Genomic DNA, 72089 nt, shown 5'->3' with positions numbered 1-72089 from the left:
TGGTTGACCATACCATTGATAGCTCGCCCAATGTGATTCTCCATTCCATTGCACAATAGATTTCAGTGTTTGATCCAAATGGAGAACAATGATTGACAAAAAAATCTAGCGGGGGTATCCCCCAGAGACGAGTTAGGGCGGATGGTAACGCAGACTACCTAGAAGGGGCAGTGAAACAAGCAACACCCAATCCCTATACACAGACTCCAATATGGTGTGTAAGAGTATTGAAAATAGTGAGACTGGCAACCTAACCATCATAAAATCTACTGAGTTTTTAGTGAATGTGGATGTGCCCATAAACTCAATTGATATCCAAGGATTAGAAACTGCAACACAGGAAGGGTATACACTTACAACTTGGAATATTGCAGGTCTTGGTAAAAAAATTAGATATGCCCTTTTGGCAGGATTTTATCACTTATGGTAGTGACATCTGTATACAAGAAACCTGGAGTATAGACCATGTTGTAGCGGAAGGTTACACATCCCATTGTTTAAATTCCATACCCTCCCCCATAGGAAGAGCCAAGGGAGGATTATTGTTGCTTATATCCAATAAACTGATTGGGTGTAAAATTATTAGTTATTCATCTATTGGCAATCATAGCCAAGTGCTGAGACTAGCATTCCCAAAAGGTAAGGCGGGAAGCTCCATTAGACCCATTAGAAAAGGAGATAGACAGCGTATTGAAATTTTTTAGCAAACTTGCAGTCATTTTGTGGGCTGGTGATTTTAATATTCGAGTTTGCCCAGCAACACATACCAACTCATGTGGATTTATGAAGGCCCATATTACTGTAACTGGGACTGAAGATGATTTGTTACATTTTCCACATTGTGGATATGGCATGACCCTAAATACACTAATGGCAAAGTTTAAACTCGAGTTGTTACACTGTTCCATGAAAAAGGGTCATTTTAAATGCCCGACTTTTACTGGGAGAAACGGGAACAGTAACATAGACCATATTCTAATCTCGAAGAATAGTTTCTATACTGACCTTTGGATATCAGAACAGGTGGTCAGCGACCACAATAGCATCTCTATTGTATTACTAGAATGGGGCAACAGATTATCTAATACCGCTGACCGAATCTCAGATATCCTCCCTGTTAGGCCTAACGGGATGAGAATTAAGTGGGACGGTGTAGACCCACCAAAGATTCAAATAGAAGTGGTCAGTAAATGTAGAAAAGGTATTGACTATTGCCTTAGTGAAGAGGTCATCCCTGATATCTTATTAACTACATTTTCTGATATAAACAATGTAATCAAGAGTGTATTAACTAGAAACACTAAAGGGCAGAAACAGGCTGGAACGAGGTGATTTGATTCCAAATGTACCCTGGCATTACATAAATTGAAATTGGCACTGGGGACTAAGCCCCGTAACCAACTGCTTGTCCACGAGCTGCGAATTGAATATAAGCAAGCTGTGTTGGCACACAAAAAAGAGTTGCGATCAGACACCTGGGATAAATTAAGCATGGCAGCCAACACCAATAACAGTAAACTCTTTTGGGGAACTGTAAATAGTCCTTTTCTAAAAGATAATTGTATTTCTGAACTGACGTCCTATGTTAATTGTACTGAATGGATTGAACACTTTAACATTTTTAATCCGGATAGGGTGCTTTTAACTTCTCTTTTAAATGATGATTTTACGTGGCCTACACTACCACTGTTAATTGGTGTCGAAGAGGTGCAGGAAGGGCTGGTAAATAGCAAGAGGGGCAAGGCACCGGGACCGTACGGTGTCCCAATTGATTTATATAAGGATGTAATCTATTTATGGGCTCCGATTCTCACAAGGATTTTTAATACTGCTGCCTTGGGGAATTTTCCAACATCATGGGCCCAATCATTAATTGTTCCATTACATTAAAAAGGGTTTGCGCTCCGAAGCATGCAATTATCGCCCAATATCGCTGCTGGACTCCTCTATAAAGGTGATGAGTAGGGTGCTTTTAAAAAGATTGGAAACATGGGCCTCAGATCTCAATGTACTAACCACAGTCCAGTATGGTTTTAGGAAGGGCTTAGGGACCATTGAACAATGTGTTAATTTGGACCTACTCATTAATAAATATACAGTAGTGAAAGAGGAAAATTTGTTTTTATGCTTCGCCGATTTGAGCCCTGCGTTTGATTTAGTGGACCACTCCCTTCTTTGGACAGTACTGCTCGAATCTGGGGCCCCAAAAGAGATTGTGTTTATTTTAGCAAGGGTATACGAGAAACTATCCTGCAGTGTACAATATGGGCCAACTGGCGAGCGAACCCCGTTTTTTGCTGTGCGGAGAGGCATTAGGCAAGGGTGCGCATTGGCCCCTCTTTTATTCTCCCTTTTTTATCAATCAAATCGCTACGGTATTAAATAATATTCCGGCAGATGCACCAAAAATAGATGACACGGTCGTGCCGGTATTGTTATGTGTCGATGACGCAGTTTTAATTTCCCGTACCTCTTTAGGCCTTCAACGGCTCATTGATGAATTTACTGATTTTATCAAAGGTAGGAAACTTTTAATTAACAAATCGAAGACCTATACCATGATATGCGGAAAGAAGAAGAAGTCACCGAGGTCTTTCTTTTTGGATGGCTCCAAAATACAAGCTGTTAAAACCTTCTGTTATTTAGGTATCACCTTTGAAGGAAATGGCAAATGGACTGGTGAGCAAGAACATATTAGATATAAGATGATCAGGAACACTAATGGCATTTTTCGTTTTGCTACCAAACTAGGGGATCGTAGAATAAAGGATATGGTGCAAGATGTGTTTCTTCAGCTCTGTATGGAGCTGGATTATGGGGTCACTCCTCTACAGTCCAACTTCAAAAAGATGAAAACAGTTTCCTCAAACGGTTGCTGTGTGCCCCGGCCTCAGCACCCACTGATTTAATTCATCAAGAAACTGGTCTTAATTATATATCAGATTTGGCTGCTTTACGTCCCTTACTTTTATTTAATTTAAAAAGAACTTATAGAGCGCACGTACACTGAGACAGTTTCATGGCGCTGGTGAGGTCCCTAAAAGAATGAAATAGGAGAGCTAGTAGTGATAGGATAGCTAAGTGCCAAAAGCCTGCTGGAATAAGAATGTTTTTAGTGACCTCCGAAACTCCATGTAGGAGGAAGAGAGTCTTAAAGATAGGGGGAGGTCGTTCCAGAAGGTAGGAGCAAGTACGGCAAACTTCTGCCCTCCTACCCGCTTCTTTTTGAACCGGGGCGTAGTTAGTAAGGCTAAGCTAGAGGAGCGGAGGTCTCTAGAAGGAACATAGGGAGAAATAGCCGAATTAATGAAGGCCGGGGCTGTACCTGCTCTTGCTTGAAAAGTCAAGCACCCTAGCTTAAACCTGGCTCGTTCTTTTATCGGGAGCCAATGTAAGCTCCTGAGTAGGGGAGTCGAGTGATGGGACTTAGACCAAAAACCAGGCGGGCAGCCTGGTTTTGTATTAACTGTAGGCGCTGCAAGGCATACGCAGGGGCTCCATTGTAAATGATGTTTCCATAGTCAATCTTTGACAGGACCATGGCCATCAGGATAAGCTTTAGAGCAGAAGTGGAAAAGAATCTGGCAATTTTCCGGATAAGTCGAAGTGTAAAGAAGCAGGAAGAAACCACCGAATTGATGTGTGAGTGAAGGGTTAATTGGTGGTTAAGCATGATCCCAAGGGTTTTAACTGAACAAGAAGGGGAAGGAGGGGGTCCAAGTGAGGAGGGCCAAAAAGAAGAGGACCAGGGATTGGCAGCGCCGCCCGTCGCCACAAGTTCCGTTTTATCCGGATTGAGTTTTAACTGGTTGGTGTTCATCCAGTGTCGGATAAATAGCATGACGGACTGGAAACTGCCAACCCCTGAAGGGGAGGAAAGATCAAAAATGAGTTGAAGATCATCTGCATAGTTATATACAGTGACCTCCATGTTCTGTAAAGCAAAAACCAGGGGGAAGATGTAAAGATTAAAAAGTAAAGGGGAAAGAGCAGAACCTTGAGGGACACCACAGTTGACAGTACGTGGGGAGGCCGAGAAGGTGCCGAGATGGACTGTCTGATTACGATCCTTCAGGAAAGACTCGACCCAGGCAAATGCAAGCCCCCCGATCCCCGCCGCCCTGACCCGTGACAACAAGATGTTATGGTCCACGGTATCAAAGGCGGCGGAGAGGTCCAAAAGGACCAGAATCTTGGGGGCATTGGCGTCGAGTCCTTCCCTAAGTTGCTTTTTTCAAACCAATTTCGAAAAGCACCACCCCAATAGAGATAAAATGCCACTAGGCTTGATTAGTAAAGTTCATGGACAAACAGTCGTTCCAAATGGACAACGCTGAATCCGTGGTTGCAAGAGAATTTCTTTAATGTGCCAAAAGAAACCAGCCAACGCGTTTCGTCCCGTCAAGCGGAACTTCTTCAGGGCGCAATTATGTATTCGAGGGTAGAGATATATTCCCATTCACAAAGTGAGTATTGAAGCGGGAGCCGAGTCCTTCTATTTGGGCATCAAGTAACTGTAATCTTCATCTAAAAATGTGTGCAAAAGATGCCTGCCTTTTGTGTTCATGGAGTATCGTTATCAAAGGGCGCTCGTTTATCCTTAAATCCAATGTTTTAATGTATTGTGTGTTCCACTGGGCCCAAGTCTTGGCCTTCAGTTGTTCTGACGTGCACTCTGTTGGCACCGTCGTTTTCTTACTTTCAATGAATTATAATCGGCTCCAAATGTGTAGTCGCATTGAGGTAGTAACCTCTTGGGGTCGTATCTCTCTCCCCAGTTGGCGCGTTCGCAATCCACGCGCCAAACAGTTCCCTAAGTTGGTCCATGACCGAAATCACCACCTTCTCGGTAGAATATCGAGGTCGGAAACCAGCTTGAGATGGGGCCAGATAATTGCTGTCCTCAACAAAGGTGCTCAAAATTTGAGACACGTGCGTCTCCGCCGCCTTGCCCAAGTAGGGAAGCAGGGATATAGGGCGGTAGTTGGCTAAGGAGGCAGGGTCAGCCCCAGGCTTCTTTAAAATGGGGATGATGGTGGCCGATTTAAAAGCAGTAGGAACTAGACCTAAGGTGAAGGTGTTGTTTAGGACAGTAAGAGCGGGGGCGGGACAGGCCAAGAACACCTGGGCCAGAATGCGGGCCGGGCACGTGTCAGAAGGAGACCCAGATTTTACACGCTTAAGTAGCGGAGAGAGGGACTCGCTGGTTAGCATCGGAATAGAAGTCAGGCACTGGGTGTTCTGTGGCGGGGAGCAATCCGATGAAGAGTTAGATGGAGGAGGAATGCAAGCTTTTATTTGCGCAACTTTCTCAATAAAAAACTCGTTCAGTGAATTGCACAGTGACTGGGAAGGTATAATCGTAGGTGAAGGCCTATCTGATAGGGCTAACTCGTGGACTGTAGAAAAGATTTCACGTGGCTGGCATTCTGCTTTCAGAATGCGTTGGGAGAAGTAGTCTTTCTTGGCCGCTAGGATGGCTTTTTTGTATTCTGCTAGCAGGGTGATGTAGTGATTTTTGCTAGTAGGGCAGTATTTCAGCCTCCAAGCCCGTTCAGCTTGACGAACAGTTAACTTAAGTGCTTTAAGGGCAGAGGTGAACCACTTGTTAGCATGATGGTGGTGATTTATAGTAACCTTCTTTAACATGGCCTTTTTATCCCGAAGGTGGATTATCCAGCTGTCTAAGGTGGCCAGCTGTTGTTGAGGGGGAATGTCAGTAAGATCAGGGCAGGCGACAGTTAGGGCCTCACAGAAAGCAGGGGTATCCACACGATTCCAGCTTCGAACTCACAGGGTTTTAGAGCCACGGGCGACATTTTGCGCGCGGAGGTCCAAAGAAAAGGACAGTAGGTGATGATCTGACCACACGCAAGGAGCGATGGACAAGTCAGTAGTGGGTATGTTGAGAGTCCATATTTGGTCTAAGGTATGGCCCCGGGCATGCGTTGGGGCGCGGACCTGCTGGACAAAATTCAAGCTTAGTAATAAAGAGGTGAAGTCCTTAGATATGGGGTCTTCTGAGGGGTCGTTGGGCCAGAAATTAAAATCACCGAGTACAAGAACAGAAGCATTATTAACTACAAGAGGGGCTAGTAACTCTTGAAAAGCAGGAATGAACTGGGAGAGGGTATGAGGGGGTCGATATACCAGTACGCAGGTCACAGGGGACTTAGGTACCGTAGAGCGTGCGATCAGGCAGTCCGTTGTAGGTAAGGAGGGGGATGCTAGTGTTTGAAACCGGAGGTTGTCGCGGAAAATTAGAGCAACCCCACCACCGGTTTTGCCATCCGGTCGGTCAGCTCGTAAGATGGAATAAGAGTGAGGAAGTGCCGCCAGAACACTAGGTTGGGAGTCAGGACGGTACCATGTCTCAGTCAAACATAGTATGTCGGGGCTGTCGCTATCGAGGAGATTAAAAATCTCCTGCTGATGCGCGACTGCCGACCTAGTGTTTAGTAGGGTGACGGAGATGCCTGGGTGCGTGGGACTGCTGGGGAGTGGGGATAGGGGGTTGGGTATCTCTGGTGTAGGGGAGGGACGGGCAATACCTAGGGCCAAGATGTGAGAGGCGGTAGTAGTGTCTATGGGGTAGGTTTTACACAGAGATGATAGATACCTGGATGAATAGCCAATGGAGGATCGGGCATGGTGGCAGGCCCCGGGTCCCGTGCGGTCACGGACGGGCACAGAGGGGCTTTCCTTTGGCGCGCCCGCTGCGCCCGTCCGCTGCGCTCCCGGAAGCACATTGCCTTATGTGCCCTGTTCTACCCAAGCACTGGACCGCTAACTCCGGCCAGGCTCGTGGAACTCCCCCTCCCAAGATGGCGGCCGCCCTCTACTCTCTCGGCACCGAGGCCGGTGAGTGTTAGCAAGGGGAAGACCGTGAGGAGTATGGAAGCGCCGGGGCCCTGGACAACAAAAAAAAGGGTTAGTGCATCAAACAAGCAGCAATGCGAAATTAAAAGATTATAAAATTTGTTGGTTTTAAAAATTGTCGCCAAGCGGCGCAATTAGCATCAGTGTTATCAAACAGCTCTCAGGGAAGTATCTCTCCCTGCAGGGTACTTCAAGCGCGCCTCAGGCTCTGCCACCGCCTGAAGAACGCAGCGACCCCCTGTCTGGCTGGCCCTTATGTGCCCTGTCCCACCCGAGCACTGGACCGCTAACTCCGGCCAGACTCGTGGAACTCCCCCTCCCAAGATGGCGGCCGCCCTCTACTCTCTCGGCACCGAGGCCGGTGAGTGTTAGCAAGGGGAAGACCGTGAGGAGTATGGAAGCGCCGGGGCCCTGGACAACAAAAAAAAGGGTTAGTGCATCAAACAAGCAGCAATGCGAAATTAAAAGATTATAAAATTTGTTGGTTTTAAAAATTGTCGCCAAGCGGCGCAATTAGCATCAGTGTTATCAAACAGCTCTCAGGGAAGTATCTCTCCCTGCAGGGTACTTCAAGCGCGCCTCAGGCTCTGCCACCGCCTGAAGAACGCAGCGACCCCCTGTCTGGCTGGCCCTTATGTGCCCTGTCCCACCCGAGCACTGGACCGCTAACTCCGGCCAGGCTCGTGGAACTCCCCCTCCCAAGATGGCGGCCGCCCTGTACTCTCTCGGCACCGAGGCCGGTGAGTGTTAGCAAGGGGAAGACCGTGAGGAGTATGGAAGCGCCGGGGCCCTGGACAACAAAAAAAGGGTTAGTGCATCAAACAAGCCGCAATGCGGAATTAAAAGATTATAAAATTTGTTGGTTTTAAAAATTATCGCCATTATGGCGTTCCATTTGGCACAAGAGCGGAACTAAGTTCACTCAGTCCATAATTAGAGATTGCTTTAAGCCAGAGTATTGTTCCCGCATCACATGGTTAAGTTATATTATCCGTTGGTATAGTATTTTATTTGATTTTAATATCTCCAAGGTGTCCGATTATGGAATACCTTTTTCTAAGAAAGAAATAAAAGACTTGTTCCTGTTTTACAAGAGGGAGGAGCAAATTAAATTACTTAGGACCCAAAAGACTTCTGTCTTCTATAGGCAACTCGAACTTAAAAGTGGGCTTCAAGCATACTTGGTAGACGTGTCCAGACCTTCACATCGATTTGTATTACTACGTTTAAGGTTGGGCATTGTCCACCATCTTATATCCTTCCCCGCAATGGGGGAAGACTCCACTGTAAAATGCCCTTGCGATTAGATTTCAAAACAGAGTTGTTGCCACTTTTTAGTATTTTGTAAATGTTATGCATTTTTAAGAAAATGTTTTCTGAAGCCTATCCTTTTAAAATATAAAATTAGTTTAACAGTAGATGCTGTGAAATTACTATGTTCTCTTGAGCGCCCAGATATTTGTTTTCATGTCGCACACTTTATATTGAAATGTAGAGCTGCTAGTAAATCCATTTTGTGAAATCCTGTTTTTGTATGGCCAAATTTGCACTTATGCATATGTCACTTTATACCAGAACGGGAATACTCCTATGTATTGAAAGTTACCGTTCACTGTGTTGTAAATAACATAATGAAATGCGACAGAGTTGCTAAGAAGTACATATTACTGTGAATATTCTGTTTTTTATGGCTAAATATGCACAGGTCACTTTATTTTAGAACGGGAATATCCTTATGTACTGTAAACCTATCGTTCATCATGCTGTAAAACCGTAATGTAATGCAGAGTTGTTGGATAAACAGATATTACCTTGATTTCCCTAAAAAAAAAATTTTACTTCCTATTTTAAATTGCAATTTTGAACTTATGCATACATCACTTTAAGGAGAACTAGTTCAGTTCCCCAATTACTGGAAAAGGGAACTATATAACGATAGCGATTTTGCACATCTGGACTCTTGCACATGATACTCTTTAGCACCATGCACTTTAACGTGAAGTATTGGTATATGTTGTATTTAGATTATAATTGACTGCTGTAATAATTGTTTATTTTCTTGAAGTATTTATATATAATAGTGTACCTCCACTCTAGCACTAAGTTACTATGAAGGTCGGTTCGTGAAATAATTTCTTATAAATTGTTTAGAAATTGGAGCTTAATACATTTTGTGCTTATGATGTATACCTAGAAAATGAGTAATAATATTTTATTTCTGTATTTTTATTGTTTAGCTTATATGGTCGTGTAATACAAACCGAATAAAGCTTTTTGAACTGAACTGAAATTGCCTTTAGAATTATGAAATTGGTCTTTTCCAAAAATACTAAAAGTCTGGTAGGGCCTTGCTTAAGTCCCATTAGAATTTTGAAAAATAAAAGTCACTATAAGCTAGGGTAGAGGGTTAGAACTGTCAGGTTAGAATGTCTCAAAAGAACCCAGCTGTTAGTGAAGATAATGTGAACCTGGCGGAGGAACTCAAACTCACACCTTATTTTCACTTGGACTTCAAAGAATTGAGGGCCCTGTGCAAAGTAAAAAAAAAAAAGTGTTGTAGGTCTGCATCCAACCAAACAAGGGCTCCAGGAGCTCCGGGCTGAGCATGCAAAGGACCGCCCTCTGAGCAGGGTGACACCCAGCCAGAGGAAGAAAGGGTGGAAGAGGAGGAGGATAATGCCCCCCCCCCCACCCCCCACCCCTAGGGAGGAAAGGGTCTCTGTACCCTTAACTCCAAGAGTTAACCTCTGGGAGCCTGAGAACCACACAGGTGGACTGGGCCCCAGAGGACACATTGGGGAGAGCCCCAATGAAGAGAACAACTTCTTAGCAAAGTTGGCCAAGAGATTACACCTAAAGACCAGACTCCTGGCTCTAGGAAAAGAAAGGAAAGCGATGGGCTTAGCCCCCATCTCTGGTGGCAGCAGTACCAATAATAAGGATAAAGAGCAATCTTATGATCCTAAAATCCCAAAAGGGATTGTCCCTAAATTTGAGGAAGGTGATGACATCACCAAGTGGTTCACAGCCTTTGAGAGGGCTTGTGATATCAGACGATTAAAGAAACCTCTCTGGGGGGCACTCCTGTGGGAATTGTTCACTGGTAACTGCAGAGACAGGCTTCTGACCCTCTCTGGGCCAGATGCAGGGTCTTATGACCTAATAAAGAAAACTCAGATTGAGGGATTTGGACTCACTACCGAGGAGTACAGAATTAGGTTCAGGGGGCTCACAAAACTCAGACCCAATCCTGGATAGATTTTGTAGACTACTCTCAAAGACTGTGACTCCCACCAGCAGAGGCTCTGCTGAACAACCCACCTGGTGCCATCCAGGAAGCTCCGGACCAGCCCACTCTGCACCCGGCGAGCCCGGGCCCAACCAAACCAAGACCACGAGGACGTCCCCCCGGTGATTGGGACCCGAAGTCCAGTGCCCAAAGACCCTTCTCGACGAACCAGCCGACGCCTACAGACTCAGAACAAGGGGCCACCCCAACCGCGACCAGCCGAGGGTAAGCTTTTCCGACACCCCTGCACCCAGCGCCCTACAGCCCCCTGTGCCTCCATTTGGGGGTACCTATCTGTGCTCCAAGATCCCAACTTACCTCTCGAAGTGCTGGTCACCCCTGGAGAGTCTCTGTCCTTGAGACCGCAGCCTTTGTTCCTTTTTGACCTTTCCCATTGGATAACATTGAGCGCTCGACGGCTCAAGAGCACCCTGCACCCAGCCGTCCGAGGGCCGCTGGCTGGGCCACCTTGGTCCTATCCTACGTCCCCCCCTTGCCCTGAGCAAGTAACCAGGAGTCCAGATCCCACAGCCGCGTGGCCTGCTAGCCAGCAGCCACCAACGAAAGGCCACCTTTCCCTCATGGGGCCTACCTACCTCTGCACCCGGCCGGCCCTGCGCAGCTGGGGCAGAACCGACTGTACTTACCTGACCCTGGGGGACCCCCGAGTCTATACCCAGAACCTTAACTTCACCAACCAAGTGCTCACCTGGAAACCGGTAATTCACTTACCTGCCATTGGATAACATTGACTCATTTTGACTCGAAAATTTTTTACGTCTAAAGTTTGGAAAACTGCAAATCTATATATATAAAAACTAATTTATGTCTGTCTGTTTGTCCTTGATGCATTACTACACCATTCATCCGATTGCCATGAAACTTTGGGAAGTTGTTGAGTACACTCCCCCGAAGGTTTCTGGAATATTTTTTTATTTAAAGATCGGCCCCCCATAATCTTTCGAATACTCAATTTGCAACCACGACTTTGCAACGGTACCAGACTTTCGGTGAAAAAGATGAACATTGTCATCGAAGCTACAATTGTAAATGGGAAATTCAAGGGGAAGATGTACTGTTGCCACGTATTCCAAAGATCCCAACAGATATGCCATTTGAATTCAAAGTTTCCGGTGCAACTCGCTTTTGCAATGACCATCAACAAAGCACAAGGACAATCGCTGCAAGTGTGTGCACTAGATTTGGAGAATCCGTGCTCACATGGACAACTGTATGTGGCCAGCTCACGTGTCGGAAAACCTAATTTATTAGTGTACGCACCAGACGGAAAAACAAAATATTGTGTATCCACAAGCACTCAAATACATAAATAGAATTAAAACGACATTTTGAAATATTTATGTGGGAGGGCAGGTTTAATAAACAGGCGTGGAGGCTGCAGTAGAGGTTTAGAAAGAGGTTTATTAATAATAGAAGAAGTTGGGATAGGGCGTAAGGAGTGTTCTTGCAGTCCTTTGTCTTTGTCAGAGGTTTCCGGTGAGCTGGAAGGGTCGGAAAAAGGTGTTGTCTTCTTTCCTGGTTCCTCTGGACCGGGGTGATTACCCCGGAGGCTCATAGGAGTGAAAAGAACAAAAGGGAACCGTAAGAATGAATTCTTTTACTAAAGCGGTTGGTTTTTTCCCTTCACCACACCTCGGTGCTCTAGGATTCTCTAGTGCCCACCAAGAATGGATGTCAGCCAAGGATATAGTCCAACACAGATTCGAAGTTAAGAAATAAGATGGGGGTAAAGAATATGGCTTTCAGGCTATGGCTAAGGATAGGTTCAACAACGTGCAAGAATGCTATGGCCAAGGATAGGTTCAACAATGTGCACAAGAAACTAAAGGAAACATGCCCGTGCCTATTCCACCCTCCTCCCCGTTTCTCGTCCCTCCCTTCCTTTAATTTATACCCTCGAGCCATTTGTACTCACCGGCTCCCGCCGTAACTCTCCTGAGTCACGGCCGCTCCCCAGCCACCTCCGGACACCACCAGTCCTCGAACCAGCTCTCGTCTTCAGTATTCGGTTCGGACGTCCGATAAGGGTTTACTGCTGCACTCGGGTCCCGCGTCTTCTCCACTCGGCTCGGGTCCCGCGTCTTCTCCTCTTGGGTCGGGTCCCGCGTCTTCTCCTCTTGGCTCGGGTCCCGCGTCTTCTCCTCTTGGCTCGGGTCCCGCGTCTTCTCCTCTTGGCTCGGGTCCCGCGTCTTCTCCTCTCTCTCCGTAACCTGCAACTGACGCGCTTCTCATTGGTTCCGGAGTTCTCCTTCCTGTGTATAGAGGCGGTACTTCCGGGTCACGGCTGTCTGCGTGATCCTGTATGAAAACAGCAGAGGGACATGGACGTGCGCTGACAACCGCAACGGGAGGCTCGTCTTTGGGGTATGTCCCTGTACCCTCTCACAATTTACATATTAAAATGAATACGTTTAAAAAAAATTACAATGTAAAGAAAATGTTATCATAACCAGTTTCCTTGAATTTCCTTTCTTCAGAGATCGCAGCAACGCGCGACGGGTAAGCTAGTATTCATATAAAATCAGCCGAAGTCCATATTCCGAAGTACTCTCCTGCAAGCAGACGAGAAGCCAGTAGTGTACCTTGCAGCCCAGTACTGAACCGCTAAAGTAATCCTTACCGGGTTTACTAGTAATCTGTATTTTCTCCATAGGAACCCATTGTTTGCTTTTCTATGAAATTTCTTCTGTCTACTTTTGAAAACTTTAAATATTCTTTAAAAATCATACGAAATACTGAAACGCAATTACCTACCTGTTTTAAGTTCAGACCCCAGTGCTTGCCCTAGAAGCCCAGTACTGGATTACAAAAGTAACGCGATCATACTTTACCTGCAACCTGAATTTTCTCCCTTTAAATAACATTACCAGATTGTCATTGATAAGTTTCTAAGTGTGAACTTTAAAAAAGCTTTATATTAGCCTGGTCAAGGTACTGGCTTTGCTACAGGTCGCGCTGCTGCTGCGCTGCTTATTTTAAAACTGCCCGTTTTGTATTTGTGTAATTTTAATTTCGTTTTTCCCCTGTTTTTAGGCGCTTTGCCTGGGAACATCTTCCTGCCCTCTTACCTGCATTTAAATGAGTTAACGCACCGCCGTTTGGCGGGTCCGGGTCCCGGGGTTGTTTTCGGTGGGCGCCATCTTGCCTTGGGCTATTTAGATCTTTCACGAGCGCCATCTTAGAGCGTCTTTACGCTCGGTGTGCTGATCGCCTCGCCTACTTAAAGTCGTCCTCTCCCGCGCAGTGGGACGCCGTCGCTTAGCCGGAGTCGTGCCTAAGTCCTGCCCGTCTGCGCCTAGGACACGCCGGGCGTGGCGGATTTCTGGTATTTTAATTCTCAGGTTCAGCTGCACGGGATTGCGCTACGATTGTATATTCTGCCACCACACTGCGGCTCTTAGGACGTTCTGTCCCAAGATGTATACATGCACCTTTACACCCGCTCTGTGGCCCTTATCAGTGCGCCTGTGGCCAGTGGGCAGTGGACTCTCCGGTTAAGATATGCCAGGAGGCTCTGCCGGTCGCTTCGCGTAGCAACCGTCAGGCTCATGCTCTGCGTATCCGGAGCTTTAATGCGAGGTCCCTAGTTCAACACCACCAAGCCGTAAGGGACTTGATGCGAGATGAGGCCCCGGACATCGTGGCTATCACTGAAACGTGGCTGAAGGACGATGATACGGCCATTATTAATCTGGCATTTCCCTTTGATTTCTCGGTCTTTACCCTGAATCGATCGACTAGGGGAGGGGGCATCGCTCTCGCAGTGAGATCTACTCTCTCTTGTTGTTGGTCTGCCTTTAACATCGCAGGCTGCGAGAGTGCTGTCTTTAAAATTTCGGTTAACCCTCAGTTTTCCCTTTCAGGGATGGTAGTTTATCGCCCTCCGGGAAGCGAGGTGGCATTTAGGGCTGCCTTCCCTGATGCTGTCAGTTCGCTGGCGGTGGGGTGCGCCAATTTTTCTATCTTGGGGGACCTTAATTTGCATTTCGAGAATCAGAATATCCCCACGGTGTGCTGTATTTTAGCCGAACTGGAGGCTCTTCAACTCCATCAAATAGTGCGGCATCCCACACATGTAGGCGGCCATACGTTAGATCCGTTCTTTACGAACTTGACAGAGGCCACAGTTACGGCCGTAACTCCGCTCGGCTGGGCGGACCACTCTTTAGTGGCCATTGATGTCCCCGTGCCTGGATTGTCTCCTTCTGCTCCCGCAAGGTTGGTCTCCACACGGCATTGGAGTAAATTGAGACTTGAGGACCTACATAGAGCCCTCGCAGCGGCGCCGTTGGGACCTCTGGAGGATGTAGATGCAGGCTACGATCGGTTCTGCTCTTGGATCACTAAGGCACTTGACTCCCTGATTCCCATCTCGACCAGGAAAATTAGGTCCCGGGAGTCAAGCCCTTGGTATGATAGTGCATTACGTGCACTCAAGAGCAGTTGTAGGCGAGTAGAGAGGGAATTGCGGAAGGTGTACGACAGCAGGAAGAAGGTCATCTACCTCGCTGCCGTTAAAACTTACCATCGTGCTATCTGCCGGGCCCGGGCAGCTTTCTATGCTGCGGAGTTCGGCAATAGCCCTAATCCATCAAAAACCATCTTCAAAGTGGTCAAGGACCTTGTGGCAAAGCGGGCCTCGGCAACAACAACGAGCTCCACGGCGCATTGTGAGGCCCTTGCCCTGTTCTTTTTAGAAAAAGTTTAGAACATCTACTTAACATTCCCTGATACTAGGCCACCGGCAGGTACTCTATGTAACATCTCTGGAGATTCTCTGCTGCATGTGTTGCCCCCGTTGACATCTGAGGGATTTGACATCTTGGCTCAGCAGGTGAAATCCGGGTCGCCCGCCGATCCGCTCAAGCCAGCCCTTTTTAGAGACCAGCTGTTTGTGGGTCGTACTTCAGTACTTTCCCCGATTAACATCTCGCTGGCCTCGGGTACGGTTCCAGCAAGCTGGAAGCGGGCTGTGGTTTCTCCTATTTTAAAGAAACCCTCCTTGGACCCGGAAAAGCAGGAAAGCTATCCGCCTATTTCCCTGCTCCCCTGGCCGACCAAAGTCGTGGAGGCCCATGTGAACAAGGTTCTTTCCGACCACCTTACTCGAGCTAACATCCTTGACCCCACCCAGAACGGGTTCCGTGCTGGACACAGCACGGAGACCACCCTTCTCACCATGGCTGAACAACTTCGTACAGTGATGGATGCAGGACAGGCGGCGGCGCTTGTTTTATTAGATCTAAGCGCCGCCTTTGATACTGTCTCTCATCCTATCCTGTTGCATCGCCTGGAGGAGATAGGAGTGGGGGATCCGCCCTCCAGTGGTTCCGGTCCTTCCTTGATGGTCGCTTCTTCAGCGTTTCGGTGCCACCGTTCCAGTCCAAGTTCCACCCTCTGAATGTCTGAGTGCCGCAGGGATCCTCGCTGAGCCCCAAGTTGTTTAATCTATACGTGACACCGCTGGCTGAGGTTGTCAGGCAGTGGGGTATGACCATGGTGTCATATGCCGATGACACCCAGCTAGCGGTTACGATCAGCGGGGATGCGGACCAGGATGCCCCCAGGTTTCAGAGTGGACTTAGAGCGGTGGCAAGCTGGATGAAGGCCAACTGTCTCCAGCTCAACGCGAAGAAAACCGAGATCATGATCGTCGGTAGAAGGGCGGATCTCTGGGGGGATAGGTGGTGGCCTTCGGAGCTTGGGTCAACCCCTCTTCCGGTGACGGAATTGAAAAACTTGGGAGTGTGGATGGATCCCACTCTCAGTTTTGTGGGGCACACGAAGAAAACAACTGCCTGCTGCTTTGGAATCCTCCAGGCTCTGCGTCCAGTCCTGAAGTTCTTCGACCCCCGCACCCGGCAGCTGGTAATACAGGCGACTGTTATATCGCGCCTGGATTATGCCAGCTCTCTCCTGGTGGGCGCTAACCTGGCCGAAGTCACCCGCCTTCAGCGCGTGCAGAACGCCGCTGCCAGAGCAATTGTTGGTCTTCCCAGATCCTGCCCTGTTTCCAGTACTTTGAAAGCGTTGCACTGGTTGCCAGTCAGGGCAGGATTTCAATTCAAGGTACTGTGTTTAGCCTTCAAGATTCTAAATGGTACGGCTCCTCAAATACTTATGGACCTCCTGTCCTGGTATGTCCCCACTCGGCATCTGAGATCTCTGGGCCAAGCTCTCACTATCACTACCAGATACAAGCTGTGCCGTGTTGGTGGTCGTTCCTTCCGGGTCAAAGCAGCCGAGCTGTGGAACTCCCTTCCGGTGGAGATTCGGTTGTTGGAGGATCTCTTCTTTTCGTAAGGCTATTAAAACTTTCTTATTTTAACCTGGTTCCTTCTTTTTAGCTGTTGTGTTTCTTGTGGCTGTTGCGTGTTACCTTGCCATGCACCAGGACGCCCCTTAGCTGGGGCAGCTGTGCGCAGTACAAATCCACATAACATAACATTCATGAAAATTCACCACAGTACCTAAAACGTTTTTGCTAATCTGGTTTCAGCTTAGACCCCAGGACTGAATCTAGGATCTAGTCCTGGAACTACTAAAGTAATCTGTACGGTAATCCAACTGTACTTTTATGGGAACAATCCATTGAACTCAATGCTAAAGTATGTCTAGACTTGAGTTGCCTTCAGCAACTCCTGTACCAATTGTGTTCACCAACTTTATTGCTTCCTTGCAAAGTAATTACATGAGAGTTGCTCACTTTGCTACTGGATTCAAGCAAGCCGGGCTGAAGACGGCTGGAATGCCAGAAACCGTTCCTCGGAAGCTTGTTTCCGGTCCAGGGAAGGCATGGCATGGCTTGGCAGTTCGGGCTGTACTGTTCCCATGAGGCACAGGGTCAGACTGATTGCATATAGCCATGTCCGAACTGGGGAGGCAGGGTGGGCTAAAGAAAGGTGAAGGATTAAACCAAGATCTTTTGACTGGGTGTGAGTGTTTGATTAATTCAGATGCTCCGTCCATCACCACTCCCTTTTGTACAACGTTACAAACTAGGCAAATATTTTGAGAAAATCTGTTCACGATTTAAGGACACTTTATTAGCAAGCTAAGTATAAATTGATGTTAGAAGATAAACAATTATTTTCAATGTAGTTGGTGATATAATGCACCTTAAAATTGTGTGATATTATTGTGGATACTGTTCATTTTTTGCACTTTAACTCTGTACTTTATTAGTGCGTTTGCAGCCTAGAAATTGAGAAAATGCCCCTAAACCTGGCACTTTGGATCGGTGACTTTTAAAATAATGATGATACTGTTCAGGTTACAGATTTTTGCACTTAACTTTGTATTTTAAAATGTGGTTCCGGTCTTAAAACTGATAATGTGATATGGGGGGGGGGGGGGGTACAGGGAAACATAGGTGATGTAGTTTTGTTTACTTTATTGTGATTGGCTGCTGAAATTTTGGTAGTAAAGAAGTGAGATGCATAATCCTCACCTCCATGTCCTTAATAGAATTGAAAATTCTTGACGCGGCGGCTAGAAAAATGTTCATTGTGTGCAGAGGATCTTGTGGAGGAAGGATGTGCGCGGGGAGAGAATCACTGGACGAGTGACAGAGATGACTTCCATCTTGGCCACTTTTATGTTTTGCACTAAAAAGAGGCCTAGTTAACATACATTAAAAAAACACACTTCTACATATCATACAAAACGGGTTTCCAAAGTACTTGCACTACCTCAGTCTGTATGTGTGAAATCAAGCATTGAATTGCATTTTGCTCTTTGTTACATGTAAATAGAGGAATATTGATTCATCATTTAATAATAATGTGGGCCACTAATACAGAGAAAATGGAACTCTAAAACGTCTTCTGTTACTCTTGGCAAAGTCGTCAGGGCATTAGGGTATTCTTGAATCATGTTAGAAAACAAGTTACTTTCAATAAACGACATTCAAGTCGATGCAGGGATTTAAGGTTAAGTACTTAACTGAGACCATAAGAAATATTGAAAATGCGTTTCTCATTTTAATGAATCTTTATCATAATTTTTCAAGAAATTTGCTGTCTGATTAACAGGTTGAATCTAATAATGGCTCAGTTCGCGCTTCAGCTCTTAGATACACCTATCCGCCCAAGCTCTAACCGGCACCAAACAGTACTCTGTTGCGAAAAGAGAGGTTGGTAAAAAGGAAACTTTGACGGATCGTTTTGCCTGACCTTGCCATGGCCACCACCCATGCCATAAATTTGAGAGCAGTCTAGCCGGATTAACGCATGCGCATATCGGGTAATTGGATTGGCAAGTGAGCCACAAGGCAGGAAAGCGGAAGTAGGGTGAGAGTTGACAAGTGGTCGTCGGGCACGCTTCAATCGTCATGGCGCAAGAAGGAGCAGGCGGCAGAGCCACCAGAAGTCTGGGGGGTGATCCGGGGCGGTCTGGAAGATCTATTTAAAGGGATGTGGGACCTTGTGGGGTTGTCCTTGGCAGGTAGTAGGGTGATGATGTGTGATCAGTTTTATCTGAGTCGAAAATTAATGAAGAGTTTTGGGGTAGGGTGACAAACTGGCATGGATGTGAATTCAGGGCGGGGAGTGTAAAAATTCAGGACGGAGGGTCAAAATTAAGGACAATAATTCGGGACAAAGGGCAAGTTTTACCAACACTATAAATTAAGTTGTACAATAGTATGTGAGTAAATAGACAACAAACATAAGTACAAGTCAAAATAAGTGACATAGCAGCCTCCCCACTTTCAAGTCCTAGAAAATCCCATATTGCTCTGGGTGTTTTTTCTGGCCCAAAAGAAAGGAAATAGGATTTTAGTGCTGCCCAGCACTTCAACAGTTGCGCAGTGACTGGGAACAATGTGAGCCACTGTTTAGGGACATGCCGAAACCAAGGCTGCCACTCTAGGTCCACAAAAGTGAAAAACCCTTTCAACCCCGCTGTCCGCTGTGCAGAAGAGAAATGGCTGTAGACTTTTAGAACAAAGGATTCTACATCCATTGAAAGTCCATTAATAGCTTGTTTAGCACAGTTGTGCAGGATATGGGCAGAACGATTTCCAGGCAGAATGTCTCCATTTGCTCCCTTCAAAAGCTGGAACACAGAATGACGTTGTCCATAGTCAACACTTGCGTTGTCCCCACAGTATGCCCTGACGTGCTCCATTTTCAAACCATGGTTATTTAATTTTGTTGTGATCTGCTGTGCAATAGCTGTAGCAGTCTCTGCTGCATCCTCGTAGAAATCCAGCAGAGTGTAGGCCACACCGGAGATGAAATTAAAGTGCAGCAACTAAAGTGGATAGAGTTTAATGTTACCTTTGTTTGAGGCGTCACTGCAAACAGAAAAACATCTATCTTTTAAGTCTTCTTGTGCTCGCTGCAACGATAGAGGTGCAGGCACATTCACAGTGATGCTCGAGGCCTTTGTGCGGCCACAAGTTGCTTCCATTGCTATGGATGAGTCGGTATACATTACTTTGCTTATGCCACAAACCAGGGAGCGGTAGGAGATGTGATGCTTCACAGCATGGTACACCAGAGTCACCTCTGCAGCTATGACCTAAAATGTAAAAAAAAAATACACAAAAAGGTATAAGCACGCAAAGAAAAACTCCATTGGTGAAGAAAACAATGGCCACAATGGGGCTTAGAACTGCAAATTTAAAGTAAAGTGTCAGCTAGTAACCCAAAAGCAATTATGACGTGCTCTTAATATAAACAGAGTGAGAAAAGCGCAGTAAAGGCAACCTGACTTGGTAAACACTGCTGCACATTTAAAGAAAGTAACAGAAAATGGTTAGATGGCTTGCCTATTCAGTTTGGGAGTCTTAGAGTGTGACAAAGCAAGAAGAGTGTAAAAGAATTACATAAAACCCATGTCACATTATGATGAAGCAAGCAATTACTTACTTTGGATACTTCTGGCTGGGAGCTTGGTTGCAGGTAAGATGAAATTGTGGCAGTCAGTATGTGGAGTTATGTTTGGATGCGATGACAACTTGTGCATGCTACTATCACGCAACATAGTTAGGCCTAAACATAATACTGGGACCGAAGAGTCCGCCGTTTTTAGGCTGATCTGGTCACCGGAGACTGAGGCATAGGAGAATCACAGCATTTGTAAAACTGAAATGTTTAAACTAACTTAAAGAAACGTGGGATAAGGAGTCAGACGCGGACTTGCCCACAGGGACATTTAAAGTTCTCACCTTAATTGTGGCAATATCTTAAAATATTCTTAAATGAACACAGTCTCCTGTATTTATGAAACCTGCCCGAGTTCTGCATACATTGTCTGATCCTGGGCATGTGCAATTTCTCTCAGGCCCATCTTAATTGGCTTAGGTTATAAATGCGGCCTTCTGATTGGTTTTAGGTTTGTTAGTTGGGCCCCATGACAGTCATTTGTATCATTCAAAGATACTGGCCCCTTTACTCGAAACACTATTTTCTTTCCTGTGTCCCCCTCCCGCAGTCTGTGATTTCTCTGCCCCCCTCCCATTCGTGCCTTTTAGCCCGCCCACACCCCTGTTTCAAATGCAATAGGACTCACGTAAATGTGAGTACTATTGCATTGCAAATGCTTGTTTTTAAAGTAGTGCGCACCAACATGGGCGAGCTGCCTTAAATCTGACGCATGCGCCAAAAGTCCCCCAATTCACGAGGAAAAACAGGGAGTGATCTGGCTAGGAGAGTGTTTGGTTTCCTGCGCTCGCGCACACCACACCACATAAGCTGACTGCAAAAATTATGCCAGCCGATTAAGATTTTACTGTCAACCTACGGCTAGGCTTCTGGCAGAAACAGAGGCTAACTTCAAACTGGGAACACGTCCACTCAGATGCCCACCTGTCAGCTATATAGTAAGACGGGTCAGACAGATACTCTCTCTGCACCTCAGAGGCCCGCGTGGACGACACAGCTAATAAGCACATCGGAATTTCACACAGCGCATTAAGATTGGTTGAGGTGCCAAAAATTCTCCAATCCGAGGTCATCGTCTACATTTCGAGTTGTGCCCACATGGTATTGGCCATGATACGACCCGGAAGTACTAAGGCGGACAGAGGTACAGCATGATCTTGGAGGTCTCTACTGGCCAAAAGTGAGTCAATAGTCGAAGGGCATGTTTATTGTATAATTAACTTCTATAATTATTCACAAAAGGTACTACGTTTTTAGTTACCCGCTGGTCCAAGCATAGGCTACTTGGCTGTTTTGATTTATACTTTCAAAAAAGGTGTTTTACATACAGCCCCGTGAGCGAATGGTCTGTGGTTCGAGATTCTTCGGGGTCGTGGGGACACTGCCAGGAGGCGATAGGTGATATCCGCCACAGTTTATACCAACCTGGGGGATTGAGAAAAGATCTGTTAACACTTATTTTTTTTCATAGCAGTATCTCAACAGAAGGTAATGGACTGCTTTACATGAGAATGCATTTGTTTATGGTAGGCACAGGGAGATGAAGGGATTTTCCCAGAATAGCAGAATGTTAGGCTGATGCCGAAACTTGAACCTGGTTCCCAAGCGCCAAAGTTGGCGGTTCTGGCCATTACATCACATCCTCGTAATCGAGTCTCTGCATTTACTCAACAACATTCTATGATTCTGGGCAGTTGTATTTTGGACTTTACACAGGCACCAGTTACCTTTACAGGGACACATCCTCTCTGGATGTTTATCCGCGTTTATTATTTCGTAATGAGACATATTAATGAAGAAAGCTTCTGAAAGTCTCCTTACACAAACATCCATTTGATTCTTACCTGGTGAGCTCCCTGCTTTCCTTGTACTTATCTCTATCGCACCAGACCTACATTTTAACACCTTCAATGCTATAGCAATTCTCCCCCGGTGCTGGGTGTCCCTTAAATCCCATTGTTCATGACGAGCTCAGCTCGTCATGAGAACAGGAGCACTGTACTGCATGACGAGCTGAGCTCGTCATGAGCATGGAAGGGGTTAGAGCGTCCCGATGCTTCACTTAGGTACAAGGTGCTTTATAAATGTAACCAGGTAGCGATGAAACCAGGTGCAAGTTCGTATTTTTTAATTTACATTTGCTATTACAAAGGGCTTCAATATGAGTGGTAAGGAAGGACACGCTTGAAGAGGGACGTGGTGGTGGTATGGACGTTGTTTGTGGTAGGGTGACCAGACGTCCCGGATTTCCCAGGACTGTCGCAGATTTCAGAGTACTGTCCTGAAGCTTTTCTTCATGTTAAGTACATCTCGGTTTTTAGAACAAAGGTCAAGTCCTCCTGCAAACCAAAGCCCTGTTGAAAGTTCTGCTCATGTTTCCAGAATTTTTACAGGCACATCTAACGTTGGAAATAATGTATCTGCCTCTTCCAAGCAGCGCAGGAGAAGGCCTGCTGCATGCTCAGAGGAGACAGAGTGGGGGAGGGCAGGAGGCTCAGGCTGGCAATCCTGCCATAGGCACACATATACATATATATACACACACACACACACACACACACACACATACACATACAGGGCTTTAAGGGGGGTGGAAAAACTGGGGGGTCTCGCAAAGTGGCGCGACCAACGTAATTAAGGGTCCGGCTTAAAAGCACCCAAGCTGAAAATCTATGCTTAGCTTCTCAGGTTGCCGTCCGACTGGCAATTTGGAACTACTGTCATTACATCCAGGTATATAATTCAGCAAGTAACACTACCCTTGCAACAAGCCAGTACTATTGGCTTTGTCAATGGGTTTTAGTTGAACAACATGAATAAGCACTAGCCATGGCTTCGTAGTATAGCATATTGAAAATGCTCCTGTTTTGAAATGATAACACTATAAAAGAACAACTCTCCTTGAAATTCACATGAAAGACAGTGAAGGGACCAGTCTCATCACCTGCTTTTTATAACTGCTGATGCTGAACACCGGCAAGACCAGGCCCACTTAAAGGGTGTGTGTGCGTATAAAAATCAGAACAGGCCAGAAATAGAAGTACGGGACTAAAAGATCAGAAGCCTTGAGAGCGCCGACATTTACACTGATGAACAGCCATGAACACCCCTTTTAAAGGTGTACTGACACGGAGGCACGCGTTCTGCATCGACTTCCTTTTGAATGCATTGGACCGAAGAAGGAACTTGGAGGGGCGCATTAGAAAATTATCCAATTGTAGGTATATATTTTCCTATTTTTTTTAAAATACATTTTACATTTTGTCTATTATACAGTGCATTGATTAGTGTGTGTATCCATGTATGTGGATTTAGAGAGATTGTAGCTAACCTCAAGGCAACCGGGTGCTCTGTTAATTTATAATCCACTTATTCCTGTTAAGTAGTTGATTGTGGACTATTTAAGGCAATTCTTGAGGCTCTGTTTACACAAAAATTTCTCACATAACCTGCTGTGGAATGGGAAGAGATGCTTGTTGGAATAGGGAACAGCTGTACCATCTACCATGCCTTAAATTACAACTAACAAATGAATGGAGTGATTGCTTTCAAAAACTATGCACTCTTAAGGTGCTGTCATTTATATGTCAAACTCATCAAGTTGTTGCCAGGAATAAATTAGGAAAGTGTGACATAGCGTGACATTTGTGATCATGTCGAAGCACTTACACAGTGATATATTTATAGTTTTCCCTACATATGAACCTGCCGAAACGCTTCATTAAATTGCCATCAGGGTGCAGCTGCCGTCAGATATCGCTGCTTGTTGATTGTCAGCTTCACTAAATACAAACGTTGCTTTAATTTGGGAGGGTAGGGGAGATGCGCATACGAAGAATTACAGAGACCATTGTAATCAGAGCTTACAAGGCTTTCTGCAAGCTTTCAGTAAAAGCATGCAGATCAGTACTGGGGCACACAAGCACCGGGGCCTACACACAATCTGTTGGAAGTATTTAATTTGGGCTGCTGGATTTCACCACAGGCCGACCTCCACTGAAGTCATGTTAAACCTCTAAGTTAGTACAGCCCTGCTTCTCTAAAGATCATCAACAGGCATGCATAAAGTTTCTTGTTTGAGGACGTCAGCTCCAGTTTTCTTTACTTTTTGACATTCAAAAACTGCCCCTTTGAAAGCTGGCTCTTCTTAATATAGGCAACAGCTCCTCTGCACTTTATTTACTCTCCCCGTGGGTGTGCAAGTTTACTTTATATTAGCCACTAAACTACCTCATGGTATAACATTTTTAGAGGGGGCTGCATCTGATTCTTTGTCAGAGCGCTTACACAGTGATACATTTACAGCCACAGAGATCTACATTGCACTACTGTGCATTAATATGCTGCATCACTAAATACTTTTAAGGTCCCAAAGGCGAGACCGATTGCATTGCAAATGCTGGTTTCCATACTCCGTGCTAAAACAGATTGGATAAATCCTCTGTGTTATCAGCCTCTTAGCATTTAAATAATAAGACAAATATCAATAGGAGGAACTTACTAAAACTGTTGAGGGGGGCTGGTTCTCGTTCTTTAGGGAGTAGACCTTTTAAGGAGAGACTTTAAAATGGTGTTGTCGTAATCACACGTTACTGCTTTACAGGTTACATAATTGAGATCAACCCACTAACGAAGGTCTTGTAAAGATAGTGGACGAACGTCTCATCTCTCCCATGGGAATCTCTCCAGGGAATACATGCACGTATATCTAATAAGTGTACGTGAGCCAGGAAGCATGTCCGAGTTCATATTAACATTATGGCAAGGCAGGAGTCCATTTCTGCTGCAGGATGGCCCTGTCTTTTATTCATTTTGTTCCAAATGTACATCTTCTTTTAAATATTTATACCACGATGGGAAGTTTAATCTCTGTAGAAGGGAGGCGTATTTATGCAGTGATCTGCACCTGGGAATGCTCATTTACAACATGCGGCTAGGCGGTTGATTAGTGAAAATGAGTGGTAATCGGTGCCGTTCACTGAAGATAAAATAACGTTTTCAGGTTTTATTTTCCACGAAAAATTCTCTAGTCAGACAGCCCCAAAACAAGTTTTTCACCACTGGACACAATCTTGAATGCCGCACTGAGATTCATCTCGAAAACATAAGTTTCTTTGTGTAGATTTCACAAACACCGTGATTGATTCCCCTTTAGAAGACTATGCCTCAGTTTCTGGGAAGTGAAAAGAAGTGGGAAGTGAAAATAAACGCACATCACGCTTCAAGAGGCAAAGAAAGCAGCAACTAAACTTACCTATCACCAAATCGGAATGAGTAGGTGTTTGATGGGAAACGACTAGTCCGCGGCAGACTGGCGATTCAAAAATGCAAAAGTTTAAAGCTCAAAATGTGCTCTGCATGTCCGATAGTACATTAGCTATTCTCATTGGCCCCTGAACCATCAGGGCCAATAAAAACACTCCTGCAGTGTACTAAAAAGCTCTAGGATTGGCCGAGGGCTTTCAAGCCAATCCTAGATCGCTTGGGTTGTTCTCCATAGCAACGATTGGAGGAACGGTTGGTGATAGAAAGGCACATGATTGGCCAAACAATTGTTCACCCAACAGCAGGCAAAATTACGGACAAATGGCGTCCCTTAAAGACATCTTCGCGGACAACGGACAGACGGCCGAAATGACGGGCTTTCCGCAAAATTTACGGATGGTTGGTCACCCTATTTTGGGGGACGGAGAATGCTAGCTAGTGATTTTAACTAGATTCTGAAGCCCTCCCCCAACACACCGCTGTTTAGCGGCAGAGTGTCTAGATTAGAGGTGGAGGCATGGTGTCAGTGGTGTGGGAGCTACGTGGAGTATTTAATGAAAATATAGGGGATTCCGTGGTTTAAAACCAAGTATGCTTGGCGTGGAAGGGGCTCTTGTCACTTCCACGTGGTGTGGTTGTTCATCTTCCACGTGGTGTCACTGATTGGGGAGTCTGAAGGGAAGAAACAGATACGTGAATGATTGTGGTGTAGTTTGGAAATGGAGGTTACAATCAAGTCCGGTATCAGAATTTGAGATCTGGGAGGGACATGAAGAAGCATGGGTGGTCCATAAAGATTAGTGGTGTTTTCCAGAGACTCGCATGTGTCTGAGAGCTCGGTCTAGACATGCTGGATGGTCTTCTACGTGTGTGCGAACACTCCACCAACTCCAGGGCTCTGTATACTAGTTGAGACAGTAGCTTTCTATAGGTTTAAACAGCTTTATCTTTTCCGCTCTCTCCACCTTCCCTTTCTCGTTCTCACTTTCCTTGCTGACAACTTCACCCTCCTTTCTCTCTACTCCAGCTTGCTGTCCGGCTCACCTCACCCTCTACTTCCTTCCACCTCACTCTCTTCACATCATCCTACTCTCTCTCCATCTTATCCACTTGTTTCGGTGCTGTGTCCTTCTATTACTTCACTTCATATTTATCTCACCTCATCCTCTCCTCTTTGTGCCTTATCCTACTTTGTCTCTTCTAACTGCTCCAACCTTTCACAGTGCGTCAGCTAACTCTCTTGCTCCATCTCGCCCTTTCTTCTCCCCCTCTTCTCTGTCCCTCACCCTGCTCTCTTTCTGACACACCCTCCTTCTCTCTCTATCCTCCCTCAGCCATATTATCCTTCCAGCCCTCTCTCAACGTCACCCGTCTCTCATCAGTTTAGGACCCGATGAGTTTAAGCAGCATTATAATCTGGCCACTACAATTATACAACCCGGAAGGACTACATTAAGCAGCTTTATTGACTAAATTTTGCAGCATAATGCAAGGTAGTATTATTTTGTAATTTTTTACACGTTAACACTGTCTGGAGAAAGGTTTGCCCTCATTAGTACCTGTTTAAAACGCAAGTACAGCAGTAAGCAACTGAAAGGAGAGGGGTTAACCTTTGCAAAGAGCCTTCTACTGTGCAGCAAAATATGACCGCGTTTTTAGTAACTTTTGATCGGTTTAACGTAGCTCTTAGTTGAAATCTGCAAATTATGCAGCAGAACATCGATAGTTTGGCAAATTCATATTTAACTGTAAAGCACTGTGGCTGCAGACTTGCATAATTCCAGTGGCCCTGATTATAATAGGGGCTCCCAGTTTTCTGTTTTTACTGATTTTTACATTTAAATACAGAAGAAAATTATTTTCCGGTCTGTATTTATTTTTAAATGCAGAAATATACGGAAAATAGGCAGCCTTTGTATATTTTTTTTCTACTATCAATCATGAGTGCTAGGTCAGTAGATGTACAGATTGCGAGGCAGGGGAGATTAAACAAGCATTTACAATGCAATAGGTCTCGCAATGACATTATTTTTAGCTATTGACGTAAATGGCAATGCCTTTAAAAAAAATTAAAAGGCATTGTTATTTACAATGCAAAACCAAAGGGGATGATGGACGGAGTGTTGAACATTGCAAGCACTCACCCCCCAGTCAACTGATCTGGGTTTAATCCATCATCATTCCTCAGCTCACTCTGCCACCCCAGTTCAGACATGACCATATGCAAATCAGTCTGACCCTGTGCCTCATGGAAACAGTCCAGCCAGAACTGCCAAGCCATGTCTTCCCTGGACCGGAAACCAGCATCCTGGGACTGGTTTCTGGCTAATCAGCTGTCATCAGTCAGGCTAGCTTGAATCCAGTGGCAAAGTGAGCAAGGGACCCACGTCTGGGCATACCCTGCCAACTTTACAATACCAAAAGCGACACCTATTGCACTGCATTGCGTGGTGTCCGTGAAGAGGGTGCCACACTTATTAAAGTTTTTTTTTTTTAATGTGTGTGGGTGGGGCAGAGAGAGAAGAAGAAATGACCCCCAGTCAAGAGATCTGGGTTAAATCCAGTTTCTGGGGTACAAATAACAACTGAACTCTACATAGGAGGGTGCATCAGCAGAACACACCCTTATTGACACAAAAGGCTCTTGATCTACTAAGAATTCATAAAAGAGTGCACTGCCACTGCTGTTTTAAGTTCTACACTTGAGGCAGGGATGTAGACCTCTGTCCGCTATAAAGACATGCTTGGTGCGTATCACTTGGTCACACCACAGATCGTGAGCATCACACTGTCGAGGCCAGGTCTAGGCCTCTGCACACAAGCTAGTTTGGCATACGTCACAGCTAAATATGTCAGGCTACCAGATTTACAAGCAGTCGGGCACTCTGGGCCTACATACCATGAAAGGGCCATTCCCGTCTCAACCAACAACTGTAAATGGCTAGGCCTGTTTTTTTTTTGGGGGGGGGGGGCGTTTCACGCACAAGTCTGCCACGCAGGTCGAACTAAGTGAGGCGCACATGAAATGCTCCAATTCCCATGAGCCGCGTACCGAGGGCAGGGGTGGGGTGCACGCAGGACATCCCTGGTTCCTTTGTGCCTTTCTGCTGGTCGGAGCCCCTCGGGGAGCAGACAATGAGCATTCTATGCTGCCGGCCACTGGCTGGGCCCAAAGCCCATGAGGTAATGGGCTGGGAATGCATGGCCTGCAACAGCAGGACTCCCCCGCCTCAAAGGGGGCCACTAGTTAAAGGCTGAGGAAGGGGGCCTCGGGACAACTTCACTTCTCTCTGAGAGTTAATGGGGCAGGAATGTGAAGACACTGGGCGGGGAAGGCGAGCACTGCAATGGGGACAGGAGGGTGAATGGAAGGGGCCTACGGGTGGGGGGGGGCGGTACTGCAGCCGAGGGACACTGTTCCAGCCCAGCAGCAGCACCACCTGGCCCAGACCCTCATTCTACAGGAGCAGAAGCTGCTCTTAAAAGAGCACAGCTGCACGGTTTTCCAGGATTATTAAACATGTACACTTTTCTGTTACGCAGATTATTTTCACACACAACACCGTGCACTAGCAACATTCGATTCACCAGACTAGTATGGTCGGATAACAACATTCCTCAAGGAAATAAGTGATGTGAAGCTGGGTTCTAACAACAAAATCTACTGGACTTGCACTAAGAGCTGCGCATACTACTGATCAAACAGTGTAGCTAACACACAAGTCAAGAGAAAGGACGCAAGGGACATTTATTTAAAATAATACATATAAAGAAACAGAACGTCCAAACTGGTCCCTAATGAATTAATTGTATACATTCACATCTCTACTCCATTTTAATCTCTTCAGGTCCCGCATCTTAAAGCACGCCGTGCGTGCCTGCAATGAGCTCACAGGAAACATGATGTGGCAGTACACGCCCCCAAAAGATAAGAAAGTGCTTCACGACAGCCGTGAAGCAGACCATCCAGTCCGGATGGGCCGGACGAAAAGGAGAAAGGGTGGTAACCAAGTAGTCGCCTTTTCAATGGGAAGCCAGCGTTTACCATAAACGTTGACGCGACCCAGTGAAAATGAGGGGCGGGGCTTCAAGTCCCTTTTTAAAATCTCATCTACCCCAATATGTCTAGCAGAGCGAGCAGCGCATGCATGCTGCAATGCTAGGCAAGACCTAAAAACTCAGATGATTTCCTAATTAAGCCTAATTAAGTGCTGATCTAAAGTTATTTATGCTATTCTTCTATGCAAGTGTTTTTAGATAATGCTATTCCACGGAATACTGCTGAAACCTTTTGGACATTTAAATGTTGGCATCTTTTTATCAGATAAAAAAATGTGGAAAAATACCCATTGCCGCTTCATTTATACAGAAAACCCAAAATAAAAATGGATAACTACAGGAAAAATGAGCAAAAAATAAATACAGACGGAAATGTCGAAAAATACTTTAAAACCAGGAGCCCTAATTATAATCCATTTCTGTCTGTTCATGTGACAAAAAGTAAAATTGTTGAGAGAAAATAAATGCACAGTCACAGTGACCCAAAAGGGGGTGTCTGTTCTTTAAGTTCCTTTTAATTATATTAGCGAGCTCTGCCTTCGGAGAGCACATTGGGAGATTGAGACTAGGCAGGAAAGTGGCAGCACATGTTGCCAGTACTGCAATGGAATTGTTGCCAGTGATTTTCTTTGCATAATACACTTGCGTTGCTCCTTCTCCTTCCCTTTCTGTGTCAGTGTTAGTGAAACCTGACAAGTCTTTTCACTTAAGAAGACTCAAAACTGTTGTGCTGCCTGTTTTTTTTTTGCTTGATATAGTGCCATTAACCAGGAATTATTCAATTCTGTAGCTGCAGGGTATTCCACACAATTCCGAATTTGTCACATAATCCATCATCTGCTGCATGATTTGCAAATTTTAACAAAAAATTGTTTCTAGCTCCAAGGATCAAAGTTCCTAAAAACACATTAATTACCTTTTAGTTGCCTATTGCTGTATTTTGGTGTTAAATTGGTACTAACCTGGTGTAATCTTTGCCAAGATAGTGTTAACATATGAAATGTAAAAAATATTGACGTAATACTGTCACAAAATGTGCCTACGTAGAGTAATATGCCTTTTCCTGCCACGTAATTTGGCTAATCCTGTTATGTAGTTTGATTTTCCCTAGCCGTATAATTCCTGTGGCCCCGGCCATTAGTTAGGAATACCCTCACAGTAGAAATAAAATTAAATAAACCACTATTAAGATATATATCCTGATTGTATGCACATTTTCACGTACTCTTCTTATTATGGCAAAATCCTTCAGTGTTCTTGGTAGGAAACTGCTTTCCTGAATTAATTAGTGTGTTAGCTTGTTGTCTCGATATGGGGGTTGGGGGGGGGGGGGGTTGTTTCGGGTACTCATATTTACACCTGCACAGGAATAGCAATCACCCCCTGTGACCTCACCGTTGTCCCCAGGCTCTTATTAGGCTTTGATAGCGAGGCTGCAGTCCGGTCTTATTTTTTTTCATTAAGTAAAACAACAAATTTTTTTTTTTTCTACTTGTGAATGGGCCTTGGGTTGGTCATGGAGCTATTTTGGAAAGGTGGCCCCCCCTGGTCCACCTTTTATAACCTGGTTTGGGTACAATGCAGTATAGCCATGTAAGACTGGGCCAGCGGGGCTCTATTGTAAGTTCACAAACACTGTTGTTTCTGATACTTTCATTCTTCTTAGGGCCCCAACGAAGCAATGGCTGCCGCACATGCTTTGTCCCTTCCAGCGGACCAGTATGGAAATGATGTAAGTATCTCTTTGAAGTTTGGGGGCGTATGTTGTGTTCACCTATGCCATGTTTTCTTGATGGTTTCTGTACCTTGCACTCAAGTCTGATTTTTCTAGCTTAATATTACATTTATCACTGAGTGCTCCTCTTCACAGTGGGTAGGGTGGGGTGTTTTTTTTTGCTCCGAAACTGGATATGTAGACTTGGATTGTGATGGATGCAAGTAACATTTTTCGAACTTAAAAAAACGCACTATTAGAAAAATGGAATATTGCATTCGATATAATCATTTAGAGATCTATAGATTGTGAGATCTAGTGAGAGAGAACCGCAAGCCTTCAGCTGTTTCTGTACGTAAATGTAAAGGTTTGAAAAAGAAAACAACATTTAAGAAAACAAACTACAAAGTGTTATCAGAGACTCGTAAAAAAAGAGACTACAAAAGCTTGCTTTTTGAAGGCTTCCACCTAAACATGATTTGGTTGTTGCGGATTTGAATGAGGGTTTATTGGAAGCTATCCCTTGCAGAAAGACGAGTGCCGCGGTCACTGCAGGATTTTTTTAGTATGACTATTAAAATTATTTAGTTAAAAAACAAATTTGTCTTCAAGAAGTTGTTGGAACAAAATTGATTTACAAGGCTTTGTGGAGCGGTGCCACCCATGTATGATTTCTAGGCAGCCCTGTGTTCCCGTGCCCAACCAGTGAGCTCGATAATTATGCAAGAAAACTGCAAATCCTTTTGGACTTTACTTTTTTTGGTTGCTAACAGAGCAGTGCTGTGTTGGTAGCGGTGCATTCAAAGTGTACCACCATTCGGAGAGAGGCTACTACATTTTAGTGTGAATATAATCGGGGAACAGGCTTTTTGACTTATACCTGTGTAGGGTACCTGCTTATGGCTCTCCCATGTTAAAAGTCTATTCATTTCCCATAATTGGGGTCCTTTTCCATCGTCTCTGGCATGTGTATGAAGGGTGCTTTTTATGGGAACATGTAGTTTAAAAACAGACAAGTGAATATTGTATTTCATTGGTACCCTTGTGTGTGCTGTATAAAATGTAATAATTTATTAAGGAGTTAATAAGGCATTGCATGCCTTCTGTCTGTTACTTCAGAGCACTTGATGGAAGGAAAAACTACCTTAGTGACATTTCCAGGAAGTATGACTCCAAGCAGATGTGGTCAAAGACCACATTCCATGTTCTTTGGATGTGACTGACCCATTTTGTATGTTGAGTGCACTTAAAGGCAAAACTATATTTATTCATGCAGTATTGGTATAGTGTAAATATAGCAAAAATGCAGAGGAGCGCAGTACAGGAAATGTATAGTGAACTAGTGATCGGCGAGGCAGCTTGATTCTGGGAGCAGAAGTGTGCTGTTACCATATTGTGATGAACCGTTACGTTTTCTGAACCTCTTGTGGTTGGTTTCATATCTTGGGTTTGGGGTAAAGGCTTTCCAAGGTTTAGGTCCTTATCTCCACTGATAAGTCTCCAAGTTTCGTTCTCTGGTATGAATGTCAATTGATCAGTTGGGTAGATGTTGAATGACTGTTCTGGTTGGCAGTTGATGAAGAGCCGCTTCCTTGGATATGAAGGGCATTTGGGCCAGTATGTCATGTTCCTTGGTGGATGAGGCTGATTTGGCAAAAGTATACACTGGAAGCCAGTGGAGTGCTTTAAGGATGTGTTTGGTGTGGTCCCACTTGCTTAGGTTGAGGCACTTCTGGCCACCATGAGATTTGTTACAGTGGTTGTAGTTGGTTGGCACCCACCCTCGTTTTTTAGGTCTCGTGGCGTTTACAGCGCAAAGCGCGGTCTCGCCAGAGACCTATTGTCAGCGACTCAGCTTTCCAGGAGACAAGAGCTGGCCACGCGTATCGTGAAGGATCGGATCGGAGCGGGCCGCGCGCGCGAACGCGCTCGCTGTGGCCATCTCCTGTCTCCTGGGAAGCTTCACACATGCATGCGCGCACACACAGAGACACACATACAATCGCACATACACGCACGCAGACACACACAAAATCCCCCCGCCGCCACCGCGCACACACACGAGCGCACAGAGAACCCCCCCTCCAACTAAGCAACACTCACCGCATCGGCGCCGGGTTGGGCTTCAGTGGGACTTCTCTCTGCGGGGTGTGCTCCACGCTGGCTCCCTCAACTCACGGGAGACCCAGACTGCCGCGCACTCCATCCCCGCCCATGTCCCAGGCAAGGTGGCAGCACGCATGCTCAGTGCGTAAGCGTGTGTGCACGAGCAGCTATTGTGCCATGCACTTTCAGTTTCCCTTCCTAGCCCGCGACTAGATGATAGCGGTAGAAGGCGACAGTGCTTTATCAGAGGAATTACGAGAATTCATGCCAGACACCCATGCTATTTCAGAACTGTACATTTCAAAGAAGCAAAGACAATAATAAACATGTGACGACGTTTCGTGGGTTTTTACTGTTATAACTAGAAAAGTGACTTGTGTTTATTTTCTATAAATACATGATTAAAGGTTTTGTTTTCTTTATACACACGTTTTGTTGTGTTTATTTAGGCCTCCTTAGTGTGTTGAAAGCAACTGTGTTTTTGAGCAATTGGGCGTGGTAGCATTGATAGAAAAAGAAACTTGATAGGGGACGGGACGAGGGGAGCAAGTAAACATTGCATCACTAAACTGCAAATGTGCTCATTTGACGTGTTTTGCTGATTGAGAACAAGGTCTTGGGTTACATTGTTAAAGCAGCAACCCTGGTTGGGCACGAGTGTTCTGCATATCCACAAAAAGAGTGTTCTCCGTGCCTATGTGTGTTTAGCGCAGACCATGGTAAACGGAGGGGTACTGTGCACTGCTGTGAATTAAAGAGGGCCATAGTGCTGTATGCTTATCAACTCTACTTTTGTGCAGTGGTAAAAGGAGACTAAAAACAAAACCGTGCTGGGGAAAGTGGGCTTTGCTCGATGGCATCTTAAAACCTTTTTTTTTTTTTATCTTCGACACATGTGGCAGTATCAGTTTTGTAGCTAGTGGCAAACGTGAAAGCAGGGTTCCCATTTAAAATGTTGCAGAACATGCAGTTCTGAAAACTACTTTCAGAAGGAGAAACCCAAGTGAAACAATACAAAAGCGTATTTTGACTCCGGAATATTCAGAAGCCACTTTATAGTGTTTCGAATGGGGGCAGAAAGCACCAGGCTCATGCTAATCTGTATGGTTAAGAGACAGGTTTATTTATTTGTTTTTTTTAGCTTTGTATAGCTTCTTTACACCACGTAAGCAGTCTGGAGACGGGGAAGTGTAAAATCTGGGCACATTCTGTCATTTGCATACAAAAGAAATACATATTTTACATTTCACCAGGGCTGACTTTTGAAATTTGTGTAGCGACTGCATTTTGCCTTAAAGATACTTCAGTTAGCATGAGAGGGATCACTTCACCTACAGGGGGGTCTATCTGGAGAGTTTCTTTAAACACATGTCTTCAGTGTAGCGTCAACCGTGCTACGTTGTAAGCCCCCGTGAAAGGTAGGAAAACCAAGATGAAGGGACAGACATTACAAATAGGATCACTGCAAGTGCAAGGCTAATTTAATGATGTCTATAAGAGATTGAGTATTCACAAATGCATCAAAGGCTGTAAAACTGTTCTTGGGTACATTTTTTGCATCCAGAATGTTGGGTAACTTGGAGTTGAACATGCATTCCAAGTTTGACTTTACTTGAGGGAACTGGAGTAGCAGCAAATCAACATTTTGAATCCTGCAGGTCTCCGTAGAAGGCCACAGTTCTTTTGTATGAGCAAAAGTAACCTATTTTTATCTGTTTTGTACAATTTACTACGAATGACCTAAATGAATGCATAGCTATCGCCTCTGTTGATTGGGGGGTCATGAACCAGGGTTCACTGTGTCCAAGGACGCCGATTGGTTAGTGAAGATCTAGAACAGAGTCTTGGCACTGGTCCTTGCTGATATTCATTAGGTAATCTTGGCGCTTCTGCTTGGAATTAAGTAAAACTGGAAATCACAGAGAAAGTGTTATTTTTTTTGGTGGGCAGAGATCTGGATGGCGATCAGTTTCAACAAACATTTGCAATGCAATTGGTCTAGCATTTTTCTATTTATCAGTTTTCACTTTTATATAGCTCAAACTTTACCCGCAGGTATCAGAGCGCTTTAAATCAGCATGCTTATAACAAGCAAGACTAGCACTCTATATTACTGCCAACTTTGTTTAGCATAATTTGAATTTGAATTTAAAAACATTTGTTGAGCGCGCTTATACCAAGCGGTTTCATGGTGCTTTGAAGATTACGACCAGCAAACAGCAGCAGGAGAGGGCATACTAAGTGGCAAAGGCACTAGAGAAAAGAAAAGTTTTCAAGTTTTTCCGGAACTCTAAATAAGAGGATGAAGTTCGAAGCGCCAGGGGGAGGGAGTTCCAGAACACTGGTGCAAGGGCTGCAAATTTCACCCCGCCAGCTTTCTTTTTCTTAAAGCGGGGTAGCAACAGCTAACCATTCACAAACAATGTTTATATACCAATTGCAAATTAAAGAAAAAAATTAATGCAAAGCATTGTCATTTACAATGCCAGGAGCTCAAACTTTAATGCTGAGAGACCTATTGCATTGCAAATGCTTGTTGGGGACTGAGACTGCTTTTCATTGTTAGACTTGGACCTGGAGCAAGAGAGAGACAGAAAAGGAATAGGGAATGAAGAAGACTAATGTAGGAAGACTGACCAAGAGAGAAATCAGGGATTAAAAAAAGGGAGCTGTAAGCGAGAAATGAAGAGGAAATTTAGGATGGTGGAAGAAAGGAGTGAGAGCTAAATTAGGCAGCATTGAGATACACCTATGTATGTCTACAAGGCACTGATTTTCGATGAGGTGGCTAGAGGGGCTAGTTGGCACCCACAGGAAGCTCTTCAACAAATGGTTCAATTAGTCCAATCACGACGTACTACGGGTTATGTTCTCTGGTTCATTAAGAGCAGGAGCTCATTTTGTGAATGGTAGGCATACATATTTCAAGGAGGCATGCAAAGATATTAATAACGATACGTAAAAATGATGATACTCCAGCAATGTAGCAGGATCTATTCATTTAAATGATTAGAAATCATCTGATCCTGAGCTTTTGGGTACTGTTGGAGAAAAGATAGACCCATTACAGTGAATGTCCAGCTATCAGCAGTGGCTGCTCTCACTCCCAAGTGGTAGGGCAGCGCAGGAAAAATACCTAAAAAAAAAAAAAAAACCAGAGAAAAATAATTGGAAAAAAATTAGTGTTTACCTGCTGCTGCCGGTCGCCGCCTTGCTCCTCTGCTCTTGTCCCGATCCTCACCTCCCGGAAGTCCACATACTGGTACACACTGCGTAGGCTCCCTTAATGCCAATGAAGACGGTGTTCCTATGCTGGGACGACTATTAACCAGCATGAGAGAAGAGCTGGAATTGGTCTGGATGGCGCGCATACTGGGCCTAGGAGCCTGTGTCAGTTCTCCACCCTTCTGTGCAAGACCGCTCAGTTTGGAAAAATGCTTAGTGCACATGTTGGTTTGGCAGTGCTAAGACAGCTTGCCAAACAGACATGGGCACTTACAGTGCCCACCACACCTCCTACCTGCTGCTGAGTCTTATCGCGATGGCCCCGCTCTAAGACCCGGCTGGCTCTGTGAAAAATACAATTATGATAAAATAGTTTTATTATCATTTTATTTTTCCCATTTGCCTCTGCTGTCTGTCAGCAATGGGGCGACGCTCGGCAAAATTGCTTTTTCAACATTGGTGGGCAGTTTGAGAATTATAAGGGCACTTTAGCTGTCCTCATCCAGACAGGGAAGGGGTCTTTGCCACATGTTGATCAGTGTCATTTCAGAACCCCTTCTATGAGCAATATCTGAGGATTGATGATCGTGGAGACAGTAGATTCTTTCTTCATATTCTTGACATCCTGTCTTTTCCATTCCAGAATTTTCCAGAGGAAAATGAGATGGAACTTGGTCAGTAATTGGCCATGATTTTATAGGTTACCAATGTGATTTTTTATATGTGGGTGATGGAGCATTTTACAGGCTCAAGGATGAAGTCGGAGAGTACAGAGGTGTGATCATGTTTTGTCTGCCACAAGTGTGGGCGTGCAGAGGTAGAGTTACTTCATGCATTTTTCTGAGTGAGGGAACCATAGCCCTTTCCATTGGTGTGGAAGAAGCGAAGTTTGTAGCAGAGCAGTGAAGATGGGAGGTTGGAGGAGCACTTCTGTGATTTTCATAATGGGCTTGGATATTTTTTAATTCTGTTTTTGAACGTTAAGATTTGCAATGGTTACTTTTTAGTCTATAGTAGATATTGTAAATATCTTTAGTCTGATCTGTTGCCTCAAATATATGGTTATGAAAGAAATCATTTTAGTCTCCCTTGAGAGCTTTTCCAAGTGCCTTTTGTAGCGACTTGTCGTCAATCAAGGTTCTGTTTAGCATGTTGAATTGTAGGAAGTTATTTATTGTAGCACATGTTGATGGGCTTGGTGCATATTACAATGTCTAGAGCAGAAAAAGTATTGCGGTAGAGGTGGTTAAGTAGTATTGGGATTGTATGATGCAGGGTGGCAGCACTTTAGGTTGATTCAAACACCTCTTTGTGTATATATCCACTTGGCTGCTAAGGCTTTGAGCGCTTTATAATGGGATTTCCATTGAAATGAATGGGAGGGGCATGACGAGTTACCCTTGTCATTAGCAGCCAAGAGGATATGTTCCCTTTGTGCTGTGATGGTAATGTCCTTCAGACACAAGGACACCTGAGCCAGTCTGAACTGGTATCTGTGTGGACTCTGTTCGGGAAGCCTGCAAAATCTGGACAGCAACATCTTTCTCCTCCTCGATTGGAGGAGTCCACAACCTTTAATATGTGGCAGGCTCTTATTGGTTTGGGCAACCCATCGAAAACCACTATATGGATATAAGAACTCTATCCTTCCGCCAACATTTGACTTTCTTCTTTGCCTCCTCACTGAAGAGGCCCGTGTATGAGAGAGACTGTAAGACCATGTGTAGTAGAATCTCTGCCGTATTGATACTCTCCCTCCTATACTGGGCTTGAGCCAGGAAATGTCTGGCATCACCTAGCTTCTGTGAAAACAAAAGCCTGATGTAAGTTGACTTAATTCTTATTGTTCAGATTGCCTTTTTTATGTTCCAGTTTTTAAAGAGTATATGAAAGCTATTGCATTGATTAAGCAAACATTAGTCAGGGAAAAACCAGAACACTTTAATTACGTAACAGACTATAAGTGATTTGAAATGTGTATTTCTTCAGTGAAATTTTATGTTTATATTATTTGTGTGTGTGTCTCTTTATATTTCTATCTATCTATGCAAGGATAAAAATCTTTACCGAAAAACAAAGAATAGCAAACGCACTTCATTCAGGTGAATGAAATCCAGTTAGTTTATTGCACTGACAACAAAAACAAAAAGTGAAGACAGACTTCTATACTTTCTACAGTGTCAAAAACATAAAAGTAGGACCACAGGTGTTAACCACCATAAACAAATCAGCGCCATCTTGGAAGAACTGTTTAAATGCACAGCTACAATGCAAATATCTGAATTTGCAGCAGGTCTCACGGAGACATAAGACGCAATACATGTGACAAAATGTAGCAGTAAATACAACAGAATAAGAAGAAATATACGGAACACATAACATTATAATGACATTGTGTTGTTGAGAATCCAAATTTAAGAAACCAATAAGTAAAAACAAAGTTGTTGTGTTTGAGTCCCAATTAATATTATCCAATCCTGTCCAAGTGGGCTAACGTTCACTCTGCCATACTGTGGATTAACAATATAGTGACTGACCGAAGCAGTCCGGTAAAGCAATCGGCCTGTCTTTGAATGTGATTCAATGTGCACCAATTACATTGCATATTAAATCAAAATAAAGAGCGGCTCTGCAATAAAAATTAGATATGTCATCCTGAAGTGAAGGCACAGTATTCACTGCTCAGGTTTGGAATATAGTACATGAAATGGAAAATACATGAGTAGAGTGCACTATATTGCATCCTAAAGTAAATACATCATGTACAATTCACGTATTTGGAACATAACTGAAATGGAAATACATGACCAGAGTACATAATAACAGAAATTAAAATACATTAGGAAAGAACATGATAACGCCTAAGTGGGAAGGCACTGCAGTGCAAATCAAATATAACGTTATAGTAGCAAATGTATAGGATCAAAAAATGGAATGCAACTGAATCATGTACACCACATAATGGATGTGTACCAAGTATTTCCCGAGTGGGCTTCTGCAAATAATTGCCACTTTAATCACTATTTGTATAAAGAAAACCATAATGTCCAGTAACTACACTGATAACTAATATCCTGATGTCATCATAAGGAGCGTAGTATAAACATGCACATCAATGAAACAAGATAATGTAACTAAAGTAGTTTCAAACAAAGAATAAGTGAACATAAATAAGCTTGTTCTTGCTTAGCGTAATCGTACACCTATTTGACTCCCTGGTCCCCCCCCCCCCCCCCCCCCCAAAAATGCACTTGTGTAAAAATATAACAAACATATGTGGATAAAATCCTGTAAACAGAGGAATAAAGTGTAAACTTTTCAGACAGAGGATGTCTGAAAAAAATATATACACTATCACAGAGTAATTGTTCCAGCATTCAGAACAAGATTCTCACAGCAAACTTCCTCCCAGATGAACAACTAACTATTCGTCCATCTTGAGTCCCAGGGGGGATACTATGTTTTAACCCCAATTATATAACAGGACTCTAGCCTCCTCAGAGATAAAATCCTGTCACTTGTAAACTCTTAGAAAACACTTAAAGTCACTGGATGATCTATTCAGTGATGTCATTTGAGATGTCATCAGTGATGTCACTGACAATGTCATGAGTGATGTTATATGCATGGTCCTAAGCAGTGCATTGCAGGGGCGAAATCTATAGTTAGCTGACATAACTAGAACTGCTGAATTTCTCTGGTTTTGTACGAGTAAAATCTGAACCTAACGATAATGTCCCTGTACCTTTTTTTCTTTTTTTTTTGGCTTGGCCTTTACATTTAGACTGTTTGTAACCCTTTCAAGGTTTGAAAACTGGAATTTTGGAAGCAAAGGCGACCTCTTATCCCCTAGAATATGTGTTCACCTTCTATGCGCATTAGAACTGCAATGGAAATTCTCTCCTTGAAACCTTAGTAAGGCATGGATACTCCTTTAGTTGGAAACGAAACGTAATTAATCCGTATCTAACAAACTTGCAGTTTTCCACACATGGTTACTGAAGCATATAAAATGAAGTAACTACCCAAGGGTACACATAGTGTTTACAGGGTTGGAAAGCCAGGAATGCATCACACGTGTGCTGGGTTGCTCTTGTTTTTTTTTTTATCCTACTATGCAAATTATGGCCGAGTCACTTCATTAAAGAAAATCCACCCAGACACATGCTACTTTGCATCTGTCATTTAAAATAAATTAGTTTAGCACCTAGCTCTGAATATCAAGAAAATTAGCGAGCTTCTATTGGGTTTAAATAACTATTTGCAAGTGTGAGCACTTTTGAGATACCATTTACATAATCCCAAGTCTGTGTCCATACATCGGCAGTATTTTATTTACATTTTTTATATAATTGTGCAAACGCATTTCGGAGAAAAAAATCTAGTTTCTAGGCACCACTAAATTCGACTCTAAACAGCTCACACATACACCCCATACAATAAAATAGACATATAAATACCAAGTCCTGTGCACACGTTATAGACTAATAGGTCCTGGAGTCAGAACCCACAATTAGAGACAATGTCCATTAGAATTGAAGGAATGAAAGTCAAACTTCAAATTTTGCATGTAGAAAAGATTTATAAGTCAATCTTTATCAGTACATTTGACATAAGCCAGCCGACACGTGTTTCGTCACACCGTGTGGAGGATGTGACTCTTCAGGGCTGTAAGCTTCTTATGTAAACTGGTGATCGTAGTAACGGTGTAATACTCCAAACCGGCTGTTAGTGAATTGGAGAGCCCTGCCTCTGACTTGGGACGTATCCGTCCTCAGTGCCCTATGCGGTTTCACACACCCAGCAGGGTCCGGTCATTTCTTTACCGCTATTTACTCCAATTCACTAACAGCCGGTTTGGAGTATTACACCGTTACTACGATCACCAGTTTACATAAGGAGCTTACAGCCCTGAAGAGTCACATTCTCCACACGGTGTGACGAAACACGCGTCGGCTGGCTTATGTTAAATGTACTGATAAAGATTGACTTATAAATCTTTTCTACATGCAAAATTTGAAGTTTGACTTTCATTCCTTCAATTCTAATGAACATTGTCTCTAATTGTGGGTTCTGACTCCAGGACCTATTACTCTATAACGTGTGCACATTACTTGGTATTTATCTGTTTGGTGTAGGCCTCCCTATACTACTGCAGGGGTTGTTTTGTTGTCTGGGTTTGTTTCCCACTGGCCTGTTTGCACAGTGAAACTGTAAATCAGAAGACTTACTCAGTATCCTACACGCTTGAGCGCCATATCTTCCTGTCCAATAATCTAAACCCATCCTCCTCGTGTACACAATAAAATAGACAAAACAAATAAACAAGCATTGGAAATGCAATAGGTCTCGCATTAGGAAAGTTTGAGCTATTGATATTGTAAATGACACTTTTTTATTTATGTGTTGGTTTTGAAAGTAGCAAAATTAATAGCTTTGTCAGTTACAATGTCAATAGTTTTAACTTTTGCAAATGTGACACCTATAGCATTTGTAATGCAATGTGTGTTGTATTTACGTGACTTAGATGTATTGATATTACAAATAAGAATGGTGCAACTTTTTTGTGCGCGGTTTGGAATGTTTCCAGGGCAGGTTATTAAGACTGAAGTATGAAAACGGTGAGAGGTGCTTTTTGTGTTTTACAAAGCTGAGATAGCAGATGTTTCAAGCAAACAAGTGAATTAACAGGCAAGCTTCTGTGTTCTGCGACACGGCGGGCAGGGGAGGGGGCGGAGCGGGGAGAGGTGCGACACGGCAGGCAGGGGAGGAGAGTAGGGGGAGGAGAGGAGGAGGAGGAGGGAGGAGGAGAGTAGGGGAGGCACGGCCTAGCGGCCGTGCAACTAAGAAGTGAGGGGGCGGAGCTGGGGGAGGCTGTGAGATGTGCACGCGCTTTTAAGCTCAATGCGCATGCGCATTGAGCTTAAATTTCACGGGCACTGCAAGGAATCGCCACGATTCCTTGCAAGTTGGTTAAAGAGTGTTTAAGCCCCCATAGTCTCGCAAGCTCGATGCGCATGCGCATCGACAGGCGAGACCTAAAAAACCTTGTGCAGTGATCTCTACCCCGCATAAATATTCTTGATTTAAGCAACACTTTTTCAGTTTCTCTGAAACTATTAAACTGTGAGATAGTACAAATCGAGACAGACAGCTGATTCCATAGCATAGCGCCCAATACAGAAATGTACTTCAGAATAAGCTAGGAATGGAGCCACCCAGAGGCAATCAGTTTAGGGTCAACAGATGAGCTTATGACTCTTTGGGGTCGAAATAAATGAAATAATTTTCCAGATAACTGCAGGCCAACCTATGAAGGGGATTCTAGATAAGCGTGCTGCCCTCCTGAGTTGTGCTGCCATGCATGGCCATTCCAGGCTTTTTCTGAGGTCCGCAACCTATTTGTGCTTAGGTACTTGAAAGCAGATGTTGCGGATCTGTTTTTGACTTCTTGAATCTTGGTCACAGTAGAATGTACGGCTTTCAGATAAACAGTGGTGCAATAACATCTTGAGAATATAGTGGCTTGACCAAAGTGATTCTCTGCTCAATTATCGACCTTTATTAGATTGTGTAAGGATTTTAATTGGACAAATTAACAATAGTTGATTCTTGGGGTCTATAGGACAGTTATGTATCGACAATCACCCCGCGATTCCTGATTGGTGAGATCGGTTTTGTTGGGTATCCCGGGTGCACAGGCCACTCAAATGAATGTACCTGAGATGAAAAGCTATACTCGAGGACCTTTAATTTTTTTCTAGCATGGAAACCGAGATAATTCCTGGCCATCCAGTTTGAACTTCTGTCTGGTATGGTGATACTACCCCTACCATTACACCCACCACTTCAGTCCGGAGAATTTGGGTTTCTTCAGCATTCACTTTACGCTAAAGACCATAGCCCGCCAGAATAATTTTCAAAGGAACCATATAGCTGTTAAATAGGCATGAAGATTGGGAGAAACGCTGGATACACCACAATGCCTGGGATTTTGCTGCAATGTGAACTGACTTAATGCACGTGTCATTGGGGGTTTTCGGTATGAAATGGTCTTATGCGCTCTAGGGCTCTTTCTCTCATGCTACACTATGCATTCCATGCAAGAAGGATGCTGTGGTCTATGGTGTCTAATGTCACCCAGAGATATAGGAGAACAAAAGCAGCTGCTTTTTTTTTTTTTTGTTGTTTTTTTTTTGGAAGACCTTTATTGCAAGTGACAGCAGCGTGCCTACAACCCAGTAATTGGGCCGGCTGCAATCAAGTCAATAGCAAATAAATGAGGTGTATAATCAACATTATCTGGTAACATTGTTCAAAATAGGCAAAAGTCATCAGTAGCCAGTATGTCAGGCTCAGCTCGTATCTTGCAGCAGTGTTATACACAGTTTAATGCGGTCTAATTTTGTGATTTTATAACCCACAATACAAACTCCCAACCCCCCCTATCCAAACATCCCCGGTCTAGGTCGTAGCAATGTCTTATAATAGAAAAATTCGTTAGGTAAGCAACACATAGCATGCATTAGTTCATGAGGTCCGTTGGTCAGTTCTCGCAGTTTTCGATCATCTAAACCAGCATAGATCTTAAGGCATTGGTAGACCTATGGTATGGCCACGCCACATGGCAATATAGGCAATTCTCAAGAGACAACTTGTACAAAAGGAGAAGTAAGGCAGCACACCACAGGCAGCATCGTAGCATATGCTCACTCCCGTGTAGTTACATAGATCCACCCCCATCTCCACCACTCCCATCACCAGTGCTATCATCATCAGCCAGGGAAAGCATGTAAGCTGTGTATGGGCCCCAGATGTCACATAGTCGCGACCGTGTAGGAAGTCCCTCATAATAGCAAACCAGTTGATCCCTGCAATACGCCATGTCTGTCAACCACAGTTGAACATCAGGTGCCCGCCTCCCTCCCCAGGCCATAGCAACCCTTCGTTTAGCCAACTGTAAGGCCAACACTATCAAGCGCCGCACTCCCGCTGGCACTCCAGAGGCCACACCCAGCAAGCACAGGCGTATATCCATCACAACAGAGCAGGTTAACTCTGTCCGTTGTGGTGTATAGCAACTGTAAAGCACCTAGTGCCAATGGTTCCTCCGGATACGTAGGATATAAGGAATGTATGGCAGCTCGGAGTCTAACATATATAAATGTAGACATAACCGTGTTAGGGGATCGGTCAGTCATAGTCTGTAGTGAGAGGAATGAGGCACCTGGGAATAGATCCCCCATTGTGTGGAGCCCCGCACCATGTAGGGTCTGTAACGCTCCAATTTCACTGGAGACAGAAATCTCCGTGTGATACAGCAGTGGCATACCAGGGGCATATAACGGCAGCCTGTTTGCTCGTCTACCCAGCTCTCGCCAAGCAGCAGCGGTAGATCCCACTGTGTCCACCTCTCCCTTGTCAAACACTGAGTGAGTGTTGACTATCATCGCTTTCAGAGGTATGGGAATGACTGCACTGGCCTCAAGCGCCACGTGTGGGGTATACGGTGGGGCCGACAGCCAGTAGGAGGCAAAGTGTGCCTGAGCGCACAAAAAATACAGTTTCATGTCCGGAATGGCGAAGCCCCCCAATTCATATGGCTTAGTGAGTACATCCCACTTCACTCTTGGTTTCTTACCAGCCCAGGTTAAGGTAATCAATAAAGACTGCAGTCTGGTAAAAAAGTGCGATTTGAGCGGGAGAGGAATGTTGACAAAGAGATATAAACATTTCGGAAGTACCACCATTTTTATCAGAGATACACGATCGGCAAATGTAAGAGGGAGCCGAGTCCAACGCGCCACCTGGTCCTCAAGTTTGGAGATAGCCACTCCATAATTAGCCCGAATAATTTCTTGGCTGTCTCTGTGTACCCAGATGCCGATATATCGCACCGGTTCCGTCGCCCACTCCAATGGGAACTCCACGGGGAAGGAGACGTCAGTAAGAGGCAGCATAATAGATTTCTCCCAGTTTATGGAAAGCCCCGAGTGACGACCAAACCGGATGAATTCACGAAGTATAGATTCAAGGTACCGGGCTGGCTCTCGCACATATAGGACCATGTCAACAGCATACATGGACACCGCTAGAGACCGAAGAGGGAACCTCAGAGCAGCGTCCGCATACCTCTGCCTCAAAACACAAGCCAGGGGCTCCATCACAAGAGCAAACCGTAAAGGCGAAAGAGGACAGCCCTGTCTAGTCCCCCTCTGCACAGGGAATGGCTTCGAGACATGAAAGTTTACCCTTACGCGCGCTACGGGATTCGTGTATAGCAGAGTTATTAGGGATGTGAAGAAGAAGGGTACTCCCATACGATGCAATATCGCGATCATGTACCGCCATGCAACTGAATCGAAGGCTTTCGCGGCTTCAAGCATGACAGCCACCGCAGCTAAGTCCGGCTTGAGCAAATGTAGCACCACAAACAGAGCTCTCAAATTGTGAGTGGTAGACCGGAGGGGAATAAATCCAGATTGATCTGGCAATACCATGACCGGGAGGAGCAAGCGCAGCCTAGTCGCCAGCACTTTAGCTATGATTTTAACATCTGTGTTCATGAGGGATAAGGGACGATACGACTCACACCTATTTGGAGGCTTACCCGGTTTCGGCAACGCCACCAGAAGCGCCTCTCTCATCGTGGTCGGAAACTGGCCCTTTTCCACCGCCTCCTCCAGGACCATCGCCAGGTGTGGAAGCAGAAGATCCACATATTCTTTGTAAAATTCAGATGGTAAACCATCCGTCCCAGCTGCCTTGCCATTTGAGGCGCCGCTATTGCATCTCTAAATTCCCCTTCCGTTATATGGTGCATTAGAAATTCCTGTTGACCCCTCGAGAGCCAGACCAACGCTATGTCCTCAAAGTGCTGTGCTATTTCCTCCTCCCCCGCCGTCTCCCTATACTCATACATCTGTTCATAATACTTTGCAAAACAGTCAAGGATGCCTGTTGCGCTAGTGACAGTGGTCTTCCCGTCCTGTACCTCTTGCACAGCACAGTGTCTAGCCCAAGGGTCCTTTATTCGATCCGCCAATCCCTTCCCTGGGCGCCCCCCTTCGCCGTAATAACACGCCCTAGTGTGCTTGGATAGGAATTTAACCTCCTGGTCTGCCAAATCGTTATATTCAGTGACTTTCAATCTAATACTGGCCAATAAGGACTCCTCAGGACGCTCCTCCAATTGGCGTTCTAGTGTCAACAGTTCTCCCTCCAACCTAGTCATGGCATCCCTTAGTGACGTAAGCACGCCCGATTGTAGGCCGATACATGCCCCCCGTATGGTCACTTTGAAGGCCTCCCACACCGTGCACATACTCTCCACAGATCCAACATTCTTATCAAAGAACTCCTCAATTATCACTCTTAGTCGCTCTCGCAACACCAAATCAGTCAAGGTCCCAGGTGGCAGACGCCAGGAGAAGGGAGCCAGTGCATGTGTCGGCAACCACACTTCCATGCGAACGGGAGCATGATCTGAGATCGTGCGAGTAAGGTGGCCAACGTCCATCACCCATCCACTGACATCCCAAGTCACCAACCAATAGTCCAGTCTCGACCACGTATTATGGGCCGAGGTGTAACATGTGCCCTCCCTCCTCCCAGGGTGCCGTAACCGCCATACATCCACCAGTTCAAGCCCTTCTCGTACTGCATCGGCTGCCTTCCTATGTACATTCGGCCTATTATTCTTCCTGTCCATCGCCCCATCCAGAGTGACATTCAAATCTCCACCACAGATTATGGCCGATGGAGGCAGCATGTAGATCTTATTCCAGAGGTTGACATAAAAATCAGGGTCATCGAAATTTGGACCATAGACATTAATCAATGTAACCAGGGTGCCACATAGTTTTCCATGTACTATAATATACCGGCCCTCCTTGTCAATCTCTTCATGTAGGGTCATAAACGGTACCGTTTTTTTGATCAGAATCATAACTCCTCGTGCATACGATGAATAATTCGAAGCCAGCCTAGTGCCAGCCCACTGCTTACCCACAGTGTCAGCCGCCTTCCCCCTTAGGTGCGTCTCCTGAATAAAAGCAATGTGCGCACCGTGCCTGTTTAGAAATGCCAACATTTGTCTAGTTTTCTGTGGACGATTCAATCCCCTCACATTCCAAGTAACACAAGTAAGTTTACCCTCCCTATCCATACGTCCAGATCCTGAGAATACCCCAGAAGCAGTAGAACAATCTTAAGATCCAGCAAAAGTCATAGAGCAAACAGCCATTAATCAATCGAGTATCTGCAAGAAGTGCCTCGTACTTCAGGCGACACACCAACCAACATTGCTTTAATCTTTGTCCAGACCTCCCCAACCTCCCGCCATGGATATCAAAACAGACCGACCCTTCCCGGAATCCCCAGTAGCCCCCAAGCCCCCCTCCACCCACTTCAGCACCCCCAACCTGCCAAAGCTGTCCCCGACCCCCCAAACCCAAAAACCCCAACAGTGCAAACATAAGTGTGTGGGGATCTCCCATATGAGGGGGCGTAGTGGCGCACAACTCCCGCTAGGAAACTAACGAGAGAGCAGACCGTACAATCCAGAGGGACATCCCACCCCTCCCACCCCAACTCCACAGCTACGAAGATTGCAAAGATAGTAATTCACATAGCATTTGGCAATTCACATAGCAATGTCTCTAAGTTCGCCTCGACGCAAGTCTCAGTATGCTTTGAATATTTCACAAATGGTCATGTCAGTATATCGAGGGCCCCCGTGCAGATTCACCACCCATGCTTTACAACATCAGTATTTGGAGGCATGATAGAGCAACGCAGCTATTATCGCAACTGTAAATTACCCCACATGTGAACCACAGTCAGTAGTCAATGGCAGCTGTCGCAAAGAAACCACAGAGGGAGCCTGTATTGCATAACACAGAGCAAGAGGGCGAAGGGCAGCATGAAGTTCAGCAACCGAAAACTGAGCGGTGGCCATTTTCATAGTACGTGGATTACAGCTAGGGCCGCCATGTCAAGCAAATCAATCAATCAATCAGTGACATTTATAGAGCGCACTACTTACCCGTTGGGTCTCAAGGCGCTTGGGGGGGGGGGGGGGTGCCGTTACTGCTCGAACAGCCAGGTCTTGAGCTTCTTCCTGAAGGAGAGGTGGTCTTGGGTCAGGCGCAGGTCGGCCGGGAGGGAGTTCCAGGTCTTGGCGGCCAGGTAGGAGAAGGACCTTCCTCCTGTTGTCGCTCTACGGATGCGTGGGACGGTGGCGAGAGCGCGGCTGGCTGAGCGGAGGTGACGTTTGGGAGCGTAGAAGTTGATTCGTTTGTTGAGGTAGCTCGGGCCTTAATCGTGTAGGGCTTTGTGTGCGTGGGTGAGGAGACGGAAGGTGATTCTTTTGTTGACGGGGAGCCAATGTAGGTCTCTCAGGTGTCCGGAGATGTGGCTGTTTCGTGGGATGTCGAGGATGAGTCTGGCTGAGGCGTTCTGGATCCTCTGGAGTCTCTTCTGGAGCTTGGCGGTGGTTCCGGCGTAGAGGGCGTTGCCGTAGTCCAGTCGGCTGGTGACGAGGGCCTGGGTGAGGGTCTTCCTGGTCTCCGTGGGGATCCACCAGAAGATCTTCCGTAGCATGCGCAGGATGTTGAAGCACGCTGAGGAGACGGCGTTGACTTGCCTGGTCATGGAGAGGGAGGAGTCCAGGATGAAGCCCAGGTTGCGTGCGTGGTTTGTCGGTTTGGGTGCGGTGCCCAGGGCGGGGGGCCACCAGGAGTCGTCCCAGGCGGTGGGTGTGGAGCCCAGGATGAGGACCTCCGTCTTGTCTGAGTTCAGTTTCAGGCGGCAGGTCGTCATCCACTCGGCTACCTCCTTCATCCCTTCGTGCAGGTTGGCTCTGGCGGCGGCGGGGTCGTTGGTCAGGGAGAGGATCAGCTGGGTGTCGTCGGCGTAGGAGATTATGCTGAGGTTGTGTTGGCGTGCGATGGCCGCGAGGGGGCTCATGTAGATGTTGAAGAGGGTAGGGCTCAGCGAGGATCCTTGAGGGACGCCGCAGATGACTTTGGTGGCCTCTGACTTGTACGGTGGCAGGCGGACTCTCTGTGTTCTTCCAACGAGGAAGGAGACGATCCATTCCAGTGCCTTCTCCTGGACTCCGACGTTGCTGAGGCGCTGCACTAGGGTGCAGTGGCAGACGGTGTCGAAGGCCGCGGAGAGGTCTAGGAGGATGAGGGCCGCTGTTTTTCCGTTGTCCATCAGGGCTCTGATGTCGTCGGTGGCGGCGATGAAGGCGGTCTCGGTGCTGTGGTTGGCTCGGAAGCCGGACTGCGAGGGGTCGAGGGATCCGTTCGTCTCGAGGAAGGCGGCCAGCTGTTTGTTGACGGTCTTCTCGATGACTTTGGCTGGAAACTGGAGTAGCGAGATGGGGCGGTAGTTCTTGAGTTCGGTGGGGTCTGCTGTAGGTTTCTTGAGTAGAGCGCTGAGTTCGGCGTGCTTCCAGCTCTCGGGGAAGGTGGCGGTGTCGAAGGAGGTGTTGATAATGTCCCGCAGGTGGGGTGCGATGACAGCGTCGGCCTTGTTGAAGACGTGGTGAGGGCAGGGGTCAGTCGGAGATCCCGAGTGGACGGAGTTCATCATGCGGACGGTGTCATCGGTGCTGATCGGAGTCCAGGCTCGGATGGTGGTGGTGGGCGGCGTTGCTGTGGTTGTGGCGTGCGTCAGATGGGTGCTGAAGCTGTTGTGTATGTCCGCGATCTTGTTGTGGAAGTAGGAGGCGAGGGAGTTGCAGAGGTCCTGCGAAGGGGTGATGTCGTTGTTTCCGGCGTTGGGGTTGGAGAGCTCTTTCACGATGTTGAAGAGTTCCTTGCAGTTGTGTGCGTTGTTGTCCAGCCGGTCCTTGAATGCAGTTTTCTTGGCGGTGCGGATCAGTTGGTGGTGCTTCCGGGTGGCGAGTTTGAGGGCGGTCATGTTGTCCGGTGTAGGTTCCTTTCTCCAGACTTTCTCGAGGGCTCGGCAGTTCTTCTTGGAGCTCTTGAGTTCGTCGGTGAACCATGGGGCTTTCTTGCTGCCGGGTCTGCTGAGCGGGGTCCTCAGAGGGGCGAGTTCGTCCGCGCAGTTGCTGATCCACTTTGTGAGGTTGTCGGCGGCCTGGCTGGGGTTCGCTGAGCTGGCAGGAGGGTGCTGGCTCAGGGAAGCGGCGAGCTGGTCGGCTGTGATCTTGTTCCAGTTTCTTCGGGCAACCTGTTGCTGGTGGTGGTGGATCGTCGTTCTTCTGAAGGTGAAGTGGACGCAGCTGTGGTCTGTCCAGTGGAGTTCCGTGGCGTGGCTGAAGGCGATGTCTTTGCTGGATGAGAAGACTGCGTCGAGTGTGTGTCCGGCGAGGTGGGTGGGGGTGTTCACCAGTTGCTTGAGTCCAAGGTTGGCGAGGTTGTCGAGCAGGGTGCTGGTGTTGCGGTCGTTGTTGTTCTCCAGGTGGACGTTGAGGTCCCCTAGGAGGATATAGTCAGCGGAGGGGAGGGCATGCGGGCTGACGAAGTCGGCGATGTCCTCGCTGAATTGAGTGCGTGGTCCCGGGGGTCGGTTGATCAGGGTGCCTCTGAGGGTGGTCTTCGGGTCGGTGTGGATCTGGAAGTGCAGGTGTTCGCCGGTTGTGAGGGTGTTGTCGGTGCTAGTCGTGATTCGGATGGTGTTCCTGTGGATGATGGCGATGCCTCCTCCCATCTGGTTGGCGGTGCGGTCCCTCCGGGTGATCTTGTAGCCCTCTGGAATTGCGATGGCGATGTCGGGCGCTGAAGAGGCGTTCATCCAGGTCTCCGTGATGAAGGCAACGTCAGGGGCTGTGGCGTCTAGGAGGTTCCAGAGTTCGATGGCGTGTCTGGGGACGGAGCGGGTGTTGAGTAGGATGCACTTGAGGTGGTTGCTGCTGGTGTTCGGCTTGGCCGGTGCTGGTGCCGGGCAGGTCCGGATGTAGGTGAACTTGCAGGCGTGGCAGCTGAAGGGTCCGTGGGTGCGTCTCGGGGTGGCTCGGTAGCATCCCGGGATTCGGCCGGTGTTGAGTGCGATGAGTGTTGCGGCGTCGTAGGTCCGGCGGGTCGTCTTGCTTCGGCGGGGGCCAGGGGTCCTGGCACTGGGCGCGGTCCAGGCGCGGACGGGCGTAGACGGGCTTACCTTTGGCGCGCCTTCGGCGCACAAACGGCGCGCCCGCTGCGCGTTCGCATGGTCGCCATATATAGCGAAGTGCGCGGGGGGGCGGAGCAGCTGGGAGGCGGGAGCGGGGAGGGTACAGAAGGCAAAAAGGGGCGGGGTTGCGGCGGTGGCGGGAAGCGGGGAGGGAGGACGAACGGCAGCAAAAACAGCGGCAAACAGGAAGGAAAATACACAAGACTGCAAAACAGGCAATACAATTTGACAAAAACAGTTTAACAAGGCAAAAACAGCAGGGGCAGGTTAGGTGAGCAGGGACCACGCCGCTCGGGGGCAGGGGGCGTGGTCACGAGGCAGTCAGGCAGGGAGAGCACACGCAGCAGCTGGTGGCCGTGCGGCGCGGGGGTGTCCTAGAACTAGGTCACACTCACCTGCGTCGCACGGTCGCCATATATGGCCAAGTGCGCGGGGGGCGGAGCAGCTGGGAGGCGGGAGCGGGGAGGGTACAGAAGGCAAAAAGGGGCGGGGTTGGCGGCGGTGGCGGGAAGCGAGGAGGGAGGACGAACGGCAGCAAAAACAGCGGCAAACAGGAAGGAAAATACACAAGACTGCAAAACAGGCAATACAATTTGACAAAAACAGTTTAACAAGGCAAAAACAGCAGGGGCAGGTTAGGTGAGCAGGGACCACGCCGCTCGGCCCTTAGATCTTTTCATCCTGTAGGTCCTCTTCTCCTTCCTGTGCTATATTCGAGTTTCTTTTACGTTTTTTCTGCTTTTCCGCATAGTCCATGGCCGCTTTAGGGGAGGCAAAGATTTTGTTGTCCGATGGAGCTCCAATCCGAAGACGTGCTTGATACAGCATGGCATATGGGATATATTCGGCGCGAAGAAGCTGTTTCACCCGGGCGAACTCCTTCCGCGCCGTTTGCACCGCCATAGTGAAATCGGGATAAAATTCAAGTTTATTTCCCTGATATTCTATAGTACCCTTCTCTCGCGCCAGTCTCAAGATGACATCACGATCCTTATAGTTAAGAATGCGAGCAATAATAGGACGGGGCTGCGCCCCAGGTACTGGTCGTTTCGCCAAAGATCGATGTGCCCGCTCCACTATAAAAACACGTGACAGTTGTTCAGAACCAAAAATGTCAACCAGCATGCGCTCCATGAAGTCCTCCATCCGACCAACGTTCGTAGACTCCGGCAGGCCCGTAACGCGTATGTTATTGCGTCTGGACCTCCCTTCCAACTCCTCGTTCTTCGCCTGGATTACAGCCAAAACTCTCTCCATATTAAACACCTTAGTCGTTACCGTGGCCAGTCCGTCCTCCGTGGCCGACACTCTCTGTTCAGCTTCGCCCATTCTTTCGTTTTGCCGGTCAAATTGTGTCGCCATGTGGCCCAGTCTATGATTGACCGCTTCCATGGTGCCCTCTATGGATTGAAGCGTTTTTTGCATCGCCACCAATGTGGCCTCCAGGTTCGGGGTACCGCCAACCGCCCCGGCAGATTCAGTGTCCGGCGGTACCTGCGAGGAAGACAACGTAGTTTTCTTTGCCTCAAAAGTGATTTTAGGCTGATTCCTCTCTGGCCTGCCCATGGCGACTCTCGGGCCGTCAGCCAAGCCTAGCAGCAGTATCTCGTGGGCAGACAACAGACCAAGCGCCCCAGCTGTATAGTCCGAACTAGTACCTTAGAGTCGACGGGTTAGGAAAGCACTCGGACTCCCCTGCCGACGCCGCGGCTTCTCCAGGGCGGGGATCGAGCTAGGAAACGCAGTAGGCCAGGAGCCCTCACACAGACCTCCCCCCGAGCTCTTCCACTGTTCTCCGCTGCGAGGATCGGTCCCCTGAATCCGTATGAGCGACGGCACACCAACAGCTCTGCTCCGCCGCCGAGGCCCGCGCCCCGCCCGCCTCCCCGCCGGTCACAGCTCGTACGGTGCGGCCCAGCGCCGCCTCCGCAGCACCGGACTCGCCTAGGCCTCTACCCCACTCACCGCTTCCAGCAGGGCCGAGCTCTAGGCCGTAGGACAACCGACCTCCTCCGTTCCAGCAAGGTGCGCCTTCGCCTTCTCCAGCGGGTGTCTCCCGCCCTCCTGTTCGCACCCTCGCTCAGGGAAAAGAGCCGCCAAGCTCTGAGGCAGTCGCTAGGCCCGAAACGCAGGGCCGCACTCTACCAGGCCAGACTCCGGCGCAGGATATCCGCGCCAGGAAAACAGCTCTCACGTTCCGCTCGGCGACGAACAAACGCCTCACTTGTCGCCTTGATGCTTCAGCCTTCATTTGCCATCAAGCTGGGCGGTGGGGATAGCAGGATGTGCAGGATATTGAAAGGATTTTAGACGGTCTCGGTAAAGCCTCACATGAGTGCGGCCATCTTGCCCGGCGCCCTCTAGCGCCCCCCGCTGCTTGTCTTTTTATCTTTAATTTCCAACACCGTTTTCTACAGTATCTGAAACCGGACTAGTCGTCTGAGAACAGAATATTTCTCGCGAGATAATGCTGCAACTGAGCTTTACCTGCTGATACTAATATTTCTGAAATTAATGGTAAAGTGGGGATTTATCCTAAAATTACTTGTTAGCTGAGGGTTTAGGTCTTTCTTCTTTAATAGAGGAGGCACAATGGGTTGTTTCAGAGATCATTCTTTTACTGGACTCTCAAAAAAATGCAATTACTCTGTTTTGTCATATTTCAAAGTGCAGTATGGGCAGAAAATCGCTTGTCTACATTTGTTGATTGATGTTTTTGCTTCTTATTAAATGATAAATATGTAGTGTTTCACTTCACTTGGCGAAAAGCTATTTAAAGCCAGCATATGACCATTCTTCTGCTAGTAGCCTGTCTCCTATGACTTTTGTCCCAAGCCTTATCGGCAAACCAAAGGATGGGCATTTGTCTCTGGGATGCCAGAAATTTTGGTTAGGCTCATGTCTCCTGCCCCACGGTGTATTGTTCGGGTGTATGTAGGCCTCTTGAGTTTCCCCCACTTGAGCGTTATAATCCTAATTCTTAGTACTGTCATTAGCTCGCACCCAGAAACCTTACACACTTACATGTTCATCTTATAGTTTTACACTCTGGTATAGAATACTCCTTTGGCTTTCACAGTTAATTGGTGGTGAAATGTTAGCTACTGTACAAGTGATATGAACTCAATAGTGGGGATTCCTAAACAGGAGGAAGCTGCTTGTGGTGGGAGGTTGTATTTCTTCCAAAATATGCGACAGAATTTTTTTTTTACTCTTTTTTTCCATTTCTTCAGCCCAACGTTGAGATGGTCTGGGCCATGAAGGCCTACCAGCATGCAGAGGTCTACTTCAATGTAAGTAAAATAGAAAAAAACACATTAGTTTCTACCTGAGGAATGTGATGCTCTCTTTTTGGCTACACTCAGCAGTGCTTTTAGAATGCAAGAAGAAAAATGAGGATACTAAAGCCAGCCTAATCTGACTACTTATTTGCAGTAAAAGCATATCCATAAATCAGTTCAAAGATCACTACCTTCCCCGTCCAATATAAACCTACATTCCCTATGTCCCTGTAAGCAATCACTCATCATTTCTAGGCATCACTTCATTGCTCTCCAGCAGTGTTTGCAAATACACATCATACTTGCTATCAAGTATTCCCATGAATTGAATGTGAATGTAGTTTTTCCCAAGGTTAACTGCTCAGTCAGCGTGATGGCAGGACACAGACCTAGTAACACTAAGGCTGCCAGTGCTTCTTTCTAGCCCCAAAGTTATCGAAGCTCCAGGAATTCACCTTTGTTTGGTTCACTGCCCTCAAATAATCGCATGTGTGCTCACCTTTCACCTTTGTCATTGACCTCACGTTTTCTTCTTTATTCTGTAAGCTGATTTCATCTGTGGACCCCAAACATTTGAAGCTAACAAAACTTGATGACCGCATCTACAGTGATTTCCGGACAACTTTTAATGATCTGAAAATTGACGTTCTGGACCCCGAAGAGCTAAAATCGGAAGCTGCTAAAGAGGTAACATGATACCACATGTGTACTTTGGCTAAACCTAGGAGAGTGTATGTGTGGAAAGGAAAGTGTTATGGGTGCTGCCTCCTTACAAGAATACAATGTTCAATGTACACGGGTGCACTATTTAGAGTAATGCTCTCTAGGAAGTGTGAACATGGCTCAATTGTGAGATTTCTGGTTGTGAATGAAGTACACTGTATACTTAAGTAGTGTAAAGCTCTGACATCTAGTGTGACACTATGTTGAAACTATTATTGATCCCAGCAGGTTCTCCTAAAAGATTTAACTACTCCAATATTTTTTTTATTTGTTTTCATCATGGCTTACAGATCCATTGAAATCAGTTACATATGTAATACAGATTATTTTGAACAGTGTTTTGGTAAGGAGTAGATGGTTCGCCATATAATAGCAATAAAAGTAACAAACTGCTGATCACAGCAGTGAAAAATAAAACGTCTCCACATCATTTAATGTCAGTGATTGCTCAGTCTCTCTGGTAGTTGCGCCTCCCTGGTACTCCTATTTGCCTGGATTAACAGGATTTTCACTGTTCAGTGCCCCCCCCCCCCCTCCCCCCCCACAACTTCATGCACTGACAAGAGAGGACCAAAGTCCAGAGCTCATGCTTTCAGTTCTTCATAAAGTCCGTGACTTACTCAAATAAGTTTCACATTGTTCTCACTGTTCAGAGAAAGCTGCAAGTTTTAGGGATAAATGCTTTTGAATAATTGAAAGTGTGTGGTAGCCTGTAGGTTGGAGCTGACTTATTGTGTGGCAACATTTGTATAGCAGCTCGAAGGCCGCACAAAGCTTCCTGGTGGTCCAGTAATAGGCTTACTCTGTTTGCTTTTGGCAGGACGTTTGTCTATAGTGTGCCCTACATAGTAATAATTTGCATGTTTGGAGCGCCCCTCAAAACCTCATACAAGACGAGTCCCCATAAATTTGTTGCTGTACTTAAGCATGTAGTGACACAGAAAAATGTAAGAGCTATAATTATTTTAAATACATTGTGTGAAACTGCAGGCATGATTTTGAGGTATGCATGTTGTCCCTAGATTGGTAATAGGCAAACTACGTGGGATAAATGTATCAAGTTGAAGATACTAGTTTTGTAAGTCTCTTGAGAATGCTATTTGGAGTAGTTGTCTAATGACCTGCACTAGTTTTGTAGTTGTTTCCCACACATGTTTTGATATTAGTAACTAGAAGTGTTGTGTAAAAGTACTCCCTTGGTGGAGCTGGAGAGCTTCTGCCCCCATAATGGAGGTGGACTTTGCATGGACTAAGAAATAGCAAGTGTGTATTTAACGAAAGGATTTGACTAAGATTATATTTGTGTCCACGTGGCTGTGAAACAGTGCTTAATGGTTTGCTTCTGAATGGATCTATAGCTGTTCAGGTTTTTGTTTTTTGTCCTATTAATGGTGGTAGAGTTGGCAGAGGTCAGTAGCCTAAAAATAACCTAGCAAAGTAGTTGTTAGAAAAGCATAAAAGACATATAGTACTGTTAGGATATTTTCTTACAGTATTTTTTTTTTTAGATCTGGCGGCCATTCTGTATGCGGTTTGATGGGATAGTGGAAGATTTTAACTATGGCACACTTGTGCGACTCGACTGCAAAAAGGATTACACGGAAGAGAACACTATATTCTGTAAGTCACTATCCACACAATATTTCTGGGATTGATAAGTGGGTGTCACTTGGCAAGATACTGGGTTGGTTACTTAAGGGGTTTAATTTACATAACCAGAAGGTGTGTAAACGCTGTTATGTTACCTTTTCCCCAGGAAAGCTTTAGTTTGAAGTCGTTTAGGAAAACATAAGTGATGGGAGGATAGCTTGAGATTTCACCCATTGGTAATTACTCTGTGCTGCAATGTAGTCCATTTTCTTTGCCAACTATTCAGACTCCGGCAGGTACCAGCCATATGCGGATCAGCCTGGGCCCTCCTCCAATTAAAAGAAAAAAAGCCCAGCCTCCTTTCATTTTGCGGACTCTGTCAAGAAGTATTACTCATTTGTGAAGCTAATTTGCTGCTCTTGCCAGAGAACTGGTTTTACACGAAACCGCACCTCTCATGGAAATGTCATTACAATATACGAATACACTGAATAGAATAGAAGGATCATGACCCAAAAACTTTGGTTAAGTATTTTTAGAAATGAAAGCTGGGTGAATATAACACGGTGGTGGTGATTAGCAGCATAGCCCAATGAGAACATACCAGGAAATACGGAACTGCTGTGGAGTACAATCATAAAGAGTAGTTTGTCTTTTCTATAACACATTGAAAAAGCAAGATATTTTGAAGTTCATGAGACTGTATGGGTACTACCACATCTGTACAGAAAGTGTAATTTTCATATACACCCACCTGGGTACCTTGGTTTAAGTGATGGGAAAAAATTAAGAAATCTTGCACCCTACTCACATTTGCATTAAAGGAGATAATTGCTGCTGGGGTTCTGTCTTCAGATCAAGACTTGGTAATAAATGTTGTTTTGTGAGCTTTGGGCCATTTTAAAAACAAATTTGTAATAATTAATCGACCTGTGAGGAGGGAAGGGCTTCGCTGCTGACCAAGATGGCTGCTTGCGCATGAAGCTTTACTCATGTGGTTGACAGTTCTGCGTAATCCTACCCATTGCTGCAGCCATTCACATTGTTGGCAACCTGCTGAGTACCCAGCTTCCTGCAACAATCAGCCTGAGGGCTTCAAGATCTTCAGACACTTGAGGATCAACTTAAGCATCCACTGGACGGAGGACATGGCGGTCTACTAGTAGCCTGACGCTGTCACCAGGTTGCTGCTTGCCCGCAGTGACCAAGGTGGCACTACCTGGGCCCTGCTATGCAGAGAAGGGCTGCAGATGCTGCACCACTAGCTGGCAGGTTGTCGCAGTTTTCCCAGTGGCCATCTTAGGGAACGAGAAATGGAGGTTGGCTTGGTGACTGCTGTTCTGGATGGCCTAGGGACTCTGCTGTATGTGGTGGTGAACTGTAGCTCTATGAGCTTTTGTGCTGTGCCACTGACCCTCCCCAATTGCACCACATGCACAGTGCTTCCTTAGAAATATAGATTTATATATGCAACTCTCAGCCTTCTGACAGGCGAGGGCCATGCCACCTGAACTGCTAAAAAGTAACTAACTGCATAGCCATATGCTGGAAATTCCCTCAGCTGGACGATTGGGGGATGGTAACTGAGATCGACACTTATGCTGGGTGAGTACTCTGGTGCTTTGGTGTTCCTTGCTGGTTTGCCAATCAAATGCAAACCTGCTGCTGCAACCCTCGGCTACTCAGAGTCTTGAATGTCAAGGCTCCACAAGTTCGCGCTCAGATTTGCCGACCGTCCGACAAGGTGCAAACAGGCTGAGCTAACTTGATCACAAAAGAAAACGCTAAACTTCCTGGTGACTCAGTGGAGGTTGCAGACTTTGCCTAGAGCTCTCCAGATCCAAAAGAAGTGAACATAAATAAGAAGGTGATTCTCCTTGAAATGAAAGGCAGCCTAAAAGCAACTTATGCCAACATAGATTCCCTAAATACTTTACTGGACCATCTGAAAGATAGAATGGACAAGTAGGACTCGAGATTTGACCAAGTGGAGCATTGTATCTTTGCAATCAAATATGTGAGTTGTGTGAAGTGAAATCTTGTGGATTGGAGTGAAGTGGTATTGTGCTGAGTGGATTGGAACTATTTGCCATTGGGTAGCTTGGCCGTGGAATTGTGTGGAATGGAATTGTGTGGCACTGTATGGCGTGAAGTGGAACTGATTGGAGTAGAAATCTGTGTCGTCATGTAGCGTGAAGTGGAACTGTGTGCAATTGAAATGGAATTGTGTGGCATTGATAGAAAATGTGTGGATTGGAATTGCGTTGAGTAACATTGTGTGGGGTGGAGTGAAATTGTGGCATATAAATGAGTGGAATTGTGTGGAGTGGAGCGCAATTGTTTGGCATTTTGTAGCATGGAGTGTTATCATGTGGAGTGGCATTAAGTGTTATTGTGTTGAATGGAGTGGATCAGAGGGCAGTGAAGTGGCATTGTGTGGAGTGAAATTCTATGGTATTGTATGTAGTGGGGTGTAGCTGAATTGCATGGCATTGGGTGGAGAGCAATTTTGTGGAGCGCAATTTTGGGGCATTTTGTGGAGCGAAGTGTAATTACATGGCATTGTGGAGCGTGGTGTGGAATTGTGTGGCATTGTGTGCAGTGGATTGGAATTGTATGGCATTGATTGGAATGGAGTGGAATTGAATTGTGTGTTAAGTGGATTGGAAGTGTCTGGCATGGAGCGGAGTAGTGTGTCGTGGAGTGGCATTTTGTATAGTGGAGCTGAATTGTGACATTATGTGATGTGGAGTAGATTTCTGTAACACCGTGTGGAATGGAGTGTAACTGAGTGGTAATGTGTGGCGTGGAGTGTAATTGTGTGTAATGGAGTGGCATTGTGTGGAGTGGAATGCGTTGTGTGGAGTGGAGTTTAATTATGTGGTATTGTGTAGCATGGAGTGGATTTGTGTGGCATTGTGGCATGAAGTGGAAATGTGTGGAGTGGAATGTAGTCTATTGGAGTGTAGCGAAGTGGAGTGGCATTGTGTGGATCGGAGTTGTATTGTGTGGCATAAGAGACACAGAATGGTCAGCAGATTCACTGCTTGGCACACATACCGACTATATTCCTATGCAAGCATATGTCACAGCCCCCAGAATAAAGGCAGATATGCAGATGTGCCTCATAAGCCTGCAAGTCTATCTCCAGTGCCTGCAGCTGGAGCGCAGATTAAATGCGGCTCAAAACTGGTCCAATCAACTCCACTGCCTAGTGTACCAGTCTATGCCCTTAGGTTTGGAGTGAGTGTCGTGGCAGAAGGGGCACTCTTTAAATATCTGAAATAACTACATAGAGTTCCATGTTAGTGCTGTCAAGGGGTCACAAAACACTCTGATAAACAAAGTATATTAATGAGTGCATGTGATCGAGGAAACGTGTAGTTCAAAGAAGGTCCTGGTAGTGCTTGATGTTTGTCGATGATTGGCATCCAAACGTATTTTTGTAGCAGGTCAGTTTAGCATCATGACACTTTGACCCACAGCAAGGGAGAGGCAGAAAAGGGAGAATAAAGAAGCAAGAGAAAGATAAAGATGTGCCAAAAAAACAGAAAGAAGGGGTGAAGGTCATGGAATCAACACCTGGCAGCAGCATTGTTAGGCAACCCCAGCACTGGGTACAGGATCCAACATTCCTCCTTTATTTATACACACAATGGAGAAAGAGAGGGTTGAGGAGGTGAGAAAGATGTAGCGTTACTGCCAGAGCTGCCGACTTCGTAAGTGGGGAAACAAGTTTGAGTTTCTGCGTCCACTCAACAGCTTGTTAGTCTTGGTTAAATCACTTAATCTCCCCAGTGGCTACAAAAATGAATCTGAATTTATGACCATGTAAAACACTCCCAACACCTTGGAGTTGGGTCCAGTTTGCGCGATAATTAAAGTGCAAAAGAAATAGTACTTCAATTACACCACAAGCAGCAGATGGGCACTAATTAAAGTTAATTAATCTGTGCTTGGCCCGTGCGCCACAGACCGAAAATAAATTATGTAAATGGCAATAAGGTGTCAGCGAAGAAGAGTGGCACAGATATATATCTATATCGTGCACAACTCCTTTAAACCAAGATTGATGACACCTTGTGTGGTGACTTAAAGTATTTTATTCGGCCTCAATCGTACGCGTTTCGGAGCATCCTTCTCCTTGCTCACCCAGCTTTCGGCGCTGCTGTATTATCGTTTTTTTTTATTATTGTGTTAAGACAAATCATTCAGAAAAAAGAACATGATGAGGTTGGATCTTTCTGCGGCATTCAATTTTGTTTCTCACACACTCTTGATTTAGAATTTTTACACAGTTGGAGCTTCCGAGAGAGCCGTTCGTTGGTTCTCCTCCTTTCTTAGAACTGGATATCAATGTGAAGTTAGGACCAATCATCCCGGCCGGTAACAAGAGAGGTACCGCAGTAGACTACTGTTTACTGTTATGTTTTAATGTTTATTTGTTACACTTAGGGGGACTAAATTGTTATTCCTACATGGATGATTACCAGATTTGCTTATGATTAATCAGCTGTCTGATGCCTCATAGACAACAAATGCAAATTTCCATAAAAGTACAGATTGGCTAAGTTTCAGCAAACTTATACACACCACCACCAAAATGGAACTTATGACCCTGAGGCTGAAATATATTTTTGCATTTCCTTCACTTTGGCCTCTTGCTCCTACTCTGCTCAAGGTCTTGTGACCATTGCTAATGAGTTAAATATCTAGTTGTCGTCATGATCTCCGATAGGAGTCTGATTTCCCAAATCGCCATAGTAACCAATTTGTGTAGGTTTAAGTTTAGCTTTGCAAGGTTCTTTGTTTCTGTGACCCTGTTACTCTGACTCTCACAAAATTGTTGCAGGAGCTTTCATCCACTCCATACTGGGCTTCTATAAGGCTCTGTATGGCAGACTTCCAACTGTAACACCTCTAGAATGCTAGTATGCCTTATGTTTTGTGTTAGTAATGTAGATTGTGTTTTTCCATTTGAGAAAGTCTGTCTAAAGGCTTCCTATTTAGACCGTTTTAATATATTGACCATTGCATCACATTGTTTTCAGCATAAAGCTTCTTGTATGTTAGTCCCCCAAAAATCATGAACTATCAGCCCCATTAATGGTTATCCTATTTCTAGTGATGTGCCCTGGAACAAAATGCAAATCTTGTGGCGATCAAAGATATATTCTTTTTTGTACTGAGAATCTGATTGTGGAAGGATCTTCTACTGTCCATTCCTGCGGAATGATACAAATGTTCCTAGTGCTCTAATGAACAGCAGTATGATTAATTGGCACATCTAACACCTTGCTGTTGTTAATCATACACTTATAACTGCTGATACGTTTCGGTACCTACATGCTTTATTCAGTTTTGTTAGCATTATAATTGGATAAAATCTATTGTGTATGCTTGATTTCTCCCTCCTTGACCTGCAATATAAATATGGTGCAGAACTTTCAAACTGTCGCACATTGTATTGCAAATCTGCACATGCAGGGAACATTTTTAAGGAGCTAAGTAAAGCCTGATTGGTCTGTTCACCTTCTAACCGGGCATACCAACTTCACCAATGTGTCATCTATGAAAACTTCAAACTCCAACCCACTGCTGCCGACAGAATCAGCCCGCTCACACCTGCCAACACAAACCCTAAACACCTGATCACCAACTGGGACCCTCTCACAACTCAAGCCACAATCTCCATCATGAACTCCATGCACTCAGGTGCACCCACAGACGCCTGTCCCACCAATTCTTCAACCTTGGGAGAAAGATGATTGGAGCTCAAGAGAATCCTGAACATCTTCATCACATAGGCCTCCTTCCCTGACTACTGTAGACCTGCTGAAGTGAGGGCTCCTCCTGAAGAAATCATCTGCTGACCCAGCAGAACGGAAAAACTACTGGCTCATCTCCCTGCTCCCCTTCCCAGTGAAAGTTCTCAAAGGCAATCAACCAGCAACTCACCAAACACTTGGAACGCAATAACCTATTGGATCCCGCTCAGTCCGGATGTCAAGCCAACTACAATACTGAGACAGCCCAGATTGCAGCCACTAATGACATCAGGGCCCTCCTGAAGCGCAACAAAACTGCAGCTTTCATCCTCCTGGACCTATCGGCTACCTTCGACACAGTCTCCCATCACATTCTGATCAATAGACTCCGCCACATTGGAATCCATGCCCTCAAATGGATCACCTCATACCTCACCGGAAGAACCCAGAACATCAGCCTCCCACCGTTCACCTCTGGACCCAAGAAGATCTGCGGTGTCCCCCAAGAATGTTCCTCAGCCCCATCCTCTTCAACATGTACATGCTCCTCCCCCGCCCAGCCAACATCAGATACACAGACTCAACATCATCTTGAACGCCGATGACACCTAGCTCATCATCTTGCTTTCAGAAAACCCCTCCACCACCAGAAATAACTTCCACAGATGTATGGTGAAAGTTGCCGACCTGATGGAGGACAACTGTCTCCAGCTCAACACGGATTAGACGGTAGTCCTCATCATTAGGAACAACATCTCTCCATTGAAGGAAGCATAGTGGCCTGCTGAACTCAGCCCCTCCCCTGGCCCGACATACCACGCCTGCAGCCTCTGCATCATCTTGGACAGTAAGCTTTCCATGAAGAAACATGTCAACGCAGTCTCATCCGCCTGTCTCCACAACCTACGCATGCTCCGTAAGATCTTCAGGTGGCTCCCAATCAACACCAGAAGGACCGTCATGCAGGCCCTTGTCACCAACATGCTGGACTACGCACTGTACGTAGGAATCGTCGCATGCATCCTAAAGGGGCTACAAATAACAAAAAAATCAGCAGCCAGACTCCTCCTCTACCTCCACAGATGTACCCACCTTAACCCCATATCAGGAAGTTACACTGGCTCCCGATCCATAAGAAATGCTAGTTCAAGATGTTCGTCCACCCATACAAAGCCCTGCACAACGAAGACCAGCCTACATCAGCAAACATTTGACCTTCCACCAATCAACCAGACACCTATGATCTGCCTCGCTCTTCCTTGCAGATACCCCTCCTGGATCCTCTGAAGCAACAGTGGAGGACGCTCCTTCTCACACATGGCGGCCAAAGCTTGGAACGACCTTCCCCTGCATTGCCCCGTCGCTCCAGCAGTTCAGGAAAGGACTCCACACTTGGCTGTTTGAATGACAGATCACCACAATACAAGCTGCAACTCCAGCGCCTTGAGACCCTGACAGGTGATTTGCTGCGCTTTACAAATTCCTGATTGATTGACCAACTTGATTAATAGTCAACACTGAAAAATCCCTCTGCTGATCATAGAAGACAGATGTTTTATTGCCAGATTGCAGATGTCCCTTCATCTTCTGGCTTCTTCAAGAATGTTGCCAGTATTGACATTATGGCTTTGACCACCATGTAATTTATGCATGTAGATGTCGCCTGAGAAGAACACAAGTCCCGAATTTGAAGAACTTGTATGGTGGCGCCCAATTTGTAATCTGAGGGGTCTAACCTAAGATACCAGGCCGGGTGATAAAGAAATGCAGCAGGGCTTCAAGTGGTTCTTTTTTGACATCATACAAGTTTTACTCTGAGGTGTTGGAGAATCATACTTAGATAAGTGTCTTTATTTTGTCATTATGTTGGGTGTGGTGAATCCTTGCAAGTCACATTTGTAAATTGGGCAGTTGCCATAATTGACCCAGAAGCCTCCGGATCCACCTGGCTGAGGTTCTGTCTCTATTTATTTTACCAAGTGTTGGTCTCTGTCAATCCAGGTACTTCTCTGGCTGGGGGAATGTGCTCCCTTGCTTCACATCCATAATAGCCAGGACAAATTGAAGCATGCAGGTTGGGATCTAACGAAAACTGTGTAATGTTCCCTGACAGCCTAGGTGTTGCAGAGTGTTCAGCACCTTGTGCAGGTAAAGGCTATTTTCATAAACGTAAATGAAAGAAATAAAAGTCCCAGAACACATTTTTGCTTTTCAATCATACATCCTGGAACTGGAGAGTGATGGGAACGTGTACTAATTACAAACAGTTTACCATTGCTGACAACGTAGCACAAGTAACACAGACTTCTTTTGTTGCAGACCCGCAGTTTTAATGTTGTAATTGCTTTGACTAAACTACTTTGAGTGTATCCATTTTACACCAGTAGCTTTTACTCTACCAGTTCGAAATCCGTGTAAGATTCACCATCATGCATGAGGACCTGAATGATGAGAAAAGTTTAAATGCCAGGGCTGCGTGGTTGTGTGTCCACTCACAGGGGAATGCGAGATATATGTGGCCGAAAAATAACTTTGACTATTTTCAAAATCTCCTTCATAAAAGTGACGCAACAATTTCTACTATGTAGCACCAGCAATCCAACAAAACATTAAAAAAATCTATAATTTCACAGAATGGTGTGGCAGTTTGAGGTTGTTTTTCTGCCACTTTGGTTTACCGACACAAAGCTATGCTTCATTTGAATATGACCTTAACCATAGCCTTTCTACCTATCTGCTGGTTGAGCTATGTTGCTTGACAGACCATGCCTCCAGACCACATGTTTGCTAAAAATAAAAAAAAATTCAAGGTGAGCCTAGCAGCCAACAAAATAGTCATACGCAGAGGCCAGATTGTCAACCAAAAATTACATGCCAGCTCATCTGTCATGCATCCATGGTCTGTTTGTGTGACGGGTGTCCAACTGGCTGCAAGGATACGTAATGATTGGGCTCCGTCTGGATTTCTATGTCAGGGGCATGTGCAACTTTGAGACAGGTCTCCTCACCCCCCAAATATTCTAGTCCCATCGAATGCGCAATATCCCAGAACAGTCCTCCGCCTACCCCTCCGACGAGCGACCTCACATTGAAACAGAAGCAGTAGAGCTGCACAGAAAACCGGCATCACAACATGGCTTCCCTCTTCCCCACACAGCTGGTGCAGGCGCGCCGAGTTCGAACCCAAACAAAATAATGGACCTACAAACCCTAGGTACACAGAACTGTTACTGTGCATGCACGACAACCATATTTGTGTCTTGCAATAAGCAGGCAGTATTTCAAAGCTGCTGTTGAGGAAGGCCGAAAGAAATCCATGTTTTATTTGGTGTGATCTCCTATTCACACTTGGGAATCTTCCACTAGGGAAGGTCTGGCAAGACTGCCACTCCTGTCTGCCAGAATATGCAGGGTGGCAGCTTTCAGAACCCCCTTTTGTACCGCTTTTGGCCGCCATAAGTGTGGCAGGGTATGCTCAGACGTGAGTGCCTTGCTCACTTTACCTCTGCATTCAAGCAAGCCGGGCTGAAGACGGCTGGAATGCCAGAAACCGGTCCTGGGGAGCTTGTTTCCGGTCCAGGGAAGACATGGCTTGGCAGTTCGGGCTGGACTGTTCCCATGAGGCACAGGGTTAGACTGATTTGCATATGGCCATGTCTGAACTGGGGTGGCAGAGTGGGCTAAAGAACGGTGATGGATTAAACCCAGATCTTTTGACTGGGTGTGAGTGTTTGATTGATTCAGATGCTCCGTCCATCACCACCCCCTTTTGTACCTTAGAATATGCAGGGTGGCAGCTTTCAGAGCTGAATGGACTGTATTGATCCAACCATGAAGGGTCCATATGGCCCGCTCTAGTTGTGGCCTCTTTTCGTGTCAGCCCGGCTTGAGTATTTTAGCCGGGGCTGGTTTTGATTTCCAATCTGGCCATGTCCATACTCTGCTCTCGTCATCTAAGTAAATTGGTTTCGAGAACTAATTGTTTCCTTCCGAATCAATCTCACTTTTACTTTATTGGATTCACTTGGAACTCTCTGAACGCTGGTACAGTTTGGACTTTGCTGTCTGTCTTTACTTGCTTTTTCCTGATTTTCCTCCTTTGTGCAGCCAATCAAAACCTCCAGCATCTCCAACCATGTTGTGCAACACTTTGAGGTCAGAGGAATAAAGCAGGCTGCTGCAGCCCCTGGGGGTTAGAGGGGCCCCATTCAGCCTCAGGACTATGAATATCTGTGACAAACTCTGCTGGGGGACACTCATTTTGTGTTACACCACTTCTTCCGGTATGCACAGTTTTCTGTACAAGGCAATTCACGTTTGTTAGGTCGAAGCCTACCAGACAGCTCAGGTCTCTGATTTGCAAAGAAATCTTGGAGACATTCTAAAAGCTTCCCTGGGAATTCTGACCACTGCTTACCATTAGCTGTGTAAATCACATTTGCTTGTTGGATTTTTTATGTTGTCCAGCATGTCTTTGTCCCTCTTGTAGAGCATAGCTTGTTCACCATCACTCCTTGATTTCTTCCACAAGTGTGCGCTTTCTGTAAACAGGATTTTAAATGTTGGTCTCATTTTGTCCATTTGCCATAAATTTAAAGCGAGTGGTTAAATGTCTGGCAGTCTTCCGAGGGAGCTTGGTGTTTACTTTCCTTTCTCTGACGTCAACGTGAGCGGATTTATGTGACAATTCTGCTGGGTACCCATGTAAGAGGAAAGTCTGTAAGGTGTTATTTTTTCAATCACACAGCAAAATTCAGATGTCTGTAAATGAAATGTGCAAATATTTCAGACTGTATCAGAATTTGGAAAGCACAAATGAAAGTGTGGTGGAAACCAATATTTTAATATAATCAAAACAAATCCATGCACGTGGTGATTCAATTTCCACACACAATGTTTTGTGCGATATATAGTTTTATCAGTAAAACTGTATGTTTGTGCAACTGCAATAGTCATTTAAATTGAAACTGTGTTGTCTGTAATGGCAGTGCGCTACCAACCCATGCATATTCCGCTTTATGTAACTCCACTCTGTCATTCTACCCTGCGCAGGGCTATGACACTGTGTGCCTCGCCACACTGACACACTACACCACTTCGCTCTAGACAGTGCTACTCCACTCTCCGCCATTTACTCTGTCACTTCACATTAGGCTACTCCACTCTACGCCATTCCACTCTACCTCACTTTGCTCCTCTCAATGCCACTCTAATCAGTGCCACCTGGCACCACTTCACCTGGTGCCCCAACACTCGATTCCCCTCCACGCTACATCACTCAACCGCACTCTATGCCACTCCAATCTACGTCCCGCCACTCGATGCCAGTCTATGCCACTCCAGGCAACTATGACACTCTACACCACTCCCCTCTAAGCCACTCCACTCTACACCCCTTCATTCTATTCCCCTTCCACGCAATGCCACTATGCCCCTCTGCGTCACTCCACTCTGCCTCTTCACTGGATGCCATGCCACGCCACGCGATGCCACTCTACACCACTTTACTGCGTCTCTCTGATTCTACACCACTTCACTCTGACACTACACCATTTCACTCTGTGACACTCTACATCACTTCACTCTAGGCCACTCTAATCCAGTCATTGCCTATCCACTCTACAGCACTTTACTCTACAGTACAACATGGCTAAAACGCCTTGGCTAAGCCAATAGCTCTTGCATATGCAAAACTTATTGGCTTTGCTAATGCTTGTTCCAAAGGCTCCGGCATATCTTCAAAACCTGAAGTGGGAGTTATTTTCCTTCTCAGAAGCATATCGGTCTGTAAGATCTTGAATTGCTCCTTTACTACTTCCTGTTTGTTCAGGTGCCTGTCTCTGAAAGACTCCAGTGAGTCATTTTACCTGGAGTGAAGTGAGAGTCTGATCTGAACTAGAAGGCAAGGCAAACTTTATCTAGCCATCAGTTTTCTTTGCCATCTAGTTCACGTTGAGAAGTAGAACCATTCGAGAAGTCATGACAGTCTTGCTAAACATTTCAACCCCAAGATCTCGTGCTCATTTCAGAAGCTAAATAGAAGCCAGATTAAATTCAAACTTGCCCAACTGGTAGAAGGGATAAGTGGTTTACTTGCATCTGTTTGACATTGTGTGACTCCTGAAATTAAAATAGCAACATTGACCCCATGAAATTGCCCGAGGTTAGAGATATAACTCAGCTGCATGGCTTTGATGAGCTGTGCTGTCATACCTTGTTTTATTCTGGACCACACATGGGGTTTGTCCCTGTGTCTTCGACAATATGCAGTGTTTTTTTTCAGTTTTGAGGTCCACTTGTGTCGAATTATGATGTTCTTTGACTTATTTATTTTAGGATTTTTTTTTTTTACTCCTGCTCCCAAAGGCTTATGGTACAGATAACCCCGCTTGGACAGATCCTATCAAAGACTCATTTTATGTCTTTGTTTTAAGGGCTACAAGGTGACATGTTAGGATTCATCTTGCATGATGTATATTCTTTTAAAATTGCCCTGAAGTTATTTTCTGTCCGGGTAAGAGCCAGTGGTTCGCATGTAATTGATAACAATGCTGCACAGTTGTTTGGAGGGGGTTGTACAGACAGAAATTCTTAACTGTTCTTGTACACAAATGTTGAACGCCTCTCGTACAGTGGCAGTGAATCCGCACCACACTTCTTTAGTCTCCCCTCCACAATCCTAGTTCTTGCACATTTCTACCCAGATGAAACGTCAGTTTGGAATCGGCAGAGCTGCTATGAGCAGACCGCATTACAGTTAAGCTACTTGTATGTTAGAAGGAAACAAACTGTGGACTTTTGAGAGATCTCAATTCCAGTATGTCCTTTTCAAGAAATCATTTTGTGATGCTTGGTTAAAGGTGAAAGAACGGTCCTACTGGCTTCAAGTTCGGTAAAAAGCACAATTATTAGTTAAGAAATGCATATCACCCACCGGACTGAAACAAGACAACCACTGAGAACTAAACTGACATAATTTTTTTTAGCAATAAGTGAAGAGCTATATTAATGGGAGTTTTATGAGTGATTGACAAGTTGGTGACAGGAATAGATTGTATTCAGAGCTTCTCACCCAATAATGTTTTCGGTAATACACGCTTCTCATTGTGTGCTAAATGGGCAAAAATACAGAAGTTGAATACACAAGCTGAAATTTCTGATGTGCTAAGGAAGGGAGATTACAATGATTTTTTGCCGTCCATAAATGTGATCTGGGATGGTAATGTTTGAGGCGATCTAGGTAATAAATAGTGGTGGCTGGTAAGAGATGCCAAATATAAATCCAGGGACTTTGTGTTTTTTTAAGTGGTGTAGAGTGACATTAGTAAGTGTTTGTCCTTGTCTTTTGTTTAGGCACGCGGATACAGTTTCTTGCTATTGAAATTGCTCGGAACAGAGAAGGTCTTAATCATTTTGTCTTCAGTGAAGCATCAAAGAGCAAAGCTAGCTCGGCAGCGGAAGATGGAACTTCAAGTTGAGAGACATAAACAACTAATCCTGGAAATCTTGACATGAAAGGAAACGCAGTAATTGGAACATTTACATGAAGATTTATCTGGAAGCAAGGAAAAGTGTCATAAGGCTGGCGGGAATCACAAATCGTTCATTCTCGGCACTGTGAAAAAATAAACAGGCCTGGATCAAAACACCAGTTCCACATTGAAAGCTTTAACAATGAATATTCTGTGGAGGACATCACGGATTTTAAATACGCGACTTATTAGGTTGCAAAGGGTTTAAGAAATCTTGCTTTTTGTAGACATTAATTACTTTTTACTTCCCAGTTCCTGGATCTTTTCCGAAACAAAGTTTGCCAGAAGATTATGTGTGCAACACAGTTCTCCTCTGTTTACATTAAGCATTTCAGGTGGAGAAGTCATCGTAGCTGTGACTGGACATAAAGTGGTGAAAAAAACATTATAGTGGTTTCTTTAATGTGTGATTGTGTTTAATGCGGAGGGTGGGAAACAAGGGAACTTTTGTAAAAACGAATTCACGTTTCTGTAACTGTGAAGGTTTCAGAGAATATAGGTGCTCAAAGTACAGTTGCATTAAACCAAAGTCGGTGGGGTTCATCAACAACTGTGATACATATTTCACTGTAGAATATCTGTTAGAAGACTATGTTGTTGCAAAGAGTCCCCTACAATAATTAGACAAAATAAAGTCTGTAAGAAGGTTAGGAATTAGGTTAATAATTAGGATTAATTTATGTTACTGTTAGCAGTATGGGCTTGTGAAAGATTAGCAATGGAAGTAAGTGATTGGGTTGGTGAAAGGGGCTGGATTAGGATGGTTTCAAAAATGAAAAAAGAGGATATGTTACATACCTATAAGATTTGCAGCGTGTGTTGGCCTAAGACCTTTAGAGTTTGTGTATGGCTGGCCATGAAGGAAGCACACAACTCCACTACCAGAGCAAAATATAAATTATTTGCCCATTTCTGCAGCTCATCTCTAGTTCATGTGCTACATGCATCCATATGCACTTTCGGTGTAAATTGAGTTTGTGTGCTGTGTGGCCTTATCTTTTCGAGAATTGAAGATCGTGCTCTTTATTTGTAAATGTCTGGATTTGTCACTGTCCCAGCTGAGAAACAGCACTGGTTTCCATGAGAGGTAGTCCTCTAGATCGGCTCAAACGGATTCCTCAATAATTAGAATAGCACAGTGTTCAGCTCCAATTTCATTGGTAGATACCTTGACCGCGAGAAAGCCACTGAAATATACTTTTTAAATTGACTACCTTGTGAGACAATAGAGAAAACTGAAGATCGCTGATCTCTTGATTTGGCTGTGAGGTGAACCTTGATTGATGCATGTGTGAGGTCCGTATGAGCCTTTCCTAGAAAGTGAAATCTGGTAAGCCTGCACTGAGACAGGAGAGGGTGCAGGCTTTTCGAAGACCAGCAAATACAAAACCTCTTAAATCTAGCAATTTATATTTTGCTGGTGTAAGGTGCACTGGCTGTACTAGAATGTTCTTACAGACTAGGAATATCGAAATGGCTGAATTCATTGAAGCCAGGCTGATTATTTTAAGCACCCTGGATTGTGATGTAGGACTCTACCTCGTTCCAAGATAGGAAGTTCGCTTGTGACCCTAGTGGAATGGGTGACACTTCTGTTATGGGC

General features: G+C 45.5%; 1 protein-coding gene and 1 long non-coding RNA gene across 3 annotated transcripts; one reads left to right on the top strand and one right to left on the bottom strand.

Moving 5' to 3' along the window:
- Window positions 1-18148: 18148 nt before the first annotated feature.
- LOC147683177 (uncharacterized) lies at window positions 18149-25435 on the bottom strand. The gene is made up of 2 exons (XR_015300928.1): window positions 25334-25435; window positions 18149-19714 (listed from the first exon to the last, which is right to left on the bottom strand). It is a non-coding gene; the product is annotated as an uncharacterized LOC147683177 (long non-coding RNA).
- Window positions 25436-25605: 170 nt separating this feature from the next.
- On the top strand, window positions 25606-70874 carry PBDC1 (polysaccharide biosynthesis domain containing 1). 2 transcript variants are annotated; one of them, XM_086943675.1, is made up of 6 exons: window positions 25606-25743; window positions 31070-31135; window positions 54826-54885; window positions 55420-55560; window positions 57105-57216; window positions 70308-70874. In XM_086943675.1, the coding sequence occupies exons 1-6, from the start codon at window positions 25666-25668 to the stop codon at window positions 70430-70432; spliced, it is 582 nt and encodes a 193-aa protein (XP_086799801.1). In that variant the 5' UTR covers window positions 25606-25665; the 3' UTR covers window positions 70433-70874. The 2 variants fall into 2 exon arrangements, with proteins under 2 accessions (XP_086799801.1, XP_086799802.1); XM_086943676.1 differs by lacking the exon at window positions 57105-57216 and having other exon boundaries at window positions 25613-25743.
- The last annotated feature ends 1215 nt before the right edge of the window (window positions 70875-72089 follow it).

The sequence above is a fragment of the Lissotriton vulgaris genome, chromosome 11 (assembly GCF_964263255.1).
Source record: "Lissotriton vulgaris chromosome 11, aLisVul1.2, whole genome shotgun sequence".
Taxonomy (NCBI): Eukaryota; Metazoa; Chordata; class Amphibia; order Caudata; family Salamandridae; genus Lissotriton; species Lissotriton vulgaris.
The sequence above is the reverse complement of the archived record's forward strand: the minus strand, read 5'-3'. Positions and strand labels throughout refer to the sequence as shown.

Coding starts and splice junctions, on each gene's coding strand:
- PBDC1 (XM_086943675.1), top strand. CDS start 25,666: ATGGCGTCCCTTAAAGACATCTTCGCGGACAACGGACAGACGGCCGAA. Junction 55,561..57,104: donor AATCGGAAGCTGCTAAAGAG/GTAACATGATAC, acceptor TTTTTTTTTTAG/ATCTGGCGGCCATTCTGTAT. Junction 57,217..70,307: donor GGAAGAGAACACTATATTCT/GTAAGTCACTAT, acceptor TCTTTTGTTTAG/GCACGCGGATACAGTTTCTT.